The sequence below is a fragment of the Pituophis catenifer genome, unplaced genomic scaffold (assembly GCF_029215685.1).
Source record: "Pituophis catenifer annectens isolate HBS135680 unplaced genomic scaffold, rPitCat1.0.hap2 SCAF_1, whole genome shotgun sequence".
Lineage (NCBI taxonomy): Eukaryota > Metazoa > Chordata > Lepidosauria > Squamata > Colubridae > Pituophis > Pituophis catenifer.
In genome coordinates, this window is record NW_027256881.1 from 247,490,315 (window position 1) to 247,562,403 (window position 72,089).

The 72,089-nt window shown below is 38.4% G+C and overlaps 1 protein-coding gene across 1 annotated transcript; it reads right to left on the minus strand.

Annotated features, from left to right (window-relative positions):
* Nucleotides 1-35,339: 35,339 nt before the first annotated feature.
* IGF2 (insulin like growth factor 2) lies at nucleotides 35,340-56,712 on the minus strand. Its single transcript, XM_070933289.1, has 4 exons — nucleotides 56,400-56,712; nucleotides 46,980-47,136; nucleotides 41,196-41,359; nucleotides 35,340-39,385 (listed from the first exon to the last, which is right to left on the minus strand). Exons 1-4 carry the CDS (start codon nucleotides 56,487-56,489, stop codon nucleotides 39,146-39,148), a joined length of 651 nt encoding a protein of 216 aa, XP_070789390.1. The 5' UTR covers nucleotides 56,490-56,712; the 3' UTR covers nucleotides 35,340-39,145.
* Between the last annotated feature and the right edge of the window lie 15,377 nt (nucleotides 56,713-72,089).

A 72,089-nucleotide genomic window follows, 5' to 3' on the forward strand; every position in this document is an offset into this window, starting at 1 on the left:
GAGGTATTAATGTAATAACCATATACTTTCAAAATAGTTAATGATTTAATAGATAAAAGGCCAATATTTTATTTGAGGATCTGTTTATTAGATATCTGGTTGCATATTTCTAAAGACACATTGCCATTATTACTATTACTATTGCTTTGCATTTTTTGTTTGTTTATATTTATATGGCCACTTCTGGTGATTCTCCCAATGGTGAATCTTGTGGTGTATAATGATCAAAATGCAAAATCTGTGTCATGCAACCTCTAACAACCGACTAAAATAACCACCACATTCATGAGAAACACCTCAATAGCAGCAAAATGTTTGTATACTCCCAATCTAAATGTTTGGGGAAACAGCAGATCTTCAATGCCTTGTGGAAAACTAATGAAGTTGGGGTCATCTGCATTTCCAGAGAGATGCTGTTCTATGGGATAAGTGCTAGTACTGAGAAGATACCACGCCAGGGTCCAACAAGAAAACATTGTTTCATAGAAGGGTCACAAAGTATGTCCTCCCTATTAGGACTGGTGTGGTAGGGCAGAGACAATGGAAAAAAATCCAATCCCACAAATAGCCTCACCCTATCTCATGTGGGATTAGGCCTTTGGAGCTGAGAGCCACCTGTGTTTTAGATTTTTGTTCCTCCTTGTTAGAACATAGATAATAAAGTTGGAAGGGACCTTGGAGGTCTTCTAATCCAACTCCCTGCTGAAATAGGAGACTCTATATCATTTCTGATAAATGGCTGTCTTGAAATTCTCCAGGGATGGAGCATCCCAAACCTCTGGAGGCAAGCCTTTCAGCTATTAAGGTCTGGCATGTGGCAGGTGATTTGATCCATGAAGTGAATACATTTTTACAGGAGAGGGTGGTCCTCTCTGCATTGAAAGAAGGGACCCTGACATTTGCATCCAGATGTTTTGTTTCTCCTGCATGCACAAGTATCTTCAGAAGTTCTAAAGTTCATATATTTAGAGGAAAATTCTATACTAAGATTCCAACCTGGTTCTCAGCAATAGAAGTGACGACATACCCAACAGCTCTTAAACAGGATAAAATTTTTAGATATAAAGATCTTGTGGATGCTCAAGGGATATTAAGATCTAGGGAAGATTTGGCTGACAAAGGAATCAGGCTAGATTGGTGGACCTACGCTACAGTCCAATCTCGTTACAGGAGAGATAGAAATAATTATGGGATATATGTGATGGAACAGAGCTTTGATAAAATACTATTGGGAGAGGACCATAAATACATAACCAAAATGTATGCACAATTGCTTGAGCGAATGATAGGAGAGGAGGTTGTAAAAGATACTATGATTGTCTGGGGGAGGAATTTTGGGTACTCGATTCCTTTAGAAAAATGGCAACAAATGTGGGGGGGAAATATTAAAATGACTACGGCAACGTCTTTCAAGGAAAATGCATATAAAATGTTGTATAGGTGGCACCTCCCACCAGCAAGAATTGCTAAAATGTTTCCGGGTGCATCAGAGTTATGTTGGAAATGTGGGAAAACCAGAGGTACATATTTCCATCAATGGTGGACTTGTATAATGGCAAAGAAGTATTGGAGAAGGATTAGGAATTGGATTAAGAAAATTACTAATGTGGACCTCCAATGGAAATCTGAGATATATTTACTAGGTATTCGCCCAGAGTGGCTGAGTAAGAAAAAATGGTATCTCACTCTACATATTTTAGTCACAGCTAGAATAACGTTCGCCCAACAGTGGAAAGAAAGAGATACTGGCTAGTGCCCAAATTATAAATAAATTATTAGAGTGCGCTGAGGCGGATAGAATGACGTATATGTTAAAATAAAAGGAGGATTCTGAATTTTTTTCAAAGTTGGGACAGTTGGTATCAGTGGTTGAATAAAAGGATTGAGATGAAGTGAGGGCCTAAGTCAATATGAGAAGAGATATATTTATCTAGATTGAAAGATAATTGTATGAAAACCATATTTGGAGATTACTTACTTTATTCTGTGTTGTGGGCATAATTATTTATTAATGAGGGCAGGAATAATATCTGCCGGGATAGATGTGTTTGTATGTTTAGTGTTATGAATGGGGGAGGGAGGGAGGGGAATGTATGGTTTTTGTTTTTATGTATAATCAATGTTTTTGTCTTATGTTGATTTTAAACTTGGAAAAATTAATAAAATTTATTTTTTTTAAAAAAGAAGAAGTTCTAAAGTTCACAGACAGAGAGATGTAATATTAGGGCTGGACAAAGATTTCCATAATCAGATTGAATTAGTTGCCTTCAGATTGATCTGATATTTTGATGGCTTTTTGCACATGCAAAAACTTTCTTCCAGACGGACTCAGTTTGACCATGTGATCCCAAAATGAATTAATTTCATTTGGAGATTGGGCTTGACGGAACCCTATATCTCTGCTATTTTGGTATTATTTATCTAAGATGGGCACAGTGGCCTTAGAAGTTATAGAGGCTTACTTTGAGGTTCACTCTCACTCTGGCTTTCACCTCAGGATCTTTGTTTATTATGCCCAGTAATATCCTACCCATTAATTGTTCTGAAGTGTTAGATTCCTACACCCACTTTCCACTCACTGCCCATTTCATTCTGTATTGAAAAGCCCTTTTCAGTGGTTTGATGTTATCTTCAGGAACAACTCAGGGAATGGCTTTTTCCCAACTCTGTGCCGCTATCTGAGTCTGATGTCAGCTTGCAGGTAAAGTCACTGCCCCTTTCTCATGCTGATATTTCTCTTCCTTCTTGCCTCCCCTTTTCCTAGCATTTAAAAGCCTGCAGGGAAAACCCACCACACCCTCTTGGGAAAAATACAGAGAGGGAATATGACCTCAGCTGCCCAGTGCCATAGCCCGTACTCTAATCTCTTGCTGATTACAGTCAGAGCCATTCTTTTGTCTTTCTTCATACCCAAAACATCTTGGTGCCCCATTTTTTCTCTCTCTGCTCATTGACAATCCACCAACACAGGATAATTAATTGTTTTTGTTGTTATTGTTTCATTCATAAGCTCATTTTATTTCACCTTTCTATCAGAAAAAAACAATTTTAATTTACCCACGGCAGGACAGAATTCTAATAAAAGAGGCAAGAAAAATACCGTACAGTTGAAAACTCACAAAAACATACAGAGCTGAAAACAATAATAATCAGAGGAGTAAAGGATAGGAGCTAAATCTGTGTTTAGTTTTCAGTGCAGCGTTATAGAAACGTAAAATCCATCTTCATTTTGTTGGTTTTAATGTCAGGCTTTGGGACAAATACAGAAGGAAAACTGGGAAGTAGCAACCAATCCCCACATCATAAAAATAAAGAAATCCAGCAATAAAGTCAGCTTCATGTTGACCAACATCTTCTCTCAAAGAGAAAATGAATTCCATTTTCTTCTGGAAGACAAGCAGATGGACCCTACCCTCAAAACCAAGGACACTTTGCAGTGTCATAAATAAAATACTTGTACTTTGACCACAATTTCCTTCTTTCATTAAGAGCTGGAAAGGGCTCAGTGGAAGGAAATTTGGGTAGATTGTTGTGGTAATGATTGACTGAGATTCTCTGACCTTAACCAACTCTCTTGGCCGTTGGTCAGATACTGAAATATTTTTCAAAGATTCAGTATAATTAGATGTATTCTCTTAAATGTAGATAACAGCAATTAGCCAGCATTTGTTGATCTCAAAAAAGACAAGCAAGGTCAGACTATGCTAGAATATGAATGGAGAACCCCAAAAGCTATAAATTTGGGGGGGGGGGTGTATGTACTGTAGGTACCTTCTAGTCAGTATTGAATCCTGGTAACTGCCTGGATAAGTCCCTGCAGTTTTCTTGGCAAGATATCAGAAATGGTTTGCCCTTGCCTGCTTCCTAAGGTTGGGAGAGAGTAACTGGCCCAAGGTCACCCACCGGGCTTCATGTTTAAGGTGGGACTAGAACTCATGGTCTCGAGATTTCCTCTAGTTTGATGCCTTAACCCCTGCACCAAAATAGTTGACCTTAATAGTTTTGACTTGGCCAAAAAAAGCATCTGGAAGAAAGCAGTGGCAAACAACTCATAATATTGTTACATGGACATGCCCACAAAGTCATCAGAAATAGAACTTGAATATCTTTATTGTTTATATTGTATATGTATTAGGATTGTCCTGAAAGAAACAAACTGAGCAATAAAGATGAAACATTTTTGTTTGGAGGCCAAGGCCAGAAAATATGCATGGACCAAGAATTGAATATGTAGGAAGGCCCAAAATAATCTCAGTGGCACAGTGGTTAGAATGTACTACTGCAGGCCTGTATATTGCCGGGCAATATACAGGTTCAAATCTCACCAGGCTCAAGGTTGACTCAGCCTTCCATCCTTCCAAGGTGGGTAAAAATGAGGACCCAAAATTGTTGAGAACAATATGCTGACAATATGTAAACCACTTAGAGAGGCTGTAAACCACTGTAAAGTGGTATATAAATCTAAGTGCTATTGCTATTGCTATATTGATCTGAGTTTTCAAGCAGGGGCATATGAGAAGAAGTGGCCTTTGTTTTGCCCTCAGAGCATGCAGAACATGGAAGATCAAACAAATGCTACAAACTGGTACTGGAACCAGATAGTAACCAAAGAATAAGATATGAGTTATTTACGCTGTTTGGAACATAATCTCCATTTTATAAAGTAGCAATTGTATTTTTGCCCCCTTGAACTTTCCAAATATTCAAAAATGCAGATAGATATAGTACACACTCTTCCCATTGTATTATTTGGATGTTAGTGGAGCATTGGTGATGGTGACCATGTTTGAATATAATACATCATTTATGCCACACTTGCTTTTTATGAATGATACTTCATAATGAAGGAACCAAGGGAAATCACAGGTCCTGAGTAGGATAGCTTCTCTGAATTTCTTTACAGGTCTGATCTCGACTTTAAATGAAATTGGCCTGAACTGAGTAGTAAGGCATCTTCACAAAATAATGGGAGCCTGGTGCTACCAAGCAAGTGAGCAAGCTGAAGATTTCCCAAAGAAGATGTTGAAAGTTACTACACCTTCAAAGTCAAATATACAGCTCAACCTATTGTTGTTTACTTGAATATATGTTTCTTGAATCTCAAACAATAACTAGTATGGTAAATGAGTATACTCATTTATTAAAAAGTAAAATGTGCTAAGTGGCTATTTTAGGTTGAGTTGGAAGAGCGTCACATCTTTATGTCCTTTATGAACTTTTAAAGCCATTGGCATATTTTGATTTGGAAAGCTGAAGAGCTATTTGTTTCAGCCTTTAGCCAACCTCAGTTCCATTAAACTTGTCTTAAATTCGCTGTTTTTCTGGGAGCTATCTGTTCCAATAGGACTTTAAAACTTACAACATATTTGAATTGGCTGACTGGATGCTTTGGGGCTCAAGTTTTCTCACACTGAGTTTTTCAAGACATGGCCATGTGCACACTTCTGCTTCTTAATGTAATGTATCAAAGGGAGCTTTCATTGTAAAATAAATGACTGGATACTTCTGGGGCTTTTAATGCTTTGGGAGTTTTAACCTAGGGACATCTTTTTCTTTCATTAGTTATCCTTTCAAAAACTGTCATTTAACAATTTAACCACTTTAATGCTAGTTTTTATTATTCCTGTAAAGCATTTTGAAAGCCAGTTATTTGGCACAAGAGTCTGGACACTAATGTGCAATAAATGAAGCTGAAAATTGGGCTGCATACTTGATTTGATTTTGCTCTGGGGCCTTTAGAAATCTCTGGGTTTATCCAGAATATGGTATCCATATATAAATCTTTCTGAAATTACTGGCACAGGTTCAATCTACAAATTCACAGTAATATACCTCAATGATCCCACAATAATGAACATGGCTAGCATTTCTACATGACAGCCTGCCTCTAAACACTAAACTAGATTTAGGGAGATGTGGGTGTGGGTTGGGGATTAAACTGAATGCTGAACCAAATTGGGTTGTTTCAGAGATGTTCAAGACCTCCTCTGGAATGATTTAGAAGTCCTGTCCTCCCACTTGAGTGAAAGTGCTCTCCACCCATCCTGGAAGAAAACAATTTGCATAAAATTGGTTGCCCCCATTTCCAATTCCTGTCCTGTTTCTACTACTTTGACTCACCACAAAATGGTGCTGTCCTGATTTTGCAGGTGTCGTACTTGTGAAACTGGTTGATTCCTCCAGCTTTCTGTTCTGCACAACACCAACCAGAGAGAAAAACATCTACCAGTTTCATTCCTGCAGTCAGAATGGGGTGGGTATCCTCTTATACCACATTCTACCCTAACATGAGCTAAGTTTAAAAAAAAAAAAACCCAAACCAAAAGAACCTAATTAGTATCACAAAGCTGAATCACAAACAACATTTTTCCTTAAGGTTTCTCTTCCTTCCCTTTTCTTTTTTTATATAAGTAGCAAACCTTGCTTCTGCATACTCTTTCTACCTCTGTTCAGAAGATATGAGTGGGATGGCCCACCCATTGTTATTTTTCTATTCTAGCCTTTTTCTCTGCCAATAAGGACCATAGAGGTAATGCACTTATAGTCCTGCTACCTGAGTAGTTTAGCTTAGCACTATTGCACAATTCTGATAGCTCACCAGCACCATGCTGCTACTACGTCCACTTCTTTTAGAGAGACAACAACAGAATGGTGGCACACAAGATAAAACCATGTCAGTAAGATGCTACTTTGATGCTACTCATTGCTGATGATCTGATTTTGCTTTTTCAACATGATGGATAGCAAAATACAACTGATTTTAGAACTTTTGGAGCTGTTGGATACAATTGGTTTAAGATGAGAAACATTTACTTTAATGTCAGCCTAACCAGAGAGAACTTAAAACTCTGTTATTCATGGCAGATGACAAAAGGAATTTTGCCAAGGTTTGCTTGTGACATGGTTTGGGGCAAGTGGAGAAGAGACTCAAAGTGAAGCAAGCTGCTCCCAAAGCTTTGGTTACTCTTGGAGCTTTAGAAGGAGCTTTTGCTAATTCCATCCTGAACCTTTCTTGACATTGCTTCTTTGACCATTCTCATTTAGCTCTTGACACCCAGATCTCGACTTGGGTTCATTCAGGATACTGCTGACTCTATTCAAGGACTTGATTCCTTTGACTATTATCTTTAGTTCACCTGGTCAATTCTTCAGCCTGCCAAATTGTGTATGATTCTAAACTAAGCAGGATGCATGACTCAAAACCCACATTGTGAGATTCCCAGAATACAAACCATATCAGCATTGTTCTCTAATGGCAGTGGGAAAGCTCTCTGAGACCAACATCTCCTTCAGCTGTTGTTCTCTCTAAAGAATAGGTTAAAGGGTTGGGCCTATCTACACTGCATTCCAATTCTTCTGTAAATGCAGATCAGGGCCAGCTATCTGATAAGAAATATTTAGATCGGTATTTCTCAACCTTGATGGCTCTCAGAATTCTGGGAGTTGAAGTCCACACATCTTAGTCACCCAAGTTGAGAAACATTGGTTTTGATATATATGTTTCCAAACATAGATTAGATTAGTCCTTTCCAACAATACCATTGTCCTGCCTTTCTTAGATTTCTGCTTCTTTTAATTTCTTGCATTAAGTTTTTAAAAAGGTTGGATTCTTCTGATGCATCCTCTGAAGCAGAATTGGAAGAAACATGGAGGAGGGGGGGAGAGAAGACTAAGGAAAACTCCTTCTGGAGGTCTGTTTGCATGAGTTTGGATGTAGTCCAGCAGTAACATTCAGAAGTGACAATTCATAAAACTGGGAGTTTCTAAGAGAAATCTGTTTTGATTTTGTTCTAACTTTTGCTATTTCTGCATAGAGCATTGGCAGTATAGATAGCATAGTTTGCATTTCACAACATGATGGATAGAAACTGGAAGCAAGCAGACCCTTGAGAAACTATGAGCATCTGTGCTAATATGCTGACACACAAAGAGGCCACTTAAACACCCCACACTACGATTAAAAAAAAATCCTGTTGTGGCATTAAAGCACAGCTACCACCACTTATACTCCACTTTCCTGATTTCTTAAAGAGGATGCTGAATGCTACTTGGACTTCAGGATACATTCATCAGCAAAACCCCTAAAGCCCTGTTCTGTGTTGCTTTGACAAATGGCCAAAGAGAAACGATATGAAATAGCAGAAGTGAAATCTTCCTATTCTAACAATTCCCCCTCTTGCACCCAACCCAGATTTCTTGGAAAATTTGTAATGCACAAGGCAGCAGAAGTACCATAGTAATTTGCAGATGGCAGACATTATGCAACCTTCCGCTTTGCCATTTATGCTGGCCTTAACAATTCCTCTCTGTTCTCTTTCACATGTCTTACATTACAAGCATGCACATGATCCAGAATGGTTTCACCTTTACTCTCTTGAAATAGAATATTTCATTACTAGAAGGAGACTCGGTATATTTGCCCTGACAGACTAAACAATTGCCTCTTGAATAGGATAGAAAAGGAAAGATCTAAAAAGTCATCTTGGAGAGCCAATCGTGTTTTAAACGATTGGTGATTTTTCAGTTGTGCTGAAAGCTATTGACAAGTACGGGGATAGCAAACTTTTTTCTAGATATTTTGCCTGCCAGAAATTATCATAGTGATGATGCGGAGCCCATATCCAAATAGCCTTGGAACAATCAGAATTGGACCAAGTGATTTTTCATTCCCCAGTGTCTCATAACAAAATAGGCAAAGAAACTGAGGAGATACAAAGAACTACTAGCAACTGGCCAAGAATGAAGAAGAGTTAGGTAAGAATGAAATGCCCAATGTACCAAGAAAAATGAATTTGGAGCACCCCTCCTGCTTTCCAACTTTTTTTTTCTGGAAGAGCTAAATTCCAGGGAAACTTCCAAGTTCATAGCAAGATCATTGAGTGGGGAAACGTCTACAAGGACAAGCAGGACAAGCTACATATGGTAGTCAGTTCCTGACTACCTCTCTCCCCCTTATAAATAGCAAATTACTACATAAGACTAGCATTTGAAAAGTGGTAGCCTGTTTTTGATCCTTCCCTTTAACTTGAGTTTTGAAAACACAAACCCCTAGTCCAGGGGTGAAATCTACTCACCTTCCTTACCAGTTCGGAAGCGCACGCGTCATGCATGCACAGACCTTCTGCACATGCACAAAACCTTCTGTGTATGTGCAGAAGTAAAAAAATATTATTTCCTGGTTAAAACCAGGAAGTAATGACACCTGGGCAGCGATCGCTACCAGATCGCCGAACCACAGGGAAAAATCGCTACCGGATCAGGCAATCCGGTCCGATCCAGGAGCATTTCACCCCTGCCCTAGTCTGCACGCCCTTTTTGGAGATGACAGTTGAGGCATTTGAAGTGTTTCACATTCTTTTCAGAAAGTCAAGTTAGTCATATTGTCTTAACCCTGCTCATTCATCATGTAAATGTATTGCTTCTTGTAGATATTTATTCCATTTTATTTTGACATTGCAATAGATTTTTTGCAACCCAACTTCTATGAGCAATTTCAGTGTCTTAGGAGTCAATATGTTTCTTCTGGCCCATATGGCATTATGCTTACTGAATCTTCCATGAAAGAATGCATAGGGAAAGAACATTCAATTTTTTCTGGATCTTCATAGGAGTCAGTTTCCTCATACATAGAATCATTTGACTTTTTATCACCTAATCACTTTTTTCCCAAAATATGTAAATTTCAAATATGTGAATTACTCTTTGAGAGAGAGAAAGAGAAACAGAGAGAGAGAGCAGTTTCCAACTACTTGTGAGATTAAAATTTAAGGGAAAAAAAGTATCAGAATTAAGAAATGCAAATAAAGGAGAATAACTTTGATATGATAAAAGACAAAAATGTAATATTAAAACCACCTGTTCATTACAAAAAGTAATTACAAAAGATAGTTAAGCCTTAATTGCTGGCTTTCCTAAATAAAGGGGTTTAAGAAAGTTAATTTAAAAGGATCCATTTCCAAGATCACTATTACCAAATTTGATAACTGATTTCGGTTATGAGATCAGTACCTCTGAACCACCACAATAATAATACCAAAAATTGGTAATCACACTGGCCGTATAAAAAAATGTATTTTATATTTGGATTTAATTCAGGAGTTAATTCACTGCTTCAAGAAAAATCCTATTTTCAGTTGAGACTGCTTCCTTTTTTAAAATATAATTTTATTGAAAATGTATAGATAGAAGATAAACATGAAAATATATAATGTGAAATAAAGAAAAAAGACACAAAAGCAGTGAAGAAAAAAATACAGTTAAAAAAAGTAATTAAACAACTTCTGATCTTGTAGCAATTACAGATAAAACTTTATTATAATTATCCTTCTCATCTTTCGTGTTACCTTCCACTATTGGTATCCTATGATTATATTACTTCATTGTTTATATGTACATTGAGAACTTATGCACTGGAGACAAATTCCTAGTATCTCCAATCACACTTGGCCAACAAAGAATATTCTATAAAGTTATTATTCCTCTGCCTCATTCAGATTACTTTACAGAGTCGCCTTCTGTGCCATGCTCAACTCTTTTTCAATCAGCAAATCCACCAATCATCATTTCACTTTTTTCTATTTTCAGCCAAAAGTTCATAAGAAGTTTCCAGTCATTTAGAAAAGAACTTACTCTTTTATCACTGACCATGTGATTATTGAAATGTCAGTTTTGTCATTTCTGCTAATTCTGTCATCTTTGCAGTCTAGTCCTCCAGTGTGGGTGTTTCGGTATTTCTCCATCACTGAGCATCTAATCACTTTGCTACAGTTACCATATTTAAAAAAATCAGTCTTCAACGAGTCTTTTCTAAATGATTACTATAGTCCCATAAGAAAAGTTTTGATTTCATCTCAACACTTGTCTTTAAAATTCTTTGTAGAAATGTATCTATCAGTATCTTTTTTTCCCACAAGTCTACCATGCATGGTAAAATTTCATATTTTTCACATTTTGAACATTAACTAGAAGTGCCTTGGATAATTGCTCTTGTATCACACACCAACTGTACATCATTTTATTTTTTAAAAAAAGGTCTCTTAAATTATAACACAATGTGAATTTCAATCCTTTTACCCACATTCTTTCCGATTGATCCTGTATGTTATAACCAAAGTTCTTAGCCCATTTTACTATGGAATTGTTCCTCATTTCAAATCTGAATAAAAGTTTGTACATGTTTAAAATCACATGTTCATCATTTGTACTCAGGTCAGTTTCAAATTCCATCTAATGTCCCAGTTACTTTTTTATCTATATTAAATCTTTCTCTTAATTGTGCATATGAAAATCATTGAAAACTAAACCCCCTCTGCTGTCAGTTGTTTTCTTGACTTCATCTTCAACTTAATTTTTCCTACTATCTTAAAACTTTCTTAAAATGACACACACATAGACACTGTGTAAGAGAATAAGAGAATAATCTTACAATTCTCTCCAACTGGCATGATAATTTCAATACAGAAAAACAGATAAAGCGGAACTTTCCAATTTGTACTATTGTATCATGGAAGTACTAATAGTACGTGATTAAGATATTTTGCTTTTAACTGCTGGTAGCCACTCAAAGTAACCATGATGAGATTGGTAACTAACTCACTGCCCATCTCACTATCATGTGACAATAGTAGTTTCAGCAAAACACATGTAGGGTTAAAATGAATGAAAATATTTCATGTCAACCAGTGAAAAACAAGGGTGGTGTTAGATATTTCAGCTATCCACAGCTTTTTTTCATCAAAGCTTCCTTTCAGGAAATAGCATAATTTAATGATACAAACAGGAAGCATCTGCCTTCTCCTATATGATAATAAAAAGGTCTCCTTACCGCACATAGGAAGGAAAAAATAAAGACCTGAAAAATGCTCTACCTTTCAATTAGTTTGGCTTGATCATTAATGCAGCAGACTCCCCCCCCCTTTTTTTTTTTTTCAAAATGAAATCAAGGTCTTTTTTTTTTTAAAGGAGAATGACATATTATTCTATGAGAACCAGGTTACACAGTTGCTTTTCGTGAATATGGATTGTGCAGTTCTATGCAACATTTGGTAGATATTGGAATGATTTCATACTGATTTACCAATCTGTAATGCAAACCACTTTATGAACTTTATTAAGATTCCATGGGATGAATTTACAATGAACCTAGGACTGGAACATCATATATAAAATCAGACCAGGAGCCCATTCCAGTATGATCTAGCATGATGAGAATCACTCTTTAAGGTTTTAGATAGATACGTATCTTTCCCAAAGCTACTCATGGGATGGTAAACACCTTCCTGCCACAAATCTTTAGCTTTTTCTCATGAGAAAGTAGGAAAGAAAATGAAATCTTAGACTTGTGTACCCATTGGTACAGCACCCTCCTTTCATATAATTACCAATTGCTGCCAAGAAATTAACTCTTTGAAACAATTGTATTAAATGTATTACTACTTTCCATTATTCCAAAGCTAACCTGATATATTTTCTATCACATACACATTCCTCTAAAGAAGATAGCAGATACACTACATTTTAAATGTGAGTGTTTCTCTTTCGTTCCATGCCCATTTCTTCATATACAGTCTCACAAAGATTAACAAGCTTTTTTTTTTTTTAATTTATCTGACATAACCAGAATTGGAACTAAAAGAACTTGGTCCCCGCTGACCAACTTAATGAATCAAGCCTTTAGAGATTACAGGGAAGAACTACCTTCTCCCATAGGAACCTGCCACTCATTAAAATTGGCATGAAAAGACTGATCCTATTTATTTTGAGAAACGAAGTTAATGGAGGTCTTATGCAAAATTGTCTGACAATATTCCAAGATAAATAATTCATTCATTTTCACCAAAACAGACCCACCCATTGCTAAAAAGAGAACTATTTATAATAAATATAGAAATAACACCTTAAAACAAATGGAGAAGGGAAAGGAGTTGATGTTGACAGTAGCATTAAAGTATCCTTGTTCAGTAAAGTCCCAAAGGTCATCTTTGCCTAAAAATAGGCAAATAAAAATATTTTCAAGGTTATAAAGAATACAGGATGCCCAATGATAGGGTGCCCTCCACGGAAAAACCTGTTTCACAACTCTTGGACCAGTGGTAGGTTGCCCCCGGTTCGCACCGGTTCTATAGAACTGGTAGTAAAACCAGCGGGAGGCCCCGCCCACTGACCCCGACGTCACCAAAATGCTTCTGCAAAGCGTGCATGCGCAGCCCCATTGCGAACTGGTAGTGAAGGTAAGTAGAAGCCACCTCTGTCTTGGAACCTTCTTTTACTGTTCCAGACATCAGAACCTACTTGATGTAGAAAGTCATTAGTGTCTTTATGTATTAAAAATAAGTTTATGTTCTGGTGCCTTCTTCCCCAGGAAAACTAACCCTAACCTTTTGTCTATTCCATCTTCACCGCCACCAATGTACAAGTCAAAAACATTGAGACAGCCAGCATGAACCTGGGTTTTGGGTTTTCATGCACGGAAGAATAACCTTTCCTTTCTTCTGAAGAGTAATGGTGAGAGATAGTGATTGTTTGTGAGGTTTTCTATCTATTTTTTAATACACTATGACACACACATATAGAATGTTAGCAAAGAGACCTAGTATTATGCAACCAATAAATAGTATGCAAACAGGACAGTAGTTTCTTTTCTTACCAATCAGGAGCAGATTCTATCGAATCCAAAGCCATTGATTTGGAGAAGAAATCTGTGGAGACCAGAATGGTCACTCTTATTTTGTCGGAGATCATTGCCTATTTCTTCTACCTCCTAAAAGTCAACTGGCATATCATCTCTAGCAGATGTTTCATAGATCCAGTGGAACCTTCTATCACTGGCAGAGGAATAAAGATAATTTTCAGGGATTTATACTTTCCCTTCCATCTTTCAATTTTCCTCTAGTTGATCAGCCATCCTTCTGGAGCAGATTTGGGGACTTCTGTGTGGCAAAAGGAATCTGCCAAATTCATCTCACTACCTGTTCTGCCCCAGCTCCGGATTCCTGAGGATATTGACATACACCAATGGTCCTTATCAAATTTATTAAGTAGCAAGAATAAACCAAAGTCCGGAAAAGGTTGGCAACCAGCCCAGAAAACAAGATACGATAAGACTTTTCCAAAAATGCTCTGATGATAATTACAAGTTGTTTCCAGCAAGAAACTTACTAATGGCGTGTGCCTTAAATAGGCTAAGGGAGTGGCCAATTATCCTCAAGCCTTACTCTCCTCCTCCTGAGTAGCCTCTCCTGCCTTTTGGCAGCCCTGCGTGCTCGAGCATTGAGAAGAGGCTCCTCCACTTCACTCTCTCCACCTGAAGGAGCCTATGGAGGTTCTGAAGGCCCTGGCTGAGTCTCTGCTCTGGCACCACATCCTCTTCAGCCTCCTCACTGTCCGACGTGAGTGCCGGCTGTGCCGGCTGCTGGTGCAACACCACACCAGCCTCCTCATCGTCGGGATCAGCCACGATCCGCGCAGGCCGCTGGCAGGCCACAACACTACCTGTTCAACTAAATCTTCTTCAGCATCAAGTTAGGTTAACCAGAAAAAAAAAAACATCAGCAAGACGTTGATTGTGTTCTTCCTATTAGTAGAATTTAGGTGTTTGGGAAGCATGGATCATGCATACATATTGGCCAGAAGAGTGTTGTCCTTCCCTTTCAATCTGGCACAGCATACAAGCTTTAATCGAATGTTTCTCAACAACCAACCTAGAGGGCCTGATACATTTAGAGAATTGTGTTGGTGTTATAAGGTGCTGTATCCCAATTGATGACAGCACTTATTTGACAAGTTAGAAACTAAGCAAGCTTGAAAATTCTGAAGAAGGCAATGACAAATCACTCTGTCACCAAGAAAAGTAAATGCTGCTTCCATGAAATCAGCAGGAGTTAAACTCAGCTTAAATAATACTTTTCTTAGTTGCTATAAGTAAACAGCCTTGGGTAAATTCACGGCTACTAAATCACAATACTAACCTGGAATGCTTAGGTTACAGTTTGACATTTGACCGCTGCTCATTTTAATCTGGCCCAGCCTGGCTGCGCATATCTCTTTAATTACATTGGATAGGAACCATGAGTAATGCACAAGATTAATCTTTTTTTAACAATAGGCTTTCTAATAATTTAATAAACATTTTGGTGGAGACTGATTGCCCCGGGGCCAATGCAGACTTGCTTTAATTAAATATATTAAAAGGCAGGAAGTCAAACTTCACATCTTAGCTTTTTCATGGCACTGAAAGACCAAACCAGCAAGCTGGTCTTATCACAATGTACAATTCAAGGAAAATGAAAGGGCATTATTCATGAGGGTGGGACATCTGTGTGCTGATTCACTATCTCCACCCAAAAACATTCCTTTTATTTTTGTATAAGTGCTAAAGCTACTCTTATATGGGTCTCTGTTTTACAGTTAACAAGGATACTTGGCCAAAATACTCCCTGACTGGCACAAGTTATTGTTGAGGTCAGTTTCTTAGATGTATTTCAAGATTAGATTCCTGGTTCTAAGAATAGGATCTCCAGTTGCATATGCACAGTAATAAAAAAAAAAATTAGAAAGCCCAAGAGTCAAATAAAGCAGTATAATTCCACCCTTCCCTTTAGAAAGACAGTTCAAAAGTATTTCCTAATTTGTCCTACAGATTTTCTCCATTTCATTTATTTATTTAATAATTTATTTTTGTTTTCATATCAAATGTGTTCAAGTTATGTGAAAGAAATGGATCAATCAAATCAAACTTGATATCACTGGCAAGTTTTCTTACACATACCGTACACACACAGGAACTCATCTTTTACCTTGCAAAACTAAAAGAAAGTGGCAGCTAGTATAAGGCAGTTAGTTTCTCTACATCTAGTACTTTTATGTAGATAGTAATATGGGTTTCTTATGAAATATTAACTTACAAAGATTTCATTATGGTTCCCAAATCTGGGAATTTACAAGGTTATATGAGGTATGCAAGTACAAGGACCAAAGATTTAGTTCAAACCCAGTTGAGAAGTTTGAAAAATAGCCTCATTTATTACAGACTAATTAATATGGAAATCAGAGGTGGGTTTCAGCAGGTTCTGACCAGTTCTGAAGAACTGGTAGCAGAATTTTTGAGTAGTTCAGAGAATCGGTAAATACCACCTCTGACTAGGCCCACCCCATCTATTATCTGCCTCCTGAGTCCCAGCTGATCAGGAAGAAATGGGGATTTTGCAGTATCCTTCCCCTGGAGTGGGATAGGAATGGAAATTTTGCAGTAACTTCCCCTGGAGTGGGGTGGGAATGGAGATTTTGCAGTATCTTTCCCCTGCCACGAAGCCACGCCCATGAAGCCATGCCATGCCCACCAAGGTTAGAGCCTTGGTAGTACAGGGGTTTAAGGCACCCTGTTATTAAGCTTATTAAGACCAGCTGCCTGCAATTACTGCAGGGTTCGAATCTCGCCAAGGCTCAAGGTTGACTCAGCCTTCCATCCTTTCTAAGGTAGGTGAAATGAGGACCCAGTTTGTGGGGGCAATAAGCTGACTTTGTATAAATATACAAAAGGATGAAGGCTATTGCTGAGCACATTGTAAGCCGCCCTGAGTCTTCGGAGAAGGGCGGCATATAAATCAAATAAAAATAAATAAATAAATAAATAAATAAATAAATAAATAAATAAATAAATAAAGGTTGACTCAGTCTTCCATCCTTCCGAGGTGGGTAAAATGAGGACCCAGATTGTTGGGGGCAATATGCTATTTAGTATACTGTCTTTGGTGTAAGCCACCCAGAGTCCTCGGAGCATGAGCAGCATAGAAATATGACTAATAAAATAAATAAAATAAATAAACCACACCCACAGAACCGGTAGTAAAAAAAATTTGAAACCTACCACTGATGCAAATGTAAGTCGAAATGCAAATCAGTATTTAGATAGTTCACCATAGTACCTATTTGAATATCATTTAAAATCAGCTAACTGCTTTAACTTTTTTTTTTTTTGTTCTTAACAGGATTAAAAAATATGGTGTGGATTATTTTAGAATATAATAATTTCAGGGATTTTTTTTTACTGGATATTTTAATCATATTTTAATTCCAAGTACAAAAGGAATTTGTCAAAATGTCATTGTCTGGAATTTCATTTAATCTTCTGAAGGGATGATATCACTAAAAATATTTGTGGGTTAGATTTATATCTTCCTTTTCCTCCAGAAGCTCAATCAGTTCAGCTAGTGCTCACTCTGTCCAACAATAGCTCTATGGAATAGGTTGGGCTGAAAGAGAGATATTGGCCCCAAGTCAGTCAATAAACCTCTGTGTCAGGCATTCTTAATTTTTTTGCTACATCCTTTTAGTGTGATCTTAATGTGCACACCTTCCCTAAAAGTCTAAATGCCAAAATGAGCACATGCAATGAAAACAATGCAATGAAACTTTGGAAAAGGTAGTGTAGAAAGTTAGCAACCACCTCTCTCCTAGAAAAATGAAATACTTTGAGAAATATTAAAAAGGCACCTCACAGGATTGTTGTGGAGAAAATAGAAGGACGAAGAGCAACTATTGTGTGTGTGCGCGTGACCTTGAGTTATTTATAAAAATAACAAAAGTGGGATATAAATAAATAACCAAACATGCAGATGTTACTGCATGTTATTGAAATATTCTCAAATCTTCAAAATTTTAGAAAGATAACACAGTTAGGAAATTATGATGAAAAACATTTCATCATAATAAAAGTATCTTTATTCTTCTCCTTAACCTGCACTGAAATTATAGAAAATTCAATGTGATAGATGTGGGTTTTATCTAAATCAAACAAGGTGGCCTCAGAAGAGGTTTAAAAAAACCCAAAAACTAAGGTGACATTTATTCCTGGATGATTAAAGCCCCAGTAATAAAAATTGGGTGAGGCTTCTCTCTGTCTCTTCCAAACTTTTCTTTTTAACATTATTTTTTTTGAAAAATTTTATTTTTATTTTTAAACAAACATACATAAAAACATAAAACCATCTTCAATTACACACAGTGTGTCAGTTGGTTACAAGTCTTTTGTGCATCTTCACCATATTCATAGCTTACAGTTTACCTAAATTCTTACATTATCGATCTAATATATATCTATGTATTATTGTCCTCATTAATCATTAATTTGACTATAGCTATTCTTCCCTCATTTTGTACAAAATATTCTAAGATTTAAGTTAATTTATATTATAACATTCATTTCATCATCCTAAATCGATCCAATAATAATACATCTTTATGTTATATTTTATATAGTTCTACAATTCACATTATTGTACTGCTTCTAAGACGATGGCTTATAAAATAGCACTGAATATTAAACAATCACCTGTTCTACTACTGCAAAATCTCTCTTGTAGACCACTGTCTTTGGGAGTCCTACTAAACCTGTGAAGCTAGAGCTGGTAGTCACAAATAACAGTTCTTCCTCCTCAGTTCGAATTATGTAACATATTTAGGGAGATGATGATGATGATGATTCAATTATGTCCAACTCTTGGCAATTCTATGGGCCAGGTGACTCCACATCTTCCAAATATTGCACTATTTCTTTTTTTTTTAATGAAATTTTATTGAATTAAGAATATATTACAATTCAAACTATATGGTTCGGCAACGTGTAGTCATATTGTATATTTACAAGTGCGGTGTCTAATCAATTATCTAATTAATTATACAGTTTATACAAAAATTCTTATATATGAAATTAATTACTGTTTAATTAAGATATAATAATATATAGGATTAACTAATAGTTGTGTATTATTCCTCATGAGTATTAACTTTTGCAATTAATTTCCAACCACCTATACCACAAATCCCAGATCGTGTAAAATTCTGAATCCTCCTTTCCATTTAATACATACGTTAATCTGCACATTTCTGTGCAGTCAAGTATCTTATTGACTATCTGTTCCTCAGTTACTCTGGTTTCTCTTCAGATCGTATAAATCTTTCGCCTTTTACTGAAAAGTATTTTCTATCAATACTAACAGGAATAGTTTGGAATAAGTATAGTAATTTGGGGAGAACGCTCATCTTAACAGTGGCTATCCTACCGAGGAACGATATTTGCAACTTCCCCCACCTATCCAAATCTTGCTTTATCTTTGTCAGTAAGGGTGTATAGTTATCCTTCTTTAAGGTTGAGCATCTGGCAGTAATCCAAATCCCTAGATATTTGATCTTCCTAACTATTTGGATACCCAAATTATTTACTAGTATTTCCTGTTCTCTTATTGGAATATTTTGATTTTTGTCATATTTAATTTAAATCCTGATAATTTCCTGTATTCATCTAATTCTTTCAATACTTTTGGCCCTGTTATTGATGGATCCTCCATTATCAACACAACATCGTCGGCAAAAGCTTGAATCTTAAAGGTTTCATTCCTAATTTCCAATCCCCGTATATCTTTATTTTGCCTAATTTTTCTTAGCAATACCTCCAGGGCTAATATAAATAAGAGTGGAGAAAGTGGACAGCCTTGTCTCACCCCTTTACCAATCCGGAAAGATTTAGTTACGTCCCCATTCAATAAGATATTTGCGCTCTGTTTATCGTAAATTGCTTTTATCGCATTCTCGAAATACCCCCCAAAATTCATTCTTTGGATTTGCTGGGTCAAAAATCCCCAATTTAAGTTGTTGAAAGCCTTCTGAGCATCGAGGAAGGCCATGGCCAGCTGTTTCTCGGAGTGTATTTCGTAATACTCCAGCACATCCATCACCACTCTCATATTAGACCTAATCTGTCTACCCGTTTTGATCGGGGTGGATCCAATTATTTAGTATTGTCTTCTATTTCTTTTTCTATGTTCTGGCTGGTGACAGATTTGATGGTGTCCAGCGCCATGTTCTGTGACAGCATGGTTTCCTTTTACTGCTAACTCTTCCAAATGTATGTATCATTTTTGGAGACATGTTGTGTCTCTGAATTTTTCCCAATTCTCTACCACTAACAAAGCTTAAGAAAGGTTCAGATTTTGACTCAGACTGCTTTAGAAGTCTGGATTAATTCTTAAATCTATCCAGTTTGGGATTCTGGTTTATACAAATCCAGTACAATTTCCCAGTATTTCCCACAAGTTCTTAAATCATCCTCCATATACAGATTGTCACAGTTGTACAGTAACCTCAAATTTTATATCTTTTATCAACTTGACTTTATAAGTACTGAACGAAAGAACAATCTGTGGTAGTCAGTTATGGAATTTTTTTTCTTAATTATTTAAGGAAAAGACTTCTACCTGATATATTTTAATCATCTAAGACTTTACTTTGTGAAAGAATAGAGTAAACTAAAATACTACAACATTATTCTGGTGGTTTTGAAATGCCATAAGCGCTTAATTGACTTTAACATATAATCCGGTCTCTCAAATATTTCACTCTGCTTTGGCACTAAGTCACCTGCATATTTGGTGTCTCTTCTTTTCATGTCCTTCCCAGGTCACCCATTAGTATGTGTTAAGTGGCATAGGTCCTGATACAGAAGGTTGATGCATCCTGCTGTTTACCTCTGTCTATTGTAAAACTGATCATTTATCCCTACCCTTTGCTTCCTATCTCTTCAGTCTACTGCTGATTCATGAGATACAGGTTTTGAGCTTCCTTCATATTGCAAAAGTATTTCTTTCTAGGGCTTGTTTCTGAGGGTTATCTAATGTGTAATGCTTGTTATATTCATTCATATGCTATCATTCAAATGCACATGATGAATGGATTCAATCAGAGAGACAGAAAGGAGCCATCATGGAGTCATTTGGGAGGGATATCAAATCTATTTTGGTGAATGGTGTCCTTCAGTAGACAGAAACAGGTATTTTCCTTCAAGCTTTCTTTGTTCTCATTTCTCTAGGTAAGCCATTAGATTCTTAATTTTACACATAGTTATAAGTAGTTTAAACAAAAGAATGATTATTCCATCACCTGGGGAAAATCCCACTTAAGGTTAAGACATGCCATCTCCTGCCTCCATCATTTTTGGCACAGCTGTGGCTATCTGGTCCTTTTCTCATTGTTCTTTCTCATGCTAAGACCCCAATTGCACATTTTCCCCCCAGAACTGATATCCCTTATGGGTATAATTAATTATCTTCTGATCTGGGTAACCTTCCCACCTGTTGTTACCTACATGGATGGGACCACTAGTAGCTCCAGTGGATGTATTCTTAGATTTTCTCTATATGAATTCCTTGTCTTCAAAGTGAGATTTTAGGGGCAAAATCCAAACAGTTCATTCTTTGTTTTACCCTAAAACTTCAGTGCTTGAATTTTTGCTTAGAATATTGCTGGTCACCTATACCAGCAATATTAATTTCCTATTCAGGAAATTAATATGTGTGGCATTTTTTGATACAATGCCTTCTCCTTAATGGAGCAGAGTGGAGTATATTGGAAAATGTCACCATCTCTCCGAATGAAACGATTAGAATCTCTCAAGCTGACTGTGAGATACTAATAAAAATGTAGACCTAAATTTGTCATGCCTTGATTCATTTTTCTTTTTATCTTCTGTATGGTCTCATTAGCTCCACCTGCTTTTTCTAAATCTTACTGGGTTGAACAGATGTTAATAATTTCATTGACAAGAGGATATAAAATATAGATGGTAACTTCATTTGCAATGCTATTTAATGCTGATAAGAACTATATTATCCTAAGTAATCCTACACACTGTAGTATGCATACAAAATATAGAATATAGAATAATAGGGTTGGAATGGACCTTGGAGGTCTTCTAGTTCAACCTCTTGTTCAAACAGGGGATCTTATACAATTCCAGACAAATGACTGTCCAGTATCTCATTGAAAATCTCCAGTGATTGAGCATCTACAACTCCTAAAGGCAAGCCATTCCATTGATTAATTATTTTCACTCTCAGGAAATTTTTCCTTAGTTCTAGGTTGGATCACTCTTTAATGATCTTGCACCCATTACTTCTTGTCTTGCTTTCAAGTGCCCTCTACTACATATGGCATATTCCATAATGCACCATCCTCCTCTGAGCCTACTTTATTTTCATTTTTACATGCCAAATCACAATAAGGTCAGGATTGAGAGAAGATTTATTGCAAACCAACCTGATGTTTAACAGTAGCAACCACAGATCAGAGCTACTGAGGATCTGGTATCTTGACAATAGAGTTGAACACTAGGGGTTGGAAGACAGAACTTGTATCAAATATTTACTTAGCTTTCCTTGTATGCTGCTGCTTCCAAGTTCCCATCATATCTCCTGTTGTCCATCACTACCAAATTGTTGCTACTTGCCTTATCTCCTCTCTCAGTCCCACCACACTTCTTCCCCAAATACCAGGATCTATCCATCATAAATGTCTCCAACAATAGATAGTCTTACCTGTCTATTAATACATAGCCACTCTATTGTATTTCTACCGTGAAATATAAAGCCAGTTGACGGGAGCAGCAAGGTATGTGGAATAAAGAAGTGTCTGACTAGTTCCTTGGCAAAAGAAATATTAACTGAGGAAGAAGTTCCAAAATACACAATGTAACAAGATGAGATTTTGGCAATCGTGGACTGAAGACACACTACTGAGGATGGGATTAGAGTAAGGTAATGAAATGGTATAATTTCCTTTAGAAAAACATCTTAGAAAGTTTCTTGTTCCTTGTTCCACATTTTTCTTGCTGCCAGCAGCTACCAAAATTTTCTCTGAATGGGACATTGGAAAATACACTAGGGGACATGCTGAAAATAAATGAAAATTAATCCTATAATTAGCAATAGCACTTAGACTTGTATAGCACCATAGTGCTTTACAGTACTCTTTGAGTAGTTACAGAGTCATCATATTGCCCCCAACAATCTGGGTCCTCATTTTACCAACCTTGGAAGGATGGATGGCTAAGTCAATCTTGAACTGGTCAGAATCCTGATGTTTGGGCAGAGTTAGCTTGCAATACCGGACTTTAATGTGCCACCATGGATCTTTATAAGTTTGCTTCTAACACCATTCTAACACTGATAAGCCAATTTCATCACAGAGTAATCTCTTACACATTCCTAACACATATGAAGATCATAGGATGTTCACCACTTCCGTTCCTTTCTCATTTGTTTGGATAGGCATCATTAAAAGACAGTCTAGAGGATTTTATATGATCTGATTTAACCATCTCAATAATTTATTCATTACAAGACCTGTAGCCCTAAGCCAATAGATTTTTGGTAGTTTATATAAATTTAAAATACAACATTAAAAATGTAAATTGAAATTAAACAAAGGAATATATACAAAAATAAAAATAAATTAAATTAAAAAGGGATAGCCCTGTTACATTAGGTTCCAAATGCAATGAAAACAAGCATAGATCATTTTGCTTTCCACGAGCTATGACTAATAATTCTTGTTTTAATAGGTTGGGATAAGATTATCCCCTGTTATCCCCAACAGGGGTTTTAAGCTAAGAATGCATTAAATATACCCATCTACTTAGAGCTCAATTGGCCTGGGTGGCTAAATGCCTAACCTGATAGTAGAGAATATTTGTAGCTCAGGGTTGAACATTAGATAACATCATCAGTGCTAGACTAGCACTGATGATTTTACCTATTTTCGTAATGAAACGTCTATAAGAAAACAAGCAAGCTCAGGGAGCACTAAATGCCTAACTGCAAGTTACTTGAACAACACTGTCAGCATTTGCATTGAAGGCTTTTAGAGTTCTAACTGTGATGGTCAGCGCTGCAGTTTCTTCCATGACGGTGAAAAGACTGTAGCACTTTTCAGGGCAAGAAAGGGAAAATGTTGATCATCTATCCACAATCTCAGTAAAATTTCTTTCGTTCACCATGTGCAAGAGAAGACAAGGCATACAGCAACTATAAGGAATATATTTTGATCCTCAAAGTTAGACAAGCCAAAAAGTTATTTGAATTTATCAGGTATCATCAGGCAAGTTTATCTTCTTCATGAGCCACAGCAGGGAGATAATAATGCCGATCTTCCTTACACTGTATGGAAAGCGTTTTGAATGCTCTAAAATCAAGAACAGAAGTAGAGTATCATTAATTTTTAAGTACAGTACTAAATAGCTTTTTAAGAGGGAAGTTGTAACAAGAAGATGGCCTCTGTCAAGATTAGTCAATTATATCCATTATAATTTTCAGTGTGTGTGTGTGTGTTTTCTGAAAAATGACTGTTTTATACACACACACACATACACACACACACACACATGTATATGTACATTACAGTCATTTTTGAGAATAGGTTTTTTTTTCTTTTTTGCAAAGTGATAAATTCCAACTACATGGCCTTATATAAATAGTGTTATTTTGGTTGTTGGCTCATCATATTAAACTTTTCCATATCACATCTGAGAGTGTATATGGTGTTGTATATGCTACATGAGATCAAGGAATACATTTTTGACACTAACTTAAGTTTTTAAAAACACTTAAGCAAAACATTTACTGCTTGTGGGAGAAATGCAATAATTGGGTTCTGCTAAAACGCCCAAGTTTGGAATTATTCCACGAAAGATTGTTCTAGAAATGGTTGAATGCAATAGTTCTTTTAACTGGCAGTATAAGAACAGTTGCCAAAGACAATTTGTTCCCAGGGCCCTGTTTGCTGGAGACCATGCATAACAAAATCCTTAATACTTCATACGCTTTAACAATTCCATAACTTTTTCATTTTTCTCAGATCAACATTGTAACCAAACTGGAAGGAAAACTAGACTATCCTTTGTCACTCTTCTTGAGTCTTTCAATATGGAAAAGTGATGGGTAGAGAGAGGGTGAGGAAATGGCAGATATTTCATATAGTTGGTCTGTCAATTTTATATACATGAATTTTGGATTCTTATCTTGCAAAACGTTCAGTGTGAAAACAAAATGTTTGTGTCATAGAGTTATGCAAAGTATTTTGATCACAACATTCCATAACAACAAACGATTCCAACCATACACTAGATACTCAGTGAGCTTCCATGGCTGAAGCTTGATGTTAGGTCCTGGGTCCCTCTGGGGATTCACCTTACTTCAGTATTCAACATCAGGAGAGACAATGAGATAACCCAGTCTATAATTTGCTCTCCAAAATAGTATAGTTTCTGTATACTCATGCTAACAGTCAATATTGAGCATGGTTTTTATGAACTTATAACTCAAGAAATGCTACAGAGTTTGCAAAAGAAAAGAAAAAAAATGTCTGGTTTTCCTTTTTGAAGACTCATCGTTGATATTACACATATGGAAAAGAATTCTGATTCCAAGGCATTCTAACTCCATCAAGGCAAAAGTAAAAATATCAAAGGCTGTTTGTTTGTGAAGACTTCCTGTGGAAACCATAGCAAGCTGATGTCCTGCTGTCAGAGGGACAGTGCTTGAGTGGAGAATCATGGCTGGATGCTGGTCCAGACCAGCAAAATCTCACCAGAAGGAGAGATTATTGAGATTATCCATATGACCCCAGACAGTTACTCTTTGTAAATAGATTGCAGAAACTGATATTTTGCAATTAGCTTATGAGTTGAGTGATGGAAATTTGGATTTCATCAAGCTCACACTCATAGAGCGTGACATTAAGTATGACCAACCCTCATTTCTTAATTATTTTTTGGAATTCTTTTATTGTACTGGAGAGATTAAGACCCTTTACGTTATTGTATTCATTGGGTAAATCCCCTTTTCCTTAGCAGAAGATGGATTACATTTAATTTTAAAAGTTTTGGAACTATATGATTTTTTTTAACTATGCAGCAAAAGGGTGCATAGAATATGGATTTTGGAAAAATAACAATGGATTAAAGGTCCAAATGATTTTGAATGATAGATTTGAATTAATTAGAATATTTTTTTCTCATGGGAAAATGGTGATGTTTAGGATTATTTTTATAATTAGGGGATCTTGAAGGTTGAACACTAGAGGGAACTAGAGTATAAAGAAAATGGAACAGAAATCTATAATACAAATTTTTGAATATTTGTCTGCCAAAGCTTCTTGATAATATAGACAAAATTATTGATAAGATGGATAGAACATATGTACTGAAGTTATTGAATAAGAACAAGTTGCATGATTTGATGGATAATTATGAAATTACCTCCAAGAGGGATTTGAATGTAATAAGCAATTACAAGGATAAGGAAAAAAAAACTATCAGGAGATATGTAGTCCCAATGGATGATTTATTCTCTAAAGGAAATGAAGAATATACAAAGAAATATGACTTGGACATGTTTACTAGATATACAAAACAGCTCTAGGTAAGTTTTGAATGGCTTTTTTAGAAGTGACAGATGGAAGGACATTTGTTTATTTGTTTGTTTGTTCATTCATTTGTTTATTTAAGTATTGGATATACAAAAGAAACTTGTTAAAATTCTGAAATATTTTTGCTTGAAATATAGGTAAACAAAGAGTAGTTCTGGGACTCTTTTTGAAGGGGTTAAATATTTTATTTAATAATTTAGGAAAGGAATATAAGGTTGGCTTATTTAATCAGGGATAAAAGAGAAAAATAGTCATATCTATTTTTGCCTTTATTGGAATTTTGCTTTTAAAAAATGATTGATGAAGCATTCAGATCTTGTTTTTTACTTAAAAGATAAGCTATGGGGTGAAGAGAGATTATATTGTATTTGGAAATGATAATAAGCTATTAAAATTGTCTTTATTTGCTGGGATGAAGCAAATGGTGGATTTATCTCTCTTTTTTTCTTTTTCACACTTTTGTTCTTTTCTTTTGTATTGTGGAATGGTGGCAATGCTTCAATGCCACATGAATGAAGCACATGCATGAAAACTTATTTATTTATAAAGGTAAAGGTAAAGGATTCCCCTGTCCAGTCATTTCTGACTCTAGGGGGCAGTGCTCATCTTCATTTCTTAGCTGAGGGAACCAAAGACATTTCTGAGGCACACAGAACATTATTACCTTCCCATCGAAGTGGCTCGGAATAGGACAACTCATGTCCAATTCGCCCCAATCAACTCACCACAGACAACTTGCCATAGCCAACTCACCATGGCCAACTTGCTGTGGGACAATTCAATTAACAATTCAATTTAATTATTTAAAATAAATAAAAAATTATTTTAATTGTTGTCATTCACATTTTGTTCTACCCCTCCTTTTGCATCCTCTCTTTAATGATTCTAGTTCATCATTTCTTTGATATTAGTGTAACTTTTGTCCTGCAGTGAGTTATCTTGCAGTCAGTTGGCCATGGCAAATTCTTCTACAGTGAGTTGGGTTTAACGAGTTGACCACAACAAGTTGGCTATGGTAAGTTGGTGAGTTGGCCACGGTGAATTTTCATAGACCCCAGCTGGCTTCATGCCTAAGGCGTGATTAAAACTCACCCTAACCCTAAACTGGCTAAAAAAAGAATGGTAGTATTTGTGTTTTCTTGTAGGTCTGTTTGCTAACAAACCAAAGTTCTGCACTGAAGCACTGGATGATATTCTAGACATTCACTTCAGCTTTTCCTTCAGTTGTTCAGAAATGATCATTATTTTCTGCTAGCCTTTAAAATAAGACTAAAACTGAACGTCTGTGGCTCTTCTGTACCACCAAAGAGGGAAACATTTAATTCAGAACAATTATTCAATGGAACAGCTTGCCTTCTGGAGTTGTGTGTGCTCTATAGCTGAAGGTTTTCAAGAAAATATTGGACAGTTATTTGTCTGGAATGAAATAACAACTCCTATCTTGGGCAGGAGATTGGACTATGACCTCCAAAAGTCCCTTTCAGCCCTATGATTGCATGGAAATATTTAGTTACAATGTCACCAATAGAAACTATGTCTTAGCTTCACTGCCTCAGCTATCCTCTTTTTAATTTGATAAAGATTATATAATCCTATTTAGGCAAGAAAAACAAAATGCACAGGTACAGTATAAGTGGTACCTTGCTCAATAGTAGTAACTGTGAGAGGGATCTTGGAGTCCTAGTGGACAACCATTTAAATATGAGCCAGCAGTGTGCTGCAGCTGCCAAAAAAGCCAACACAGTCCTAGGCTGCATAAACAGAGGGATAGAATCAAGATCACGTGAAGTGTTAATACCACTTTATAATGCCTTGGTAAGGCCACACTTGGAATGCTGCATTCAGTTTTGGTCGCCACAGTGTAAAAAAGATGTGGAAAGAGTGCAGAGAAGAGCAACAAAGATGATTAGGAGACTGGAAGCTAAATCATATGAAGAACGGTTGCAGGAACTGGGTATGTCTAGTTTAATGAAAAGAAGGACTAGGGGAGACATGATAGCAATGTTCCAATATCTCAGGGGTTGCCACAAAGAAGAGAGAATCAAGCTATTCTCCAAAGCACCTGAGAGTAGGACAAGAAGCAATGGATGGAAACTAATCAAGGAGAGAAGCAACTTAGAACTAAGGAGAAATTTCCTGACTGTTAGAACAATTAATCAGTGGAACAACTTGCCTCCAGAAGTTGTGAATGCTCCAACACTGGAAGTTTTTAAGAAGATGTTGGATAATCATTTGTCTGAAGTGGTGTAGGGTTTCCTGCCTAAGCAGGAGGTTGGACTAGATGACCTCCAAGGTCCCTTCCAACTCTGTTATTCTATTCTATTCTATTTTTCTAAGAAAAACAAAACAGACCAGAGTAAATATCCTCCTTTAGAGACCTCAAGAGGAGGAAGAGCAATCAATCATGATGATGACGAAAGTTTTGCAGCACAAAGAAGGTAATGACTCTGTCTCTTTCTCACCCCCAGAGAGAGTTTGCTGAGCTGAAGAAGACTTGGCTAATGATTGGTCAAAAGCAATTAAACCATTACAAGAAGAAATTTCCAAGTTGTCATCCACTGTAGTAAACACTGCTGATACTGCAAATAAAGCATGAAAGGAATTCAGCCACAATTAAGCAGTGAAAAAAAAAAATTCAAGACTTGCATGGAAGATCATTATATCTGGAGAATGCCAATTGTCATTACAGCTTTATGGTTCCAAACATTATAGAAATTACATGAAGGGCAGAATATAGTATTGTTTGCATTAAATTGGCTAAGTAATTTATTCCCAGAGATCAACAGGAGTTTTTCAGGGCATGGAATGTTGCATTGAAGAGAACGTTATAATTCTTATTATGTCTTCACATTGTTGTGTTAAAAAAGCTGTCATGCGAAAGGCTAGGACACATAAACATATCTTGCATTGAAGACACTGTCAAAAATATGCAGGTTAGATCAGCGGAAACTCTTCAGAAAAGGCATAAATTTAAAACCGCATTTGAATCTTGTGTGTACTTTTGTAAGTGTGGGAAAGCTTATTGCTAAACATCCCCCTTCATATTAGCCTTCTATTTGCGTGGAAAGAAAAGTATTTATCTGCACTGAAAGGAGTGCATAAATGAATAAATAAATAAATATAATAATAATAATAATAATTAATAATAATAATAATAATAATAATAATAATAATAATAATAAATAGGTTGTAAGTGTGAAATATGGTCATAAGTCCCATTTTTTGATGTTGTTGTAACTCTGAAACAGTCACTAAATGGACTGCTGTAAATCAAGGACTACCTTTATATGGTAATCCTTGATTTACAATAGTTCATTTAGTGACCATTCAAAATTACTGAAAAATGTGACTTAGGACCATTTTTCAAAGTTACAACCTTTGCAGCCTTTGCAGCCATGTGATCAAAATTCAGATGATTGGCAACTGGTTCATACTTATGACCCAAGGTCACGTTTCAGCCTTCTGACAGGCAAAGTCAATGGGGAAGCTAGATTCACTTAACAACCAGGGTACTAAATTATCAACTGCAACAATTCACTTAACAACTGTGGCAAGAAAGGTCATAAAATGGGGCAAAACTCACTTAACCAATGTCTCACTTAACAACAGAAATGTTGGGCTCAATTGTGGTCATAAATCGAGGACTACCTGTAGGGATTCTGTAAACTTCTAGTTTTGGAAAACAAAATGACTGCTTAGTTCCTTTCCACTTGTTGGCATATATGGAGTAAGTTTTAGACCACAAATTGCACAAAAAAGGGGGGGCGGGGGTTTAAAGGATATTATGAATGCCTTTATAAGTAAAAAGATGTGGTCCTTTAGAATTAATAACTGTTTAAACAATACAACAAAGCTCCCATGAGTATATAAAAATCTCTAAATCAACAGTAGAAGATGAAGTTAAAATGTTTTTGAGAAGATAAAAGCTACAAAAACCCTAGAATAATTTAATTTATTGTATTTTTCGGAGTATAAAATGCACCTTTTTCCCCCAAAAAAGAGGGTGAAAATCTGGGTGCGTCTTATACTCCGAATGTAGCCCCAGCCAGCTTCTCAAACGGAGGTTTCAGAGGCTGAAAAAAGCATCAGAATTGAAGCTTCAGAAAAAAAGCCCCCAAACAGAGCTGCAGAGACTTTTTTTCTGAAGCTGTTTTGCAGGCTTTCAGAGGCAGGAAAAAAAGTTTTTTTTCTGAAACAGAGTTTCAGAAGTTTCAGAGGCAGAAAAAAAAGCAAAAAAAAAAAAAAAAAAAGCAAGGCACAGAGCTCACAACCAAGGAACCTGTTGCTAAAATTCACCTCTGGGAACAGCTGATTGGGGGTATTCCGGGAGGCTGATCTACCTGCCAGTCAGCTTTTTTCTTATTTTCCTCCCCAAAAACTAAGGTGTGCCTTATACTCCAAAAAAATACGGTATTTGGCAAGATGTTAGATAGCATAATGGTTCAACTGGCATTTTAATGCTATAGTACTATAAATTGTAAACTCTTAACTTTTTTCAAAAATCCAATTGTCACTGGCATTTTTTTCTGGCTCACAATCATTCTTCATCGCACTTCCTGTTGAGGCATATGCTTCCCACTTGCTTTAATCTATAGTTCACAAGCAGCTGAGATTGCTAGGTATAGAGCTTACATCAGCGGAGGGAATTTACTCAAGGAAAACACACGTCACTACTTAGTGAGATATTTATCCCTGACTTTCATCTAGTATTCCAGTTAAAAGACAGCTAAGATCTTGCGATGATAATGAGGGCACTGAGTTTTTGGGTTTAGCAAGATAGGCATCCACACAGTATCATATACCGTCATTCATCACTCATACAGACCTGTCTCGCTCCAAGAAAATGGAAAGCTTTTATCTGGATAAGAAGCATTCAGTTTGCACTTGTTTTCCAAGGTTTTAGAGTTTGTGAGGCTGAGCAACATCTCACCAAATTAATGAAGTGCTGCTTATCTGCTTATTTCTTCAGTCAGTTTCTTCATTCCTCAGGTATCTGCTTTTTCTTCTCATTACTCCTTGAAATGAGTGTGTGATGCACTCCGTTCCAGATAATGGTCACTGTTGAATATGGTGTGGGTGTTTACTGCCCCTTATTTTGAGGTTGCCTCTAACCTTCCAGGGATCCTTGTTTTGTTTTGTTTTAATTTTTTAATCCTGTTCCCCCCCCCCCCGCCCATATGGAGCTCAAGTTAGTGGATCCTCCAATTTTCGCCACAACGAACAACCCTGTGAGGTAAGTTGGACTGAGAGTGAGTGACTGGCCCAAAGTCATCCAGCTGGTTTCATCCCTAAGGAGGGACTAAACTGGCTCTTATTTTTCTTTTTTAGTAAATGCCGTATTTTTCAGTTTATAAGACACACTCCCCCCCCAAAAAAAAAGTGGGTGGAAATGTCTGTACATCTTATAGAGTGAATGTTGCTGAATCCCTGCCCACCTGCTGGCCCCCACACTTTGGTCTCTGCCTCCCAGAAATTTGCCTCCTTGCAGCAAACAGCTGGTCAGCTTCAGCACAGTCTTATTTACCACAAGCAACTGATTGGCAGTTGGATCAGCCTCCTGGAATACCACCTATCAGCTGTTCCAGAGTGCAGGGATCGCCACCTCCGTGCGCCCCATTTTTGGCCTCCGCGCATCCCGTTTTCAGCCTCCACAGACCCCATTTTTGGCCCATTCCAGGTGGTGGGGATAGGTGATGGCAGTGGCGGTGGTGGCTGCCTATCCCCACCACCTGGAATGGGCCAAAAATGGGACGTGCTGAGGTCGAAAACGGGATGCGCCAAGGCCAAAACTGGGGCATGCGGAGGAGAACAATGGGACGTGTGGAGGCTGAAAATGGGGCACGCTGAGGTGATGATAGGTGGCGATGATGGGCAGAGATGGCAGCAATGGGCAGTGGTGATCCCTGAAGCCTGGAACAGCTGATAGGCAGTATTCCAGGAGGCCGATAAAACCACCAATCAGCTGCTCGGGCTAAATCAGGCTGTGCTGAAGCTGACCAGGCTGTTTGCTGTTTGGAGGCAATTTGCTGTGAGGCAGAGGCAGGTTTTTTTTTCTTTCCCCAAAAGCTAGGTGCGTCTTATACTTTGAAAAATACAGTAAATCCCAGTTTCATAGAAAGAGTTCCAATTTTATATACTAATACCTAGATCTTATGGACTAACATAATACAACAACACTGATTAGCCAAGACACAATCATTTTTATTTGGCTATTACCAAATTGAATTACCAAATCATGCAAATATGTTGATGAAGATAATGCAAATTAAATATGGGAAATTATTAATGAAGTCTATTTGGCTGAACCAAGAGAAGCAATTATCAACATTTTATGCAATGAAAACATTTGACAATTTACATTGGCCATTTCTATTTTCTACTTAAAACCAGGGGCGAAATCTAGCAGGTTCTGACAGGGGAACCGGTAGCAGAAATTTTGAGTAGTTCGGAGAACCGGCAAATACCACTTCTGGCTGGCCCCAGAGTGGGGAAGGAATGGGGATTTTGCAATATCATTCCCCTGGAATGGGGTGGGAATGGAGATTTTGCAGTATCCTTCCCCTGCCATGCCCACCAAGCCATGCCCACCAAGCCACGCCCACAGAACTGGTAGTAAAAAAAATTTGGATTTCACCACTGCTTAAAACCCATTACCTTAGAATATCAATTTTCTAAAGTAACCTATTTGAAACCTATATCAAAATATTAATGCTAGAATTATTGGTGTAGACTCCCCAAAATTTGTTATAAAAAGAGGTATTATTGTTTACTCTGTCAACTCTGCCAGCCTGAGTCCTCGGAGAGGGGCGACATATAAATTGAATTAATTAAATTAAATATTATTGTCTCATTAGAATCCTTACTAAGGGACATAAGAGAAAGTTTGGATGTACAGAGATTAGAAATTCATGGTACATATTATAAAATATATCTTTTTGCTAATGATATTACATTGATTATCTTGAAACCCTAGTATAGCATTAAGAAACCCTTTTCTGGAATAATGACTGATTTGACAAAATAGCAGTTTTAAGTATTTTTTCTAAGTCAACATTTTTATCCATGACACCCCCCCCCAATGATAATAGCAAATATATTAATTGAATTAGTAGGAATTAAAATCTGTAAATACTCTCAAATATGTTGACGCTTATATTCCTTAAAAAATTGGACGATTCATTGAAATTGGCTGGAATTTAGATTTACATTGTTTTATAAAGTATGATTTGATTGCTTTATTAGTAACCTATGACTATCACTGTTGTATCTTATGATTCTTGATGAATGTATTTTTTTTCCTTTTCTTTTATGTACACTGAGAGCATATGCACCAAAGACAAATTCCTTGTGTGTCCAATCACACTTGGCCAATAAAGAATAAAGAAAGAATTAAATGCTGCACCGGGCCTTCTTTGTTACTGATCTTAAAGGGCTACATTGGGTCATTAATGGGATACCAAGGATGACATCCTTGTCCATAATTGGTTATTATTCCTGCAGGAATGTGTGGGCAAACTTGTGCTGTTGTCTGGATGCCATCTCTTCTGTATCATAGATGTTTTCATTTTAATCCTGATTTGAGCTTAAAGCAGTTCTTCAAATATTCCACATTTTCAATGCAGGTGTATCAATATCGTTCTAAAATAAAAGAATGCATTGTGTGCATTCACCTCAGAGGGATTTTAAATAGAGAAGAGCACAAATACCATTGAGATGCTCTGTATTCTTGGTGATTATCTGGACAGTCATGGAATTTCCTTGACCACAACATGGAAGAGGTTTGCTATTTCCTTATTTCAGAGTGGCTTCTTTCACTTCCCAGCCTAGCCTACATCAGGGGTTTCTGTGGGTCCAATCCAAGTACTAAAGGAGGTCCAATCCTACTTAGTTTTGTGCGATCAGCCAAACCAACTTGAACTTTATATGCTTAATCTCAGAGGATTTTATAAGAATAAGTGGACTTTATATTTTGATTTTAAGTCATATACTAATACTAGTAAGTATGATCAGAGCTTAATTTGTACCAGGGATTGATCTTTGAATATGTTGTGAATCAAGATACTTTCTGCAAAATTATTCAGGTTTGCCTTGCTATTGTATTCATGTGCTTGTATTTATACCTTTTTAACAACACCAGTCGTGCTATTTTGCAGTCTATCTGGAACCGAACTCACTTCACTGTGGGAATAGATTTTATTCAGGCCTACTTGTCATCTCATATGAAGCCTCACAATTGCTCTCCAGGCAATGGAGTGGGGAATGGAGTCAATTGATCTGGATTTTCATGCATTGAAGGATTCTTTTATTGGTGTTTATTCTTGGGAGTTGATGGTAAAAACAGTTGATGCCATGAAAATGTTGAAATATTTCCTTCGAGCATCATCTAGTGCAAAGTAAATGTAGTTTTTTGTTTTATTCAGTCTACTTGGGACCTCACTTGAAATTTACATTATACTTGTTCAGGACTAGAGCCTTAAAGACCTATGTAACTGACCCAGAGAACTATTACTGAGATTTAGACTCTGCTATGATTTTCATGCAGTTTGCACATGGTCAGAGGGTATCTCATATTATGGGAAGTAATCAAATATTTTTATGATACCAACCAAGATTTTCCAATTTTAAATGGGCTCACAATACACTAAATAATAATTCGGCTAATCATGTTTTGTGGAATAAATAAAAATTATGGATAAATCAGCTGGATGGATAGCTGTTTGCCTAACCATGGTTTGCTGTAAAAAGCTAACCAAAGTAGCCAGATTCATACATTGTTCTAAAGTTTACACGTTATTCTAAAGCACCTAAAGTGATTCCAATGCTAACATTTGGAATCACAGGACACAAAATCTCAAAAGGAAACAAACTGCATTATGCATTAGCAGGTCAACAGAGTCCTGGTTAGTTTATCACACAGAGGAAGTTTAACCTACTGATATATGCAGATCAAAATCTGTTGAAAAGTCAAAGGAGAGTTAAACCAATCATAGGTTCCTTCAAAGATACTTTTGCAGATAGTGATGATTAATTGCAGATTAAGCATAACAGTAGTTCAATATTTAGAGAAAGTCATTCACAAAGACATTATAACTGATTGCTTTATTGATACTGTATGAATGAAAAGTACAATAGGTGCAGAATCCGGGCAAATTGAGTGCACACAAGTGAAGTATTTCAAGATACATCAATCCCCATCTCCCCCCGCCCTTCCCCACACCCTCCCCACAATATAAAACTTAAGCAGACAATAATACATACAATGAGACAAAAAAAAACCTAAAAAAAAAACAAAACAAGTATAATTCTTCCCTTCATTTAGTGCAGAGGCAGCAAGGTCCATCACCAAAAGACTGAGCCTTTGCAAATGAAATGGATGAAGTAGAACAGTGGGACCAGTTTGGGAAACTGTGGTCTTTCCCTCAAGTGCACTGGCTTTGCACCAGGGGGTTGAAGAAAACAGGCCAGTTATGTGTTCCAGTAATGTTTCATTTTTAAGTGGATTTTCCCCATCATGCAAGAAGAAAATAACCAACCAACATTTTTTTTAAATGTAAACTATAATTGCCCCTAGAATCAGTTATGTTGTTATGTGATAAAGATGTCCTTACAGATAACTCCCAACAGACTGAGCTGGGCTCCTTTTCTCTAGAATGTCCATGTAAATATGTCAATTACAACCCCAGCCTCCTTGTATTTTGATCCCTACCACAGAAAGCTAGAAGACATCCTCATCCTACCATTCAAACATTGCATTCCTTAGTACAGATTTTACAATCTCTTCAGCCAGCTTGAACAACTTTCAACTCAGTATTTCCAAGGCACATTGGTGATTTGAATGTTCCCTTTGGCGTAGTTGCATATCTTGTGGAGAGAACACATCTTACTCTGATAGCAATATTTATTTACTTTTTTTTTTGCTTAAAAACAGGCAGTCCAACTTGTTTGTACAGTTAGTCTGTTCAACAGGGCTTGTTCCAATGCAAAAGCATAGGAACAAAGCTTTAAAGAGTGCCTGTACCTGGAAGTTCAGCAAGCGAGATGCCGTCCAACACTCAGCTTTTTCTTCTGTTCAAGTCTCCTTGCTCAGATTTAGTCACTAGGAATAAATCTGACTTGCCTTTAGGAGGGGAGATATTGGCAAAGCATCATTAAAAACTCAGCATCCAACACTAAGGTACCTAAGTACACAAAGTGATGGAAAGAAACTGTCTTGAAGAACCATCTTCTAGAACTGCTAAAGGGGCACTGAACTAGCTTCCAAGAGGTGGAAGTGCCAAAACTGTATGCATACAGAGTCCTCCTGCTAACTTTGAAGATTTTCCCCAATTGACACACTCTCAGTGGTACGTTTGGTTTTAGGAGCACTCTATTCCCTAATACACTATAAACTCAAAGCCAGCACGCCACTGCTTTGCAATATAAGGATAACTCTCTTAAGAATTATCAAAAAACAGAGCCCAGATTATACAGAAATTCCCTTTTCTCTTTCATCACTGTTACCCCTTGAAATGAAAGCAATTCTCCCTGTTCCATTCTTCTGATATATTAAATATAGAGGTGGGAGAATACAAAATGAAAAAACATTTGTACAGCTGTGTGAACATTTTACGCCTAAAAGGGGGCTAGTTTTGTTTTAGTTTTTTTTTTTTTTAAATCCTCATTCACAAACAAAACTTTTTAAAGAGTTTAAATTCTTTTGCTCCCTCCTTCCACTTACTTTTGCATTAAAGTAATTATTTTCTGTTTTGTACTTAAGGGAGCTACTGATGATTTTTTTTTTTACAGGACCATGCCAAACTAATATCCCAAAGGCCTCATGGCTCAAGATTGCAAGATAAAAAAATTTCAAAACTGATAACATGTGTAAAAAACCCACAAACCCTATGTTTAAAAAAGAAAGGAATACAATTCAAGTATAATCTTTAGGTTCTTTAAATGCGCATATGTATATATATAAATATATATATAAAGCAAAGCCAGTACAGAATGAGTTAGATGTCCCTTTTTCTTTAAGCAACTGTGTGTACACCATAGGATTACTGGGCTCTCCCTTCATGAATCTAAGAGTAAAAGGGTTAGTTCTGATATTTTTATAAAGCCATCTGTGGCACATTGCTCAAATCAAAGAATGAGCTTCAAGCAACTGCATTGTTAATTTCCTCTAATTCATTAAGCTGGAGGTTATTCTTTCACATCTCAAGAATGAAGAGACAGAATTGTTATGCCTCCCTTGCATTTTAGAGCCAAAAGGCCACTGTTTCTACAAATGCAACTATGTACCTCCTCTTTCTCCTTCCTTGCAGGACCTTTGGGTTCCCTCTTTCCGTCCCTATGATTGGAAGAACATAGTGTGGTTCTAAGTGGTTCTGTTTAATACAAAAGAGATGCACAAGGGATCTCTCTAAGAACTTAACTCTTTGGAAAAGGAGAAAAAGCAACCAAGGAGGATGGTTTATTAATTGAACTACCTATCCTAAGAAGGCAAATCTGGGCAAGACGTTATCCTCTTGGAAACCCTGAAAGGTATGACTAGATATGGGTTGACCAGATGTGATGGTGGCTGTGGGAGACAGAACAGAAAATGACCAAACTGCCCAAGAGGAAAGTAGCTCTTGTTCTGCAGAAGCTAAGGTGAACACTTAATACAGTGAGTAGGTCCATGATGGATTACTTCTCCAATACATGCAAAGCCCTTTGCAGAAGGCATGCTGTAAGAGGATTTGGATATCAGAGACTGAATAAAGTATTTTTAAATATATATATATATTCACCTAAAAAAATGAATATAGATGTATCTGTGATTCTGCCTGTGTGTGCTACTGTATGGATACATGTGAGTGGCAATTAGCTCTTATGGTCATGACCAAGCTATAGTTCAGAAGAGAAAAAAAAAAAAAGAACACACTTATCACACTTTCCTAAAACGAAAAGCTAAAAAATTTCAAGTTCAGTATATTTCGAGATCTTGTCCTTCCCACCCTGCCCTCTTGTAATTTCTGGGTTTGTTTTTCCCCTTCCAACTTACAATAGCACCATTAACAACATTTAAACATTACAATCCCTCTTCAGTTACTAGACACACACAAAATGGTCCCATTAAAAATAGTGCTTTTCTGCCAAAAAAAAAAAAAAGTTATATATAATATATATTTCATATAATTCAACTAAATCTGTGGCAAATGTGCAATGCTGACGCCTCCGCCATTAAAGTGAACTTACGTTCACCCAAACTCTTCCACTTCATCTGTGATTTTTTTTTAAAAGGTGCAAGTACATTTTGAACTGTGTAATTTTTTAAAAAAAAAAAGGTAGTGGGCCTCATCATTTCTTTTCTAGCTTTTAAAATGTGCAAACAAAAAATTCCCCCCTCAAATATATCAATTGTGACTTATAAAACAATAAAATGGGGTAAAGGCTAGGCCAACCTTTAAAACCTCAGATTTTGTTTCCCTTCTTTTGCTTTTTACTGTCAGTTGAAATATAGAATTTGGCCTTCTTTTATTACCATGATCTTCTCTTGCTCTGTCTTCATTGGTTAGTATATGGACTGAAAGGCAAGTCTGTTATTATATAGTTCAAGTGCCTTAGCTGTCCCTGTTAAGTTGAAGCTGAAAATACTGGGTAGGAAAGTACAAAGCCAACCAATAGATTAAAAAAAAAATTATAAAGACAATGCCACAAAAATGTTGCTGCCACCACTGATGTCATAATCCCATTCTTTTGGTGTTCCCGTGCCCCTTTTTCTGTTATTCCTTGGTTTGAAAGGACATTTGTTCTCTCCCCTCCACCTTGGTCTGCAAGAGAGAAAAGGCTGGGGCCAGACCTTGAAAACACCTCCCATGAGACTGGGAAAAAATAATAATAGTCACTTTTGCAAATAGTTCAGCACAGTTCACTTCTGGCTGCCTGTTGTTTCTGAGGTGGTATGCACAGGCAGAGGTGTCTGTGTCGGCAGGACAACCAAAGGGCGATGGTTCTTGGATTCTTCAGACTCCTGCAGCCCTTCAGTCTGCCATCGATACCTGCGGGCACGAAGGACATTGGGAACCCCCCGCTGAAGGCGCTGTGAGCTCTTCTTCTGCCAAATGTCGTATTTTGAGTACTTGACATGGGAAGGCTTTTGGAAGATATCCTGAGAGAAATGGGGAGAGAAGAGCAAAGGAAGATCAATTTATTGCTTGCCATGACGAACTTAAAGGATACTGACTGTCACCGGGCTAAATGATATCACATAGTTCAGTGGACAGAACTGAAATAGCAGAGAATGCATTCATCTGGGGCAAAATTGACACTTGGAATTACTTCCCTTCAAATCTCTCTTCCTTTGTGCCTTTGTCTCCTGAAAACACTGGGAAAGTTTTATGCCACAGGTATCCAAGAGCATCCAATAAAATTGGGGAATTTATTCACATTCATTGTATCACATCTTTGAGTCAAATTAACTACATAGGCTATAGTTGCTGAAAGTCGGGCAGCATACAAGATTATACGGTAGTTCTTGCTTAGTGACCACAATTGGAAACGGGCAACTCTGTTGTTAAGCAATGCAGCTGCTAAATGGAAAATCATGTGATTGCGACAGGCTTACTCCCCCTTCAGTTGTGACTTGTGATTTTACTTCTCCCTTCTCTGTTACTTCTGCTTGCCACAAGTTAGCTGCAAAGCACACAAATGGTGATCATGTGATTGCAGGATGCTATGGCAGTCATGCATTTCTACTGGTTGCAAAGCCCCTGAATAGTGATCATGTGACTATGGGACTCTGCAATGGTCATAAATATAAAGATCGATCACAAATCTTTTTTTTTACACCATCATACCTTTGAACGGTCACTAAAAGGGACATTAAGTAAGTGAGGATTAGCTATATTGAAAATCTCATTCATTAGTTTTCCTCAGTCTCATACTTTCTGGGCATATTCAGACTATCTGAAGAGCACCAGCTTGAGGCAGGCTGGTATATACTAATATATATACTGGTATACACTCATTCTCCATGTAGGGAGTTTTGTTCAGCAAAAGCAGAATGGAGATTGCAAATAGGAGCTAGCTTGTCAAAACAGGAAGGACCCAAATTTCGTCATAAAAACAGACGTTAGCAGGGGAAAAGTTAAAAGTAAAAGGAGCATCTCCAGGAGGAGGTCAAAAGGTCAAGATGGTAGCTGTGATTGTATGATCAAAGGCCACATATATTCACCAGATGTGCAATATGTTGGAGTCCGTGTCAGCAAAAGGTTTGCCTCAGTCTCCAACTTGACTTTTCTGATTCTCCTCTATAGACATCCCTGAAACGTAACAGCTTCACCAAAACAGCCTACTGAGAACTGAGCATGCTCAGTACTCATGGAACACTATTGTGCGAGGTACATAAAGTCAATCCTGTGCAGAAGAGAGATGGAACCAGGCATCTTGGAAGACAGTACGGCTGATTAGCTGGCACTTGGTTTGTTGTAGGTCACATTTACAAGATTGTTTAACAAAGTCTCCCGTAACCTGTCTGATGTTATCCTGGCAAGGCAACTCTGCTGGTGTGCTTATTCACACCTCATTGGATGAGGCTCCTTTTAAATAAGTATGCGTAGGTTTTTATTATCAACAAGCCCAATTTACTTTGATTGTGGTACTCAATATCCTGCAATATTCTGCCAAGCAAACAGGTACTTGAACAGACTTCACAACAACTTCCTTTTTTTTTTTTTTGACAAGCAGTGGACATATTGTCCTTTACCATTCATTGTCATTCCTCCCTAGCAACCCCCATCTCTGGACTCTCTTTTAAGAAATAGTTGCTTAGGGAGAAGATGTTATCTGTATACAGATAATATCATTTTGCTGTACCTGCAAAAGCAGCAAATACTGAAGATAAGGGTTCTGTGGTCCCATGGGATTTTTGTTTTCCTTTCAAAAATGTATCTGATTACTCAGATAGGATCTTCACCAACCTTGTTTATTGCTGGTAAAACCACAAGAGACGAAGAGAGGTCCCGCTCCGATTTGACAGATTTTGCACAGTAAGTTTCCAAAAGATTCAGGTCACAACTCCGGAAGCAACACTCCTCCACAATGCCACGATTTAGTCTTCCTCTGTTTCTACCCACAGGCCTACCTGTTGACACAAAAGGTCAATTAAAAATGAGTGATGCCACATATTTAAGTATTTAAGATAGACGATGGATCAATATGTTTTAAAATCAGCTTGGCAAATTCCACATTTGATGGTAAAGTAGCCGGAGTGCAAAAATGAAGCAATTGTTGGTTTACACAATTTGCAACTTAGCAAACCAAGTGGTCCAAATGTCCTTAAATTTAAGGACATTTGCAATTCTTCAATTACAACCGGTGCCCATTGCGCTATTATTTTCATCTATCCCAGTCAGCTAATGATGTAAATTATTTCCAACCCATAACTTAAGATGCCAGGTTGGGGAAGAATAGAATGAACTCAGTTGGAGCTGGTATAGAATAAATTCTATTTCACTTGTTAGTACAAGCCTAATTTAGATTTTTAAAAACCCAAATAATTCCATGCTAATGGCAACTCCATTCGTTTCATGCTAATGTATCTCTTATCAAATTATTTGAAAGGAGATATTTAGCTCTATCTTAAATATTTTATCTATGATAATATGCATAGTTCAGGTTGAATTTAGTTTTCTTACAGACATTTCATTACCATGCTAAGTAAGATGATCAGTACAAAAGAAAGTGGGATTGCTGACTGTATATATAATGCCCTCCCCCTTCTTGATCATTCTAGATTAGAGTATTGTTTCTTCCCTGATTGTTTATCTGATGCTCTTCCTGTTAATCTGGGTGATAGGTGCTGGAGAGATTGTATTCTAAACTGTTCCTTCAGACAAATACAACACAGCTCCTCCATCTATGAAGATGCAAAGTTACTGTCATTTTTTTATCCCAATTTTTGTTCTCTGACCCGTGTTTTGGTTGAAAATTTGGTCAATTTTCAAGCCACTACTGTATGTGTTACAAGGTCAGAACAAAAAAGTTTCATGGAAGTTACTTTAAATATGGCAATCCAGAAAGGTCTTAACTGAGAACTGTAGTTTTGAGAATGGGGTTTTAATAAATTTAAGATCAACTAAGCTTCACTGAACTCAGTAATTTAAAAGCAAGTTTATTTAAATGTGAGTAATCAAAACAAGGCTTGGGATACATAATCCAGGAGAAAAATGTATGAAATGCCAATCTGCTTTCTGTTAGCGAGAGCGCTATCTTTTGATGATGAAAATAAACTCCTTTACTCATCTGTGATTTTCTCTTGCCAAGTTACTTCCCAAGTATACACTATTTTGTTAGCAACTGGACAGCTTTCACTATCCACTTCAATACAGCTGGCAATCTGATGTGTGATCTTTTTCTAAAAAGTTAAAAAAAAACAAAAACCCTATGTTCTAAATTATATGCTACTCCCCTTGAAAGAAAATGCAATTCTATTTAAAAAGAGGAACAAATGCTCAGCTGAGAGCTGTTCGTTCCAGAATTCTGGGAGATGCCTTCATAGGCAAACTGTGAGATCTTGTTGCTAAGAAAAGGTAAACTGACAAGGAAATTTTACACAGATCACCATTATTTAATATTTTTAGTAGAAGTATAATATATGTATTTATACACTGGTCCATTAATGTCATCACTATATTGGAGATAGTAACCAAAACAAAGAAGAGAGTAACCATCATAACATCTTAACCAGGATCTTCTGGTTCTCTCCTGATATGCACTAGACCAGGGGTTTCCAACCTTGGCAACTTTAAGATGCATGGACTTCAATTCCCAGAATTCCTCAGCCAGCAAAGAGGAATTCTGGGAATTCCACACGTCTTAAAGTTGCCAAGGTTGGAGACCCCTGCACTAGACTACTAATTAAATACATTGCTGTTTTTGGGAGTTGCACAAGCATTGCTTTTTGCTAGTTCCTATTGCACAATGACAACTTTTTTGAAGAGACATCATGGATCTCCTCACAAATAGCCCCCCAACTAGATACTGCTGAAAATCAGAGCTGAGAATAAGTCTCATGTTTATGTATCAGTGTCTAATAAATAAACACCCTAGTGCTCTGTTATCCTCTGAGCATCATTTCAGGTGAGGGGCCAAGGATCATGTTCATCAACAAAGACAAGCTCCAGCAAAAAGGACAAGACACGTGGCTGCTGTGACTTGACACTTGACACATAAAGAGTTCCTCTCCTCAGTTTAGGTCCTTCCTTTTTCTGTCTTAGTTCCCCTTCCCAATTTAGCTTTTCATTCTTTCTCTCTTTTCCTAAACAGAAATTGCAAGGAGGCTAAATATTGGTGGCTAAGTCTGAGGTCAAAGTTCAGATGCACTTGTGCATCCCGGAGAATATGTATGAGGGGATAAGAGGGAATATTCATGTGCTGTATTCAGGACCTCGTGTGCCATTCTTCTGAATAACACAAAAATATTCCATCGCTTGTGCCTCCTTTCGTACACACTCTCCTGAGTACCCCTTCCATCGGATCAATCAAGCACCAAATCAAGCGTAAGAACACTTTGGGTGTAAACAATCCTCTCTTCTCCTGACAAAGGAATGTGGGCACCAACAAGAGGGCCTTTGTCGAGTGGCTGGGCAGCAGCATCCATTGTTCCAAACCCCTCCCCCCAAATAGCTTCCCTTCCACCACCACCCACCCCCTTATTTTTCCTAGTATTATTCTGAGGGATGCAGAGAAAAGAGAGAGAGAAAGAAAGGAGAGAATGTGCTTTGTCAGCGTAAGTGGCTGGAAAGAGCTAAATTCTTATCAGCTGTTAGAAAGGAAGAAACAGGAGCCCTTGTTTACAGAAGTCAGATGCCTGGACTCTCGCTCAGATCTCTCCCGCCCCCCCCCCCCTCCCATCTCTTCCTGATTCACACAGAGATTCAAGCTTCATTTACCTATGTCAGACTGGCTTTTTGCTCTGATTCAAAAATCTCCCAAGAGCTGGAACCAGACCTCCCAAATATTGGCCACTAGGTCACGTGCCTACCTTTAAACACCCCCCTCTTGTGTCCTTTGCTGATACTGAGTATAAGAACACCAATTACTATTATTAGATCTCCCTTAATGCCACCTTCCTCTTCTTCTTCCTCTTCTGCCAGGAATGCTTAGAAAACACATTTATTGGGCATGTTGCTGATTAACTACTTCCTAAGCAGGAGTATTTTTAGCTCAACATCCCTTCTTCAGAACTACTGCCAGCCTTCCCCACCCCCATCTGAGAATCTAAAAAGAGAACTAAAGCTTACGGGTCTGACTTCAATAGGGTGATGATGAATTGCCCCAGCTGGGGTCTTGACCTTTGGTGGTTTTGGACAGAGCTGTAGATTAAAGAGACTAAGAAGCAACTTCCCTTTAAAAGTGTTTTCAGAAGAGGATTCAGACCACCTACAATATGGGAAGCAGAGAGCAGGACATCTCTAGTTGCCAGACACAATGTGACAGATGATTTGCAGAATAATCGTCCCCAATTTGATTCTGTCCAGATTTTGGAGATTATATTTCCTAGGACTCCCAGCCAATGTGAGCCATGTTCACACTGGCTGAGAATTCTGGGCAGTGGTGGGTTTCAAAATTTTTACTACTGGTTCTGTGGGTGTGGCTTGGTGGGAGTGGCATGGCTTGGTGAGTGTGGCAGGGGAAGGATACTGTAAAATCTCCATTCCCTCCCCAATCCAGGGGAAGGTTACTGCAAAATCCGCATTTCCTCTTGATCAGCTGGGATTCGGGAGGCAGAGAATAGATGGGGGCAGGGCCAGTCAGAGGTGGTATTTACCGGTTCCCTGAACTACTCAAAATTTCCACTACCGGTTCTCAAGAACTGGTCAGAACCTGCTGAAACCCACCTCTGATTCTGGGTGATGTAATCCCAACACGCCTGGAAGGAATGTCTGGTTGAAGAAGGGTGACATAATACAGGCATAAATAAATTCTTGGCAAAAAGTTTAAAATTCTGCCCTGCAAATTAGCATGTATTTTCTTGATGAAAAATTAAAACATAGGCATATTTTAAAGTATATCAGGGACATTTTGTGAGATCGGTAGCCATATAAAATGAATGAATGAATGAATGAATGAATGAATGAATGAATGAATGAGTGAGTGAATGAAAAGCAAGATGATTGGCATTTTAAAAAGTATTTCAGCAATTTATGCTAACAATTAAATTACAATGTCCCCATACACTGTAACCATTGTCTATGGATTGAACCCATACAACAATCCACCAGAATACTACACTAGTAAAATAGATCAAATTGAAAAGATTTTTAGGGATTTGCACAATCCAAGTAATGAATTTTCTCTTAAAGATTTAAAATTTTGCAAGAATTTTTCTTTCATAACAAGGAAAACTTAATACTGTCATTTTTTCCCTCTACATTGAAGCCTTTGGGGCACAGTGGGCAGAATTTTACTTATGTGAACATCTAGATCAGAGGTCTTCAAACTTGGCCGCTTTAAGACTTGTGGACTTCAACTCCCAGAATTCTCCAGCCAGCTAATTCTGGGAGTTGAAGTCCACAAGTCTTAAAGCAGCCAGGTTTGAAGACCTCTGATCTAGATCTACTGAAAGCAAAACTTTCAAATCCTAGTTAGTTCCCATTCCCCAAAGCACTATTCTAGATACAAATGAAATTAGATTAGGCCTAATAATTAATGAGGATTTTATGTTTCATAGTATTACTTCTCCTGATAATACCACTATGGATGGTTTCTTACTTATTAATGGGTATTATTTAGTTATAGTGTTGTGAACACTCATATTGGGAGGGTCTGAGAGGGACTTTCAGTGCAATCTTATTCACGACTACCTTGGAGCATGTCTGAATGAAGTTAAAGGTGTTGGGTTGGCCAATAAGTAGATAAAGGACTTTGATTTAAAGTAGATTTAGGACTTTGCAGTCCTAAAGCGTGCTCATTTAATTCTGACCACAAGCAGTTCAAATTCTATAAGAGGAATAAAGAACTCTTTGCATTTTGTGATTGTATGATCATGCAAATCATGTAGAAAACAAGATTTTCAACCAAGCAATCTGATATTATTCAGATACAGAAGAAGTATTAGACCACAGTAGTACATCCAACATGTTACTTTTCTTATCACTGGACATTCTGGCTGAGATACATAAGAACTGGATTCATCACATCTGCCAAATTACATGGATTTTTAGTTCAGCCCCAGCCACCCACCAGCAATACCAAGAGGCTTGGTGGCGCAGCTGACTAAAGCGCTGTTATGTAACACCAGCTGCCTGCAATTACTGCAAGTTCAAATCTCACCAGGCTCAAGGTTGACTCAGTCTTCCATCTTTTTGAGGTAGGTAAAATGAGGACCCGGTTTGTGGATGCAATAAGATGACTTTGTATAAAAAAGTCTGCTTGGGGGGGCCCCGAAAGCCCTACTAAGCAGGTATATACAAAAGTATGAAGGCTATTGTTTAACGCATTGTCCCTGAGTCTCCAGAAAAGGGCGACATATAAATCAGCATATAAATTGAACCAATAAATAAATAAATAAATAAATAAATAAATAAATAAATAAATAAATAAATAAATACACAAAAGCTAGCGTAGTATATACAGCTAAAGTGAGGCCTAAGATAATGCTTCATATATAACTTTCCAAAACACCGTGTATAGTTATAGATGGATATATTGGCACTTTTCCAAGCTGAGCTCGTTTCACTTTCCCCCACCCCTATACTTACTGAAATAAAAGCCTCTCTCCCCACAGACAAACTGTAGTGTGTCCACCAGCTCTCCACCACAAAGAGTTTCGGCAGGACTGTATGCAGAGACCGAATCAATCGTATATGCCAGGAAGGTGAGCATAAGCAGCAATATCCGCCGGGAGATGCACATCTTCTGTACGTGAAAGAGAAAAATCCATCATGTTAAAAACTGTTCATATAAGTGACCTCTAAACTACCAGAGTTTAGAGCAGGGGTCTCCAACCTTGGCAACTTTAAGACTTGTGGACTTCAACTCCCAGAGTTCCTCAGCCAGCTTTGCTGAAGTCCACAAATCTTAAAGTTGCCAAGGTTGGAGACCCTTGGTTTAGAGTACCTCCACAGTCATTGTCAATCGTCCTAATGAAAAATGAAAAGGCAGACCTGTCAAAGCAAGCCAGACATGTATCACCCGTACACGGGGCTTGGACAATAGGCATAAAAATTAATCTTTATAAGCATAAAGAAACATTTTCTTTGCAATGTATGTTCTGAATACCATAACACACACTAAAAAAAAAGCAGGTAAAACACAGCTTCTCCCTGCAGCTGCTTCAATTAATAGAAATCAAAATACTAAGCCGGTTTCATTATTTTTCTGTTTTAGAGGTCCAAATCCAGATGTAGGTCAGCAAAGATGGAAACAGCTGCCTGTATTTCTATGGAACATGAGGTGATGAAGAAAGAAAAATGATAGGCCTGTGGTTCCTCCTTGAGCCCAGGTAAAGTCATGAGTTGGAGTCTGTGTGAAAAGAAGTTTCTCTGCCCCTGATGAAAAGTATCAGCAATTCTGTGGTGATTAATTTTTACTTTCAAAACCTAACTACAATCATTCAAAGCACCACATTTTGTTGAAACTTATAAATTAAGCTGGCAAATGTAATTTTAGAAAAGACCTGCCACGTGTGAAAGAATAAGGAAGGTTTCCTCTGCATTTTACAAGAATGTTGCATCACTATAAAAAATTAGAATTGGTGAATCTGCTAATTGCTGAAGTGCTGTGGCCCTGCATCTAAAGCTTTTCTGGACAGCTTTAAATCAGACTAGCATTATTGTTTTAAAAGAAAACATACCAGCATTCTAACTACTACATTAGAACCACATCAAGCAGATGGGACGACCTTTCATTGAGTTGGATGAAATCCCACAGGATCTAGTCCAATCTATTCCTGGCTTAGTCTCAAGTTTTCTAATGTGACCCTCAACAGAGTGTAAGGCCAGATTTCTATCTGTTAATCCATTCTACCTATCCTGGATTACTAGCTTTCCAGTAATTTATGGTATGTTAAGTCTCTAGCTTCCTGAGCCTTGACAACTGTAAGATGTGTGAACTTCAACACCCAGAATTCCCCAGCAAGCATAATGGCTGAGGAATTCTGGGAGTTGAAGTTCACACATATCGTAAAAGTTGAGAAATACTCAAGTGGGAGTATTCTCAAGTGGGAGAAACAACCTGACTTCTTAAAGCAATGACTTAACATATAGTGTCCCACTATATTCAGAAATAATAGTGTGGGGAGAGCACTTGCTATACCAGGCAGAGAAAGTGCAGCAATTGTGATAATATACTTTGGTTTCTTACTTAAAACAAATTGTCTAATTTGAATTCAAACCAAGCATTATTACAGAATATTCCAATTAATGTTTTTTCCCTAATATCCAGGTTTATATTCTAAAATGAAACAAAAAAGGGAAGGGGATGGAGCCAATCCTATTTACCATCAACTCAAGTGACAATCTTCTGGCATGTTTTTGTAGTTAAAAGTTCAATTAGATTAGTTCACAATTTAAAAAAATCATTAACCCTTGCATTATTAGAGAGTTTTGGCCAGGTGAACAATTGAATAGTAAACTGGTCTAAACAGCAAGCTGGAGAGAAATGATAAAGACATGTTCAGCATTTTGGTGTTGCTTTCCCATATTATAATATTAATTTTACCTTTCTAGGATCTGTGTGTGTGTGTGTGTGTGTGTGTGTGTGTGTGTGTGTGTGTGTTTGTGTGTGTGTGTGTGTGTGTGTGAGAGAGAGAGAGAGACAGAGAAAGGGAGGGGGAGAGAGAATGAGAATATTGATTAGTATAGATTCAATTTATTTTCTTTCATTGGCTTAGAACCAAATATACGACAGGAAAGTCACAATCCAACTGTGTTGTTTTTCTAAGCTTATTGCATTGCTAAATGGAGGATGTTTGAGCTATAAACCAAGTGAAAGAAAGAAGAAAGAAGGGGGGGGAGGCAAGGCAGATTTCCTTCTCTCCCTTTGCAACATCTCTCTGATTAAGCCACCTTTTCCAAATTTGCCCCATAGAGCAAAATTCAATGGTACCATAAATACATCCATCTTCACCTGCTTTTCAAGAACTAATCCTGTATGTGCAGGTAAAGGCTGCTGCTATTAGAGGAAATGCTAATTAGATACATAGCTTCCAAGGATTGTCTTGTGTTTTCTGATTCATGCGGCAAACAGGCTCCCAAGTCTACCAGGCATGTCCAAAGAATCCAGTAATCTAGTAGTAATCAGTGATGCTCCTTAGCATCAAATGCTGTGTTATCAAATGCTGTGAAAACGTCACAAACATGACTGCTCAGCTACCTATGCACTTGCATTTGACCACATAGGCATATAAATAATTTAGACTGCTAAATATGCAACTAAATGTGCTGAGTAAAGTTTATGGTCAACCAGGAAGCCCAGCCCTTATTAACTTTTGCCTCCTGGGCAAGACTCAAAAGTTAGTTTAACCACTTTGTCATCGACCCTGTCCCTGTTCATTTCTCATAAAAGATTGCTTAATTTTGATACTTGGCAAAATCTATGTGTGTCTGTCTATACACACACACTTCATTTTTCCAGGAGGACTCAAATCTGGGAAATCTATCTCTTGTGTCCAAACACTCTTCTCACCTGCCTATAAGGGTTATTCAAACAAGAGGTGATGTGGCACATGTTCCTCTGCCAACAATGTACAGATAGATGCCCTATTATAGCAGAATGTTGGCACTGCTCTGGAAAGATAATCCCACGGACCTTCTTCTGACTTGTGAAATGAAAGCGGATCAGTGAGGAAAGAGGTGACTCCAAATTAAAGCTCTTCAATATTGCTACCACAGTCCTCACAACCAATTCTATTTTTCTTGAGCTCCTTCTTTTCTTTGAAGAGGAAACCTATGGTATTTTTAACAAAGGCAGCCAGAAAGTACAGCCATAGCTAATCCCAACCCACTCTTATGCTGTAATTGCCTACCCAAACTTTGGATCAGACCATTAGACAGTTTTAGGACACTATTCTCAGCAATGGGGATTAGATATTCTTCCAGTTCTATGTTAGAAAATCTACTCTCATTTTTTTTTCCTTTTTAAAAGGTTGACCGATAGTTAGCACAGATTAAAAAAAATCCTGCTATTTGATAACATAAATTTATCACAGTTTTGATATATGGCTCCTCTTTATAAACACTGTAATAAATAAGTAAAGAAAGAATTTATGTGCCTCCCCTTAAATGAAATAATAAGGCAAGACCTATTTCAATTTACATCTGCTAGTAAAATAACAAAACAGTTCTGAAGCATAGTGGATATATCCAGTCTCCAATGGATGCCTCTGGAACCAATCCTCACACTACTTTTTATTCTGTGAACTCTCCTCCCACTTAAAAATGCTACTCCTTACCTTCTGTCTATCCCCCTCCCAATTATCATCAGAGGTCAATGTAATAGGAAACAAGGCCAAAAAAGGAGAACTTTTTAATTGCTTAGTGCTGAATTCCTTTTTTTCCTCCCCGAGATGAATCTTCTGCAAACAAACAAACAATCTAGCATCTTTACTCCACTGAAGGTAAGACAATGCAATAGTAGAGATAAGAGAGCCTTAGTTGGAGGTTTAGCAGTCAATGCTGCTATGGGGCCTATTTGTAGTCAGCTCGTAGTATACCACAGAAGTGAAAGACAGTTTTCTTAATGTGATATCCTTCAAATATTTTGCTGAGGAAGTTGTTACGTGGTCCCAACAGGATATTGATTTAGGAAATCAAATCCAAATCCAAATTTTACTTCCAGCGTATGCTCTTCTGACACTTTGGAAAACTAAGGAGTTATTGTAAGATGGAACTAAACCTAGACAGGTTATTTTCCAGGTTCATCCAAGATCAGCATGACAGAGAGTGTTTTTTAGGAAATTGAGCAGATGCCTCAACTTCAGTGCTTCGAAAAACAAATGCATAACCTTTGGGAATTTCTCTCGCTTCTAAGCAAGTCACTGGGTTGGAATATCAAGTGGTCTATACTTGGTCTACACATGATCTCTTCATATTATTGTGATTAAGCCATTCAATTAATAGAAAAGGAGCATGGGGGAGGATCTATTTGCCCCATGAGAAGATAGAAATGTAACATACATTTTAAATTGTTGGGGTTTAGACAGTTACATTTTAATACCACCAAAGGTTGATATACATAGACATGCACTCTTTCAGGCACCTCCAGAAGAACCAGAATTGCCAATCTTCCCAATGATATTAAATTCTTGCACATTTGAAAAGCAAGCACACATATAAGTTGTTCTAGGTCATGACTGATAAAAAGTGTGCAAATTGTGACAATTCCCATAAACATAAAAAATTAAAAGCAGGAGTTGAATCAGCTCTACTGAATCAGGTAAAGACTTTCTCCATGTGTGTTTGCCCAGCTAATTTCTGAAGGTAATCTCCTGAAGAGAATTTCTCAACCCTACTGGGAAAAAAATGGAAGGGGAGAATGAGTTTTATGTAACAGAGGGTGGGTGAAGTATTCCTAATCACTGTTTACCACCTCTTCCCTGAAGGTTATATGTCCCTCCACTCAGCTTTTTATAGAACGATTGGCTAAGAATTCACAGCACATTATCTTCTGCCATCTCACACAGACATATACACGTGGAATAGGCAGCAACATGTTTTAGTGTGGTGTACTCCTGTTCCAACTTTCCAGTTAAATTGTTTCATTCCCCTCCCCCTCAATCTTCTCTTCTCGCCTCCCCACAAGTCCAAAAATTCAACCATCAGCCACAGTATTATGTCCACTGTGTTCCGAGAGCCAGTTTGGTCTAGTGATTAAGGCACCAGTCTAAAAAAAAAAAAAAACAGAAGACTATGGTTCTAGTCCCACTTTAGGCACAAAGCCAACTGGGTGATTTTGGGGCAGTGCCTCTCTCAGCCCTAGGAAGGAGGCAGTGGTCAACCACTTCTGAAAATATTGCCCAAAAAATATTACAGGGACTTGTCCAGGCAGTCATTCCAGAACGTTGAAACTTTACGAGATTAAAATTCGCGGTATAAGCACGCTCTCAAAAAGCAGAAGACCAATCAGAAGAAGCTGATTTATGATTGCTGCTGTAGTGTCTATTGTGAAACAGGCCTGAATCTTCTCAAAAAGGGAAAACCCTTTTTTTCCCTCATGCAAATATATGTAGCTGTAAACCAATCAAACACAGCCATTTCTAACTCATATACTAATGAGCTCACATTTCTTCAATTAAGGAGCAGCTCTGCTAAATGTTTGGTGGATTTATTTCAGCTGAGCTCTGAAGGGCTCTCTAAAGCCTATTACAAAGAGATGAAAGTAGGTCCTGCCCCAAAATTGTAAGACACTGTTCACCTAGCAGGTGCCATGCTAGCAGCGAATTTGGGTACGTGCTGCCCAACATCTCAAGGGGCTCCAGGTTGAAGAAATCTGATGCAGGAGCTGATCTATTTGGTTTATCTTTCAGGTGGGGTGCTGCAACCATGAATTTAGGCTGAGTTCTTCAAGACTAATTCAAGATCCAAGCTATAAATAAATGTGTTCATAATTGGAGTGCATAATTGAAAAGGCTTTGTAAAAGTGAAAGGATCTGCCTAGCTCTCTTACCCTGCCCACACAGAAGCAAGCCAGCCCACCCTGTAGAAAGACTGCAAAAAGATCCATCTTTGCTCTTTAATGCCATTGCTTTGCTTTCACGCTCATTTTCTAGGTTTTTCCAGACAGCCAAGAAACTTAAATGAAAGGACATTCTTTCTCTTGCCCTTTGTCCTGGTAACAAATACAGTCTACGTTCACTCAATTCCCTTAACCACTCCAAAAGGACGTTGGTATCAGTTAAGCCTTTAGAGTGAGGAAAAGAAAAGATAGAAGGAAGGGCAGAAGGGAGAGTTGGTCCTGTTTACTCATTCCATCAGAGTATAAGAAACTGCTTGAACTTTGGTGATCCACTCCAGGAGGTCTTTTAAAGAAAGAAGTGGGACTATATTCACAGTTTTTTTTAAAAAAACAACAACAATAAAACAAACTTGCTTCGCTTTTGAAAAACATCTGGCAAAAGACACAAAAAAAAGGAAATCTAAATGTCTTCAGCCAGCTGAACCGATCAGTTTTAATCCCCCAAATTCACAGCTTGTTCTCTTACTGTCTTCTGCATTTGTTTCCAAAGCCCTGAAGTAACTCAAAGCTATGGACAACAATATTACATCACTCAGTTACAGGGAGAATTAAGGTGACTGAAATGGACACAGACTTCATCCAAAACCACATTTTGTATTTGTTGCATTTCCTGCTAATATGGAGCATATTCTTCCAGCTCCATTTAACAAAACAGTCCCTTGGCTATCTCTACTTGTTTAAAAGCATCTTATTTCAGGACCTCCTCCTTCCCTGTATACAGCTAATGAAGTAGGCACTTGCTTTGAAATGACCTTGCTGGGATAAATGAGCTAGTCTAAGCTGCCATTATGAATTTTAACAGGAGAGTAGTGTGCAGCGGGCAATGCCCTTGCTGCAGCGAACCCCCTCCCAAATGGGCTCAGAAAGAAAAACAGGGGGGGTGGAAGCCCTTTTAAACCACCCAGGACCCGTGTGGTTTCGCTGATTTCCCTGGGTTGCTGCAGATCGAGATTACTCCAGGAGAAAGACAACTCTTGTATTGAATGACCTTGTCCACAGATTGCTCAGGTAAACAGTTTCCCTCTTGAAAGGCAAATTAGCGGGAAAGCGCCCCTCGGTTGCCAGAAGTAAAGGCTTTAGCTGCACAGCTTTCCATAAAGGCTCCAACAAACAGCAAGGGGAGTCCCTTTTCACTGCTTTCCCTTTGTATGGCATCTCTCTCTCTCTCTCTCTCTCTCTGCTCTTTCTGCGCTACAACTTTTCTTGCCAGAGCTTGGGGGGGAGGGGGGAGGAAACACATCCTCAAGCAAGCAACTTTCCCTGTTTTCCACAGAAACCAACCAGTTTGCAAAGCACCGTATGCGTTATAAACAGTAACATGCTATATAGCTCAGAAGTGTCCGCTGGGAGGCTTAAAGCATCATTCTCATGTCCCAAGCATCTTTTCATGCTACTACCCAGGTAGTAAACCTCTTGTGCCTAACAGTCTTTTCTTTTTAGTTATTTTGTTTGTTTTTTAAAAAAAAATGAGCCTTAGAAACTGTGTTGATATATGACTAGCTGGTTCAGACACACTGAAAGCTGTAGAAAACCACAGCTTCCTTCTGCGTTCTGTATCCCTATGGCTCTGCCCAGTGCTAAAAACTTTTTTTTAAAGCTTCTCCAAACAATTCCTCTAGGGAAAAGCAACTGGAAGAGAAAACAGGAGAACGATAATAGTATAATAAGAGTTATCCAAATAAGGCCATTTAAAGTAGGAAACCCTCTGCCAGCCCTTTCTTCTCACTCAGTTCTTGGCTTATTGTTGTGTTTTGATCCGTTTTCACTCCTCATTGATCTAACACGCGATATAGTGTTCTAAAAGGCGCTTAATAGCAAGCAGAGCTCAAGAACTAAGTGTCCTTTGCAACAACGCAGAAATCTTCAGAAGCTTTCTCCTCCAAGCAGCTTAAGGAAAGCAGAGAAAAGTAATGCAATATAGAGAGAGAGGCAAAACAAGCAAGGTATCCAAATCGCGCACCGGACATTTACCGACTTCACCTACAGTTCTTTCGCAGTTCAACCCCTAGCGGCAGGAACAAAGCACACCTTGGATTTCCTGCTCTAGACTTCCCACCGCGGCACATGTCACAAGAGCTACCGGCTATTTAGGGTATACTTTCGGCAGTCAGAAGTATCCCTGGACTACCTAGAGTCTCGTTTTTTTTTTAAAAAAAGTTTTGCTTTAAAGGCATCTCAAGGCACGGAGGAGAAGTCGTCCACTACTTCTGCCCACCGCTTCCTCTTCTAAAGTTCACGGACTGAAACCGGTCTCCAATATCCCTTTAAGGATCAGACCCTCTACAATGCATCTCATTCATCGGGGCTTTTTTACACCGATTTGTTTTCTCCTACAATCACCCCCATTTCCTCTTTCTGGGTAAGAACTTTCATACAACCTCTCTGTTACAATGGAGTTTTGCTACACAAGCCGGGAGCGTGCCCATCTCCCTCCGCCTGCTCTCCTACTGTAAAAAAAAAAAAAAGAAGAAGAAAAGCAGGAAAGTGCCACAATCTTCTCGCAAAAACTCAAAAACAGTGTATTCTGACCAAACCCTCGGGGTCCCTCTAGTGTCAACTTGTCTGCATCGCAGAACGAAGTACTCAAAAAAAGTTTTCTCTCTCTCTCTCTCTCTCACACACACACACACACACACACACACACACACACACACTTTCCCTCGCCCGCTCTGCCCCGCAAAGGAGCAAGAAAATAACCATTGTTTAAAAAAAAAAAATCAAAGCAAGGAGCGGGTGGAAGAAGCCGGCGCTCCCTTTGCCGATTCGTTTCTGCGGGCGATCCTGTTCGGCACAAAATAATTTCGCACAGACTTTACCGGGGGCGGGAGCGGGAGCAGAAGACGGACTGACAAAAGGTGTGCAAAAAAAAAAAAAAAAAAACCCAAAAACAAAACACACACAAGCCTGCTTTTATTTTTCGGAGGAAGAGTGCTGAAAGTAGGGGGGGGGATTTCCCCTTTCCAAAAAAAAAAGAGGGGGTGAGCGCGAAGAAAGGAGAAGGGAAGAGAGAAAAATCTGGTAGGCAAGTGGAGGATCATAGTCGTTGGTTTTTTGATTTTTTTTTTTTTTTTTAAGCAGAGCTCAAATCCTCGAAAAGGAAAGCCAGACTTTCGTTCTTCACTCCCTCCGGCCCGAACGGAGTTAAAACAGCTTTTGTTGCGTTTTACAAGCGGCGTCCTTCCTTGAACTCACGCACGCAAAGCTGAAAGGGAGCCAGTCCCCGCAGCGCGACCTAAGCGCCCGGACCCCCTCACTCTTTGGGAGAGCCGTTCTGATGCTTGCCGCTGCCGGCCAGCGCCGCCGCCAAACGCCGCTTGAACGCACCACCCGGCTCCCTCGCTTCGCCTCCTCTCCCAAAGCTTGAGACCGGGAGAGAGAGAGAGAGAGAGAGAGAGAGAGAGAGAGAGAGAGAGAGAGATCCAAGAGCGTTTGTTTTTCTCCCTTACCTTTGAACTGCCAAGGCTGTTTTCAACTTCTGGCGTTGAGATTTGGAGCAAGCCTGGGTTGCTGCAGCTTTCATCCTCAGCTCTTGACATGGTGACTCTGGCTTGGCTGATTTTTCTGGTTCTATTTGGTGTTTAACGAGTCCCTTTTTTAAAAAATCTTTGTGCGTGTCGTGTCCGTGCGTGCGAGCGAGCGTAGATAGCTAGATAGTTTGCTTTGCTGTCTCTTGCTTGGATCTCGTTTCCAGAGGCAGGGCTGGTGGTGGGGCTCAGCTCCGCTAGTAGCAGCTATACTTTCAATGAACTGCTCCACTGAGAAGACAGACCGATGCGTTCACTGCCCCTTCTTTTATACGCCCATCCAATGGGCATGCTCAAACTTACAGGCTTCAAGGTAAGTCAGCCAATAAAATTGCAGAGGTTATCTAACCCTCTCTGTCTCGTCCCCCCCCCCTTAACCTCCTCCCATTTTACCCTCTCCTGAGATTTCCCATTTGGAGCAAAAACGAAAAAAATCAATAGCATGCTTTTGGGCTATTGCTTCATCTCAAAAATACCTCTCCCCCCCCCCCACATGTGCAACAAAGAAAGGAGGGGAAAACGAGGAAGATGGATCCCCCCCCAGTTAATATTGCTTTTTAAGTGTAAGCAAATATATATGTGCGTGTGTGTGTGATATACATTTTTCATTAAAATAAATCCCACCACTTTAGTTATTGGGATTAGAAAATGCCTCAACCTTCAGACAACCAAATGTTTAGTGAATACTTGTCTTTGATCTCAGTGATTGAATTAATCTTGTGTTTAATGTCATCAAAGCTCAGGTCAAGGAGACCTGGAGAGGTGTTGTGGTTTCTCCAGCCCTGTTTTTGTCTCCCTATCAATGAAGACAGATAGGGAATTTAACCAGGCTACAATTTCACCCAGTATTTGCAACTTGGGTTAACTAAGCTAGATGGCACTAGAAGAAAGCTGCACCATCATCCTACTCTGGAACAGGCTGATGGGTGCAAAGACCTCTGAAAAATCCCATCCTTCTACAGTTAGGAGAGCAAATGCAGCATTCAGGGGGGGCTATAAAGCACCTCTGAATTGCTAATTGAGAACCAGCTCATATGGGACAAATCCCTGCTTTCCAAATCTACAGTACTCAACATACACAGTTAACAAGAAGTTACAGTTCACCAAACTGTGACAGTCTTAACAGGGCATTATGTAGAGATGAAGAATCTGGGAATCTCCAGATGCTACTGAATTACAGCTCACAACAGCCCATCCTACATGACCAACGTTGAGGGATGTGGGGAGCTGTATGTGGGAAGTCACAAATTTTCCACTCCCAGATTAAAAGAAGTGACCCAAATAAATACTCATTTAAAGCAAGATTATTTAGAGAAAAGAAGGTAAACTTGTTGTCAACAGCCAAAATCATATCCTGGCTCTCTGTAAGACTGATCTAGGGATAAGTAATGTGATGCTATCTATAATAGTCCCAACATTAAGTGGATTTTCTCCTTGAAAACAATTGTTTCCAAATTGATGCTTTCTAGATGTGCTCAGCTACAATTTCCAAAAATATGTTGGCCAAGGGTGATGGATGTTGTAGTTCAATACATCAGGTTCTTAGCAAAAGCTGTCCATTTATTAGCTATCCTGTTTTTCCATACCCATCTGAACAATGATAATATTAAAGGGATAAAGTTTTATCCTTAGGATTGTAGGGAGATCTTTGGCTTTTTCAAAATAGGCTAAGGGTTGCCTGTCTACCTATCTGGGAGCCTCTCTGTCTCCCTCTCTCTGAAACAAGATTTAACTGAAATAAATAAGAACTCATGTATGTATTTTGGGAGCCCAGTAATTTTTTTTTTAACGCCACCGTTTAAAAGTACAACAGCAGCTTCTTAGATTTGTAGCTATTTGCAAGTAGCAAAGCTGGAATTATTATCCACATTTATGATATGGTTAAATCTTTAGTGTCTGCAAAAATTTAGGCAGTCAGTTAGCTATTGTTGTGACCATTCATGTATAGCCTATACACTGATGCAGCTCCAGGTTTGGGAGAGAAATCGGATCTAAATTAACTCTTGTGATTGACTATCCATATGGACCTTTATCATTCCATTGACGTTGTTGCATCAAAACATGACTTTCTAATGTAGGGAGAGTGAATAAGAACGATGGTGTTGCAGTTTTATTAAACTTGAGAGATGTCATTGATCCCCAAGGATCTATTCCATGTTGCATTCCCTTATAAACAAGCTTTTCCTTACGAAGCTCCTGATTCTGATCTGGGACTGATAAAACATTTTTATCAGGCAGTGGCGCTCTTTGACCTATTTAAAGTTATTTTCAGCCTTAATGGGAATCTGGATTCATGGTAATAGTTATTCATCATAAGGCTGTTGCTAGATGGCACAGATCAGAGGACAACTTTGCACAAATGAATGCGCACCAATGCAAAAGTCAGGGGAGCATCTGTTTTGTAGTACAAACACTTACCTGTTAGGCATTTTCATTGTCTTTGGAATCTGTATCTGAGAGACCAAATAATCAAGAAGTAGGTGAGAGGGAACACAGCTGATATAGCATCTCCAGTATCTGCATCAAAACTTTGGTTTTCTCCTTGCTTACTCCTCTGTGATCAAATGTTTGCAAGATTCAAAAGATGTAAATACAATATAATCGGGCATAAAACCTAATATCTGGAGTGGGGAAGAAAGGCCAACTTTTTAAAAGTTCATTCTTGTTCTTTTTAAAATCCCATCCTACACTTTTATTGTTTTACTGATATTTACAGATAAATTCTATTTTAAAGGGGAATTTTACCAAAGCTAAAGCTGAATTCTTCCTTCCTTCAATGAAATACATTTTTGGAACCTCCTAACCATTTATCTTTTGGGACAGAACAAAATAATATAGTATACACATGCATATACACAAGTATATAGAGGTGACAAAAACTACATCAAGAAAGGATTTCTCGGTGTATTTTAAGTTGTTGCAAATGGCTCAGTTTAGAACAAACCTCTGCTACTTGGGCTTTCATCATCCCCGGGTAGTGTTACTATGCCAGTATTGACAACTTATATTGGAAAGAACAACATTTTTAGCTTGGAGATGGTTGGTTTAGACAGTGTGTTGATTTTATACTTCTCTACTCATTATGCCAATGGCAGCAAATGAGGTGTTGATAGATGCCAATAGCCTCAAAGTCATTTCCTTGATACTAGCTTAGTTCTCTGGTTCACCTGATCATTTTCTTTTACTTATTCTTTTAATTAACCAAAATTAAGTAGAAAAGCTGCCAGGCAAACCATCAGTTTCTAGCACCTTTCTAACATGACAAGTTAGGGACTATAGAGCGCAGCTTCTGGAAGTGTATCCAATCCTTTAAAGCAGCTCCACTCTAGGTCATGTGACCAAGAAAAGGGCGGGGCTTAGAACAAAGCAACCCGCAACATTTCAATTTTCCACCTTATTCTCTGTCCCAAAAAGAGGCACTAGAAAAGTTTTGTTTTGGGTTTCTTTTTCTCTCTCTCTCTCTGCAGCACCTAATTCAATCTGGCTCATTTTCAAGCTTGATCTTTCTTTTCTGGCTTCCCCACCACACCGGGTTTGGGCCAATTCTGGATTGTAATTCTGCTGATGGACAGTCACAGAGACAGACAGCCTCCAATTCCTGTTTACATAATTTCTTTCCAGCATTCTTTTGCATGGGAAAGAATAACAAGATAGGAGAAACAGGCAGAGGGATCTGTAGTTCATTCTTTGTGATAAAAGTGTTGCATTTGTTTGCCCAAGCTTAGGGTCAACATGTGCTGCCTCTGTTTGAGTGTGGGTATGATAGTTGTAAGAGGGTACGATCAGTGGTGGGATTCAGCCAGTTCGCACCACTTTGGGAGAACCAGTTGCTAACTTTCTGAACAGTTTGGTGAACTGGTTGTTGGAAGAAATCATTAGGGCAGAGATTTGTTAATAATTTGTTAAATTATTTGAATCCCACCACTGGGTACGATGGTTCAGAGGTTAAGACACTGAGCTTGTCAGATGGAAAGCTGAAAGCCTGGGTTTGAGACCAGAGCATAGCATGAGGGTGAGTTCCCATTACTCGTCCCAGCTCCTGAAAGCATGCAAGTGCGAGTAGATAAATAGGAAACTGCTTTGACGGGAAAGTTACTGCATTCTGTACTTGCTGGTCACAAATACGGACATACCGTATTTTTTGGATTATAAAACACACTTTTTTGTCTCCCAAAAGGGGGTGAAAATGTCTGTGTGTCTTATAGACTGAATATTGTCAAAGCCCTGCCCACCCAATGGCCATTCTTTGGCCTCTGCACACCCCATTTTCAGGCCTTTTTTCAGTCTGTATTCAAAGATTTTTCAGCCCATTTTTGAGGCTTTTTTCAGCACAGTTTTGGGGCTTTTTTTGGACCGTTTTCTAGGCTCTTTTTTTTGCCTGTTTTTGAGGATTTTTGGCCTGTTTTCTAGGCTTTCTTGGCCCATTTCTCTGAAAAGAACGGGCCAAAAAAAGCCTTGAAAATGGACCAAAAAGGGCCTCAAGAATGGCCTGAAAAAAGCTTCAAAAATGAGCCAAAGAAACCCTCAAAAATGGGCCAAAAAAAGCCCCCAAAATGGGCCAATAAAAGGCTGGAAAAGGCCCCAAAAAGGCCCAAGAATGGCCCAAAAATGGGGCTCACAGAGGCCAAAAACTTTTTTTGTTATTCTTTTCCTCTTCTAAATTTAGGTGTGTCTTATAGTCAGGTGCATCTTATAGTCCGAAAAATACAGTAATCATCTGACAGCCAATGAAGGTTCCCTCAGCTGAGTATCAGAGATGAGCACTGCCCCCTTGAGTCAGTCATGATTGGACAAAAGAAACCTTTACCTTTATGATGGAGATACCAAGGAGGATGTACTATACATGCATTCTACGTGTACAGGTGTATTTGCAATTTTTTCTCGGCATCTGTGCAATATGTGTGGTGTGTGTGTGTGTGTGTGTGTGTGTGTGTGTGTGTGTATTCATTGAAAAGCTCAGTAGGTGCTGCATTTGCTTCATTCTAGTTATGTGACCAAGAGGGAAGGGATTCAAAAAACTGAGCAATAGACACAATGCTACACAGCTTCCCATAGGGAAGTTCTGGTTTTATTTTTCTCTACTGCCTCCTCCATATCTAGCCCATTTTCACCCTTTCTCTTACCGGTTTCTCCTCCCTTCCCCTCTCCCCCAGAAAGGTTTAGTATTGGGAGTTAGGAGAGTTAAATGATTGCTTTATGACCAGCCGTACTCATAACTGTCATGACATCAACATTTCAGATATGCTCAACATCCTAAACTGTTTGTCTACCCCTACATTATAAGCAATTTCCTACAGAAGTTGGATACACAATAGCGGATTGGTTCTGTCCAGAGAAAAACAAAGTGCTTGCACATAACCAGGCAACTAAACAAGTGATATGAAAGAGGGCGGCTGAGCTGCATTGCTCCGATGGTTGAGCAATAAACATTAATTTTCAAGACACGTGAAATCAGACAGCATTGACATGTCTCTAGAATCAGCTCCTGACATCTATCTAGCCTCACAAGTTGTAATTGAGTCTACTTGTATAGGTTGCTTTGATCTTAATTGCAGCTTAGTTTTCCTAGAGTGCAAGTAAATAGAGCATTATGTGAAGAAAAAGAGAAAAGGCACAAAAGGAGAAGGGGAAAAAAAGGGGATTGATCAAAAGGGATAAGCTCTTGTTCCTTCACTTAAAGAGATATATTAGCCTGGGCAGGAATCAATTGAAAACTTAACAAAAACTGAAAATAGGGGTAAGAATGCTTTTACATTTAACCATCTGATCAACATTTTTTTTTTCAACGATTTTAAAAATAAGGAAGTGTGGTTTATTTTAAGAAAAAAAATCAAGGAAGTTTGGAAACCAAGTTTACAAAGTAATGCAACAGCACAAAAATTAGAGTCTCTCTCCACTCACACAAGCAGTGATTGCTGAATTCCTTAGCCTTCCTCACCCATAAGTGAGGGGAAAGTGGTTTTAAGGGGAAAGCAGTCTAATTCTTCTACCATTTTGGTTACAAAGAAAGCATAATGGTTCAAGCTTAACAAAAGTGTATATGTATTTATACTATAGTAATAAATAAATTGTTAAATATTATGGTGGGTTTTTTTCCTTACATGTGTGTCCAGCTCCAGTTCTTTAATGTTGTTTAAACAGAGGTGGTAAAGCCCTGGTTTTCCAGAATTTTACTAAACTAGATTTAGATTTACTAAAGAAATCATAGGATTTCTTACCATTGATTGGTGCTGACTAGGAAGTTAGCACTAGTTAGCACTAGTTCAGCAGCATCTAGAGGATCATAAGTCAATGCCCATTCCTTTTAATTATTGCATATTGCTGTATGTTGCATTCCAAATATCCTCTAGTCTAGGACTGGATAAAGTAGTCCCTTCTAGATATTTTGGACTATAAATTTCCATTGTCATTGGCCATCCTTTACTGCAGTTAATTTTAGCTCCTTACTGGAGCTAAAGTACATTAATTTACCTACCTTGATCTACCCAATATATTACAAGCAGGAAAAAAAAGCCCTATAAGAATATAACATAAGGAACCAAGAAACAAATGGGGATATAATAACATGTCCTTGTTTAAAGATAATAGGGAAAGCATGCAAGTCATAAGCTTCCGGAATTCCCTATCAGTAATGACTGTAAGAGATAGCTGCATTTCCTTTCGTGTAATGAAGTAAGATGCTTTGTCACTGCCTGCCCCCCTCTCTCCCTTTCTCTCTCTGATGAGTATGTCTTTGCACATGCACTTTTTTCTGAGGGATTAATTGGACCTCTGGCATATGTCTTGTCTGTATTGGGGGGTTCTGCTCTCCCCGATATTGAATTTGTGTACATGGGTGTATATGAAGCATAAGGAGGCTCCATATACTCAGCCAATAGAACGGTGCTTAGAATAGAGCAATCACCAACATTTTGAGACCCTCCTTGCCAGTGGTGGGATTCAAATTTTTTTACTACCAGTTCTGTGGGTGTGGCTTGGTGGGCGTGGTGTGGCTTGGTGGATGTGGTGTGGCTTGGTGTGGCTTGGTGGGCATGGTAAGGGAAGGATACTGTAAAATCTCCATTCCCACCCCACTCCAGGGGAAGGATACTGTAAAATCACCATTCCCACCCCACTCCAGGGGAAGGATACTGCAAAATACCCATTTCCTCCCGATCAGCTGGGACTCGGGAGGCAGAGAATAGGTGAGGACAGGGCCAGTCAGAGGTGGTATTTATCGGTTCTCCGAACTACTGAAAATTTCCACTACCGGTTCTCCAGAACTGGTCAGAACCTGCTGAATACCAGCCCTGCTCCTTGCCTAGTGTTGCTTTTTACTGCTTATGAGTTCAATAGTCTTTGCCTCATTTCTTTCCAACCATGGGGTTAGAAAGAATTTTAAAAAGCATATGTTTAGATACACTGTTCTCTAAAAATATATATTTCAGGTATGTCTCAGGCAATAAAAAAAGACACATAAAGTAGAGCTCCTGGATATAAAGGTAAAGTATATCTTTTTCATGCAAAATGTTACAAGCTGTGTCCCTGATTTCTTGGGTAGAAAGGTTTGGTAACCCAGTTACCAAAAATGTCTCTTGTTTCAAAGAGTAATAACAGAAGTCAGAGTAGAAAAAAGGTACATCATACGCTCGGTTTGGGCCTTTCTGTTCTTATTAAACCACCTCACATCTAAAAATGTGAGCCAATCCTTGGCTATGTCTCAGCTGCACAGTTTGGCTCTGAAGAAAAAGTTTATACAGCCACAGTTGTAGTTACTGTTAGTGTTACTGTTGAGGGTAACCCTTGATTTTTTGACAGACATGCTAGCATCTGCATTCAGAAAGCAACTGGACTACACTTGGCATGGCTTGGATTCAAATTTAACTTAGATGGGTTTATTACAATTTATATTATTATAAAAACTGTGGTGGCGCAGTGGTTAGAATGAGTACTGCAGGCTACTTCTGCTGATCACCAGCTGCCTGCAATTTGGCAGTTCAAATCTCACCAGGCTCAAGGTTGACTCAGCCTTCCATTCTTCCAAGGTCAATAAAATGAGGACCCAGATTGTTGGGGGCTATCTATTCACTCTGTAAACTGCTTAAAGAGAGCTTTAAAGCACTGTGAAGAGGTATATAAGTCTATACCTATTGCTATATGGTTGCTGTTCTTCAGTCTGATTTAAGACAGCAACTTTGGGTGCAATTCATGAGCCATCTCCAACATTTTTGGGTATACCTGATTTTCAAGATACCACAGGGAAATGATTAAGAGATGCTCTATGGTGCCCTTTAGAAGAAGGTCAGGACTTGACTTTGAAGAACTAGTAAATGTTGTAGTTTCAAGTACAGTTTAATGAATAGACACGAACGGACATATCAGCAAACTTAGTCTTGAAAACAGGGAATTTAATTTCTTGTGCAACTGACTTTTCAACAGGGGAAAGAAAAGGATGCTGTCCTTCAAGAGAAATGATTATACATTTTGTATAGCATAGCTTTACTGGAGTATGACATTTAGAGTATTTGCTGCAATCTATTTATTCACAAAGGGGTTTAGGGAATAATGTGATTAATGTTTCACAAATCCAAGAGAGGTTATGTTTTTTAGACTGTGATACATTTTATGGAAGACATACAAAATATATGTATTCTTTTCTGGTTTTTGCCATAAAAGGTGGGTGGAGTAGCTAAAGATACATCTGGATTGTGCAATTAATGGCTTTTTAAAAGCAGAACATGTTGGCTAAGATGAAATACCTCTGAAGCACTCTGGAATTTCAGGTATGTATCTGTAAAATATTTTCTTCCAATGCTATGTGTTACTGTACTGTGTGGGGAAATAATGAACCCTAACAGCCCAAGGCATCAGTCACTTTTCCTAAAATTGCACCCAAAAATGCATCCCCAGAATATTGCAACAATAGAATGTATTCTACTAGTAGGAAGAGGTTTGCAAACTAGGAGTATGGTTGTTTGATTCTTGTGGAATGTATGGATTTAGATTGGAAATTTTCTCTCTGCCTATTCAAAGAATCTAAAGACCAGGAGGCAAATATTATTATATATGAAACTTCAATTTGATTACTTTCCCCAGTAAAGACTTATAATGATGCTGGACAAGCTAGTATGAAAAGGGATGCTTTCAGAGAAGAGAATAGACTAGCACTGATAATGTTACCTAGTTTAGTAATGAAATGTCTGCAAGAAAACCACCAAGTTCAGAGAGCACCAAGGAGCCCCACAGAATAGAAAAACAATAGGTGAAGGGGGATGATAAGTTTTCCCATTTTTAAAAAAATAAATAAAACACTGTTTGCCCAAAGTAATAGCCAAGATGAGAAGCCCACAGCTGTTGGTCAAGGACTACAATTTCACTGCTTTCCTCTCCACTGAGTTAGAAAGATATGAAAGATTTAATAGATTAACAAGAGTTGGAAGGGACCTTTGCAGGTCATCTAGTTCACCCCCCTGGCCAAGCAGGAGACCCTACATCTGCCTCTACCTAGGATCGAACTCACAACCTCCTGATTGTGAGGCAAGAGCTCCACCTCTAGGCCACAGCAGCTGGGCTAAGAGATAAAAAATAGATAAGAGATAAAATCCAGCATGTTATGATGTAGAGGTAGTCCTCAATTTACAAGCATAGTGGACTGCAGATTTTTTATCAAAAGTCACAATGGTCATAAATTAAGGCACCCAGTGACCAACCTGATTTTGTGGCAGTTTTTGCAATGGTCCTTAAGCAAACAACATGGTCGTTTTTAAAAATCAGTGCATTCCTTGATTGTTCTAGCAAAGAAACATAAATCATGTCACATGACTGCAAAATAGTGCAACCAGCCATGATGCAATGAGCAGTTTGCCAAGCATCCAAAATGCAGTCATGTGACCAAGGGAGTTTGTGCAGCCATCGGAACTCCAGAACCAGGTTATAATACTGCTTGGGTGTAGGGGTCCATTGTAGTTTTCAATTATCACTAAGTGACTGGTCATTAAGCAAGGACTATCTGTAAGAAAAATTAACCACTGGAGATGTCAGGTGCAAGTAACAAGGAACAGGGGTTGAGTTCAAAGCACTGAAAGTTTATTACATGCTACCCATGAAGAAGAATCTGATCTACGAATGTTCATGACAAATTGGCACTAGATAAGAGTGAACAAAAATCATGGGGGGACTTAGATCTCTTGTGGCTGCTCAAGGATTCCAAACTGATGATGTGTTTGACTCCGGCTTCAGGTTCAGCTTGGTCATCTCCTATTAGAAACAGGTAACCTAGCTGTGAAAAGAAGCATAAGCACAGGTTATTGTTATTATTTATCTGTTACATTTATTTGCCTCCTATCCCACTGTGGGGTTACTCTAGGCGGCTTAAAACAATAAAAAGGAAGAAATGAAAAGAATGTAAACAAAAGAGAAGTAAGATCAGACCTAGAACAATAAAATAAACAATGAAAAAAGAGCACAACGAGAATACATCCATATGATGACCAAAAAGATGGATGGGTGGAAAGCAGAGAGCAAAGGTGGAGTCTGCCATTATTCTAGCAGCCCCCTTCAGTGTAGAACTCCCCCATTTGAACCTCAGGCCAACCTGTGGAGGCAGGTCTTTAGGTGAGGGCAGATCTTACCTTAGAGCACAGGTGTCAGTTTGACACCCCTACCTTAGAGGGTACGATGCTCCAAAAGGCAGGCACTGTAAAGAGAAGGCTCTTCTCCTGCATCCCAAGAGTCAGAGTTTTTTGACTGACTGGATCTGAGGTAGCCCCTCTCTGCCTGCATGAATAGGATGGGCTTGTTTTAGCGAGATGAGGTGGTTCATCAGATAATCTGCACCTATACCATTAAGGTCATAATTCAGATAACTGAATTGCACTAGCAAAGTGGCATTGGTGTCATTAGAAATAAGTGATTTGTTTATAGCTGTTTCAGTCATCTTGGAGAATACATGTTTATCCCTATAAAAAATACCATTCTAGAAGAGGTGAGCATGCTCTGAAAATGTTTTGAAAAATTTCTTCAAATGTTCACAAGTGTGAGAACAGCCCCTCTCTTCATTAAGACAACCTGATTTTAATGAAGAGCGAAGAGGGGCTATATTTATACTAATATATAATATACTATATTTTATACTATTTATACATAAACTGTTTCAACTCCTATCCTCAAAACGACGGTATAGAGCACTGCACACCAGAACAACTAGACACAAGAACAGTTTTTTCTCAAACACCATCACTCTGCTAAACAAATAATTCCCTCAACACTGTCAAACTATTTACTAAATCTGCACTACTATTAATCTTCTCATCGTTCCTATCACTCATCTCCTTCCACCTATGACTGTATGACTGTAACCTTGTTGCTGGTATCCTTACATTTATATTGACTGTTTCCTAATATGATTTCGATTGCTTATTTGTTCCCTATGACTATCATTAAGTGTTGTACCTTATGATTCTTGATGAATGTATCTTTTATGTACACCGAGAGTGTATGCACCAAGACAAATTCCTTGTGGGTCCAATCACACTTGGCCAATAAAGAATTCTATTCTAGAATAGAATTCTAGAATAGAATTCTATTCTATTCTATTCTATTCTATTCTATTCTATTCTATTCTATTCTACACAACATCCAACTTTGAAGTGTGTATAGCTTCATGTCTACTAACTATACTATAACCTTCCTAACTCATAATAAATTTTCTTTGTGAGTTCATGGGATGTGTCAGAAATAAACAATAGAGGGATTCACACATTGCACATAGCCAAAACCAAACATATTTTGGACTAGCACTATGTGTACATATTGCTTTATGATTGTCCCAAGATTTAGTAAGCCCTTGACAGAATCATCTCCTCAGATGCCCATTGGTCAACTCTGTTGGTTTATTTGATTCTCAATCAAAGCTATCTTCACTTGGCAATCACTTGCCCTATCTCCTTGGATTTTACATTCAGGAAAAAATGAAGAAGTATTGCAGCAATGAAGGGAAAAGTTCAGGGATTTCAGGATTCTTCAGGAGTCATGCAAGGATGTGGAAGGAAGTTTGTACTCAACCGTGCCAAACATTTTTTTAGTTATTTTCCCCTGTATCATTCATTATAGTTTACAGAAGCACCCTTTCTTAAAAAGACCCAGTTCTTAAATTCATTCTATTCAGGAAACCTGAAATACAAACTAGAAACATAGCTACTACCAGAACCATCCCATATGTCAAATTTCTAAGGATACTGGAGGAGTTAAGTGAATTATGGTTGTGTGCATGTGTCAAAGTGTTATTGTGAATATTGCCTTTGGCAGAATTCATTATGTGAGTTCGTGCCCACATTTTATGGTGAATTAATTTTTTAAATGTTCATGTTGATAATTAAACCCTTCTCTATTATTGCACAAATGCTTTTCCTTTTCAAATTATAAAGTGGGAACACAAATAAGTTGCCCTATTTGAGAAACTTTAAAAGGTGCTTTCTTCTTCGGTTTTAAAAATGTTTTTGTAGTTTTTGGCTGAGCTGAATCATGCATCTTGACCACCAATGCTTTAGCAAAAGGCAATTCCACTATTTTTTTGTGAAGATCTTACTTTGCCAAATGGGACCATGATAAACAAGGAAAGTGTAATTAAGGCAAAGTTGGGTTTTGTTTGTTTGTCTATTTGTGCCAAACATTTTCTGGAATGCATACATGCCTGACTTTCAGGGATCTTCAATTATGCTAAGATTATTTTGTAGTGTGTATGAGTTGTTAAAGACTCTTTTATGATCAGGAGGAGGAAGAAAACATTCTGGAAGTTGGGGACAACTACTGCTTAATATCCGTGTCATGTTATATGTTATAGGCATACCTGTTCACCTACCTTGTAGTGTTCATTAAGCGGTCTGCTGAAGAAAATGAAAGAAGGGAGGCTGTATTTCAAAGCAAAAGACTCCGCCTGTGAGGTAGCTCCAAGAATTGTTCACCTCATCTCCTTCAGATGACTTTCATTTTAACTACATGATCCTAGTAACTAGATATAATCAATATCACCAAGTTCCATTGCTTCACAATAAAATGCAGGATTAAGTTATGGGGAAACCTTAACTTTCAAAGATTAGTAGAACTTTCTCCATCCTGGCAGCCACCAGATAATGACTGGGAATTCAAGGATCTTTAGTAAAGGTCCTACTTGGATAAGACTGGGCAGTGTCATGTCCCATCTTGGTGGGCGAGGGAGATATATTTTTAAATAACTCAGTCTGTCACCAACATGCTGTGAACAGATCGTGCGTAGCGACTCACCATGCAGATTGAATTATTTCTATCCTTGCAGGTTTCTTTCTCTCTCTCTTCTTGAGCCATTCATAGTGACAAGATCCACATGAATGGCTCACCACACAGAGACAGCCGCCATGTGAAGCAATTTAAGCAACCCATATGTGGCAGCCTTGACACCCCTGGCCTTCATTTAGAGCAAGTGATTAGTTCACTCCGCTGGATTGAGCAAGCAGAGCAGAGTAATGGGAGGAGGCGGGAAGGGAAGGAAAAGAGACCTGTTGCTAAAATTTTTGGGAAACTATGGAAATTACCCTCATGGATAATTTTTCACAGCCTCTTGCAAAAGAAGAAACTGTTCACAGGACACAAGTGTGACAGAAGGAAGATGGGTTGGTTGCTGAGATAGGGAAACAGATCAGTGGTGGGTTCCTCCCGGTTCGGTCCGGTTCGGCCGAGCTGGTAGCGGTAACGATATGACGTCACCGAACCGGTTCTCCCCCCCCCGCCCTCCAACCCTCCCATGTTATTCTTACCTTTTATTTGGTCCCACCCCCCAATCTATTGCTGCCTCCTGAGTCCCAGCTAACTAGAGGGGAAAAAAAACTGTTTAAATTCTTGCCGCGGGGCTTCAAAGGGCCGTCCTACAGCTGATCAGTGTTAAAAGCAAACAAATGAGTCGGGCCGTAAGTGCGAGGACTGGTCGTAAGTGAGAGGACCTTCCAGAAATGACTCTGACCAGCTAGCCATGCCCACCTAGTCACATGACCTCCAAGCCACACCCACAAAATAAGCCACGCCCACAGAACCAGTAGTAAAAAAATTTAGAACCCACCCCTGAAACAGATGCCTTTTTTCCATGTTGATCCACAAGAAAGGATTGCCACATAGGCCGCATGGCAAAACAGAGCATTGGCCCAATTACATGGAAACCAGAATGCTTCCCATCTTAAAATGTTGCTACTTCATAGTTAACCTGGATTAGCTACCTGATACATCCTTGATTGACAAAGTGTTGGAAGATGGAATGGAACCAGTAGTGGTATTCACTTACTTTTGCTATCGGTTTGCAAATGTGAGCGCGCGCGCCACCTCTGCACATGCGTAGAGTCTTCTGCGCATGCACAGAGCATCCATGATGACATCCAGGCGGGTGGGCAGAGCCTCCCCCTGCCACTACCAGTTTGCCCAGACCAGGTAAAACTGGTAGAATCCCACCACTGAGTGGAACAGGCAACAATGAAGTGAATGGTGGCTGTAAGCAGCCACAAAATCAAAAGCCAAATTCATTTGAGAAGATTGGATTTTGGTTCAATAAGAGCAACTGCTTTTTGGTGCCTCTCCAAGAATAGATTGTTTTAGTGGTTCCTGGAGCATTATGTAACTTGCATATTATTGTCTTCTTTCTACTACATTCCTTGTCTTTTTCATATCATTTTTTAAAGTCGCTAAACAAAATAGTAATTGCTTGAAAGGTAAATATAACTCTTATTGTGTAGGTTTAGTCTTTTAAAGTTACAACTGGTCCCTTTATGATGCTCCTAAATGGAAACACTAATCCAGGGTGGAAGATGGGCAACAATGATCCCTTTACAACCTGCGGACTTCAATTCCCAGGATGCCTGAGGAATTCATGCCATCCTGACTCAGGAATTCTGGAAGTTGAAGTCCACAGGATGCCCGCCCCTGCACTAACCATTTTAGCTGAAGTATTATATTCTTCATGAAAATTTCTCAGTTGTGTTTGAGTAAAGAGCTCAAAGCAGTGGCCTATGGCTTAATTTTCTTTTTCCATTGAATTTTCTGTCTATAAAATATTTTACCCTTTCAAACATTTTGTGAGTTAGGAGGGTGCATCGCAATGTTTTCAAGAAGAACCATTCAAGTATTACCCTGACTTGCATCTTCCTTTCTGTTCGATTGTTTTCAAAGACGATCCTGTGCAGTGGTGAAATCCAATTTTTTTACTACTGGTTCTGTGGGCGTGGCTTGGGGGGCATTGTGTGGCTTGGTGGGCGTGGCTTGGTGGGCATGGCAGGGGAAGGATACTGCAAAATCTCCATTTCTATCCCACTCCAGGGGAAGGATACTGCAAAATCTCCATTCCCACCCCACTCCAGGGAAAGGATACTGCGAAATCCCCATTCCCTCCCCACTCTGGGGCCAGCCAGAAGTGGTATTTGCTGGTTCTCTGAACTGCTCAAAATTTCCACTACCGGTTCTCCAGAACCTGTCAGAACCTGCTGGATTTCACCCCTGATCCTGTGGTTATTTTCAGTCTTAGATAGTTATTTGTACAATCCGTTTGACCTTTAGATATTTTTATATCACTTGGGGTTCTTCATTGATGTAGTTAGCAATAAACCAAAATATTTATTG

Bases quoted from the DNA above. Each gene is read 5' to 3' on its own strand.
- IGF2 (XM_070933289.1), bottom strand. From the start codon at position 56,489: ATGTCAAGAGCTGAGGATGAAAGCTGCAGCAACCCAGGCTTGCTCCAA. The intron at 47,137-56,399 runs GTAAGGGAGAAA...TTTCACGTACAG, and splicing joins ACAGCCTTGGCAGTTCAAAG to AAGATGTGCATCTCCCGGCG. The intron at 39,386-41,195 runs GTTGGTGAAGAT...CATTTCTCTCAG, and splicing joins TTTTACCAGCAATAAACAAG to GATATCTTCCAAAAGCCTTC.